Source organism: Hemicordylus capensis, chromosome 2 (genome assembly GCF_027244095.1).
Source record: "Hemicordylus capensis ecotype Gifberg chromosome 2, rHemCap1.1.pri, whole genome shotgun sequence".
NCBI classification, from domain to species: Eukaryota; Metazoa; Chordata; class Lepidosauria; order Squamata; family Cordylidae; genus Hemicordylus; species Hemicordylus capensis.
Window position 1 is genome coordinate 193,420,406 of NC_069658.1, and position 71,402 is coordinate 193,491,807.

Below are 71,402 nucleotides of genomic sequence, written 5' to 3' on the forward strand. Positions count from 1 at the left end.
TGGAGAGGCCACCTCTTCCACAGTGGAGCACACCTTCGCAACTTTACCTCCAGTTGTACTTCATGGGTTTTTTTTCAGCTGAGGCCAGCTGTATTGCTATAATGAACTTTCATGCTTCACTCCCTCCCAGGAAGCAGCAACACTATGAGGCGATTCTCATGATTGCCAAAAAGCGAGCTAAGGGAGCCTAGCCTAGCAGCTCCCGGCAGCTAACTCTCATATATACGCCTCCCCTTAGCCGAGGTTAACGGAGCGAGCGCTCCATTAACCTCTTCTTCCTGATCATGTATTGCTGCACAACACATGAGGAGATCCTCGGCGGGAGGCTGAAACCAGCCTCCCAGCCCTGGGGGTCTCTCCAGGATGCGGCTCCGTGGGCGATCGTCTGCAGGGAGAGCAGGCTAAGCCCGCTCTCCCTGCAAACCCCCTAAAGGCGAGTCTCACTGATTGTGAGACTCGCCTCATTCTTTCCCTCCCTGTTTCCCTCTTATTTATTTCCTCTGCAGTTCTAAGGTCTTAGATGCATAGAATGCTGCTTTGTACAGAGTCAGGCCTTGCTCCATCTAGCTCAATACTGTCTACACGGACTGGCAGCAGCTCTTCAAGGTTTTAGGCAGGAATCTTTAACAACCTTGCCTGGAGATGCCAAGGGTTGGACCTGGGGCCTTCTGCATGCAAAGCAGGTGCTCTTCCACTGAGCTGCCTACAACCACATCCTCAAGGTCATATTTCCTCTTGTGCGCTCTCTCACTCTCATGTGCAGTGAGAGGAGGGGAAGATCATATTTCTTTTTATTATTATTTAATATTTGATGATTGCTATTTCATAATAATGTATTATTGCTACTATTTATATACTGCTTTTCGTGAAAAGAAAGTTCCAGGATTGCTTTATACAAAGAAAAAGAAAAAAGGGTTCTGTCTGTAACAAGAGGCCCGAGAGAGGACTAGGCCTCAGTTAGAGCAACTGCTTGGAGGATGGGCTGCTCCAAATAAGAAAGGTAGCCTGGGAGAATCAAATCTCTGTGGCGCAACCCAGAGTGAGAGGCAGGGTTTACCATATAGAGCCTAGAGGGGAGGAGTTACAGTCCAGGACTGAACTGTTACAGTCAGTCCAGTTCTTCCCTAGAGGCCTCGGAAGAAGGTCTGATCAGCAGCAACTGCTGGGCTAGGAGTTCCTTACCTAGAAGTAAGTAGGAAGCGTAGGGGCCTGTTTAGCTAGATGGGACAGAGAATTTATTTTTGTTTAAGTGCTTGGACATGACTGCATGGTTGTAGTAGTTAATGGGGAAGGGTTTTACTTGAATGAAAGCAGCAATTGTCTCTACAGTTAGCCTTATCATCCAGTTATTAAAAAATCCTTGTTGTTAAAGAGTATCAGTCCTCATTGGATCCTGCCCTAGTCACACACTCCTGAAGGCCTAAGACTGCTCAAGCCTTTACTAGATTAGATTAGATTAGATTCTACACCTTATACACCCCCAACACAGTACCTCCAGTGACTGTTGCTGGTGTGTGTCATGTTTTTTTTGAGATTGTGAGCCCTTTGGGGACAGGAATCCATCCATCCATCTTATTTATTATTCCTCTGTGTAAACCGCCCTGATCCATTTTTGGAAGGGCTGTATAGAAATTTAACAACACCAATAATAATAGATTAGCCCGTGTTGTGGCACTGATGAGATACAGCATCACCATTGCCTTTAATTTCCTGGGGAAGGCTTCATAGGATACACATACTAGACTTGTTTGTCCTTGTCTTAGGGTTTTCTCAAATCATCTGGGTTGCTCGGACTTGTTCGGCCCTTATGTTATTGAGATTCAGTCTGGGAGAGGAACGCTGCTGCCAAACCTTTTGTCACCTTCCATTGCCAAGTGTCTTTATCTGTTCGGCTTCTGGTAATGCCAATTTGGATCTGAAAAGGTTTTGCTACTACATGGGAACCTACAAGCATATAGTGTAGGCTGGAAAAGGGATTACTTCTAACAATGGACCAAGGGTCTGACCCTGTATAAGGCAGAATCATGGGACCTTTCCCCCACCACCACTCTGGGATAGGGACGTAGGTCAGGGGTAGACTGTCTGCTCAATCCTTGGCATCTCCAGGTAGGACTGGGAAAGACTCATGCCTGAAACATTGGTGAGTCCAAGCAAGGATGGACCAATGGTCTGATAATATAAGGCAGCTTCCTAAGTTCCTCCCCGAGGAGAAGCAAAGGAAGAAGAATTCAGTAAAGAATGGTCCCCAGCTGATTCAACAGAAAAGTGCTATCATTGCTTTCACACACACACGTAGAGGCTGTTTTCACGCGTAGCCTAACCCAGGCTAGGGAAGCCCAGCCTGGGTTAGGCTGCACATGAGAACTGCCAGAATCAGGCCCGATCCCGGTGGGGCAGTGCCACTTAACCTGGCTTTTTAGCCCAGCTGTTAGCCAAGGTTAAGGGAGTGAGCGCTCCCTTAAACCAGACTACCTGCTCGTGTGTGAGAATGGGCTGTTTCCAGCCTGGTAACACACAGAGATGAGTGCCTAGAGTGCCTGTCTCTTGGGAGAATCCCCCAATCATGCACTGCACATGTCACACGGTGCACTGTGGGATACCCAGAGGTCGGGACGCGTCATCCCAGCCTCCAGAGCTGTGTGCTGCTCCATGCCGTTCTGCTTGTCTGGAAGTGCAATCCGTGTTCCCAAAACAAGACCTCGCTCATCTGGTGGGGAAGTGAGTAAAACAAGCCCTGCCCCCGGCCTGGTCATGTGAATGACCTTGAAGAGGCTTAAAACAGACTATCACCACAAAAGCTAGCGAGGGTACCAGTAGTAACCAACAAGTGCTTCCCAACCTGATAAAGTAAAGTAAAGTGTTTCAAGTCGATTTCAACTCCTGGCACCCACAGAGTCCTGTGGTTTTCTTTGGTAGAATACAGGAGGGGTTTACCACTGCCTCCTCCTATCTACATCCCATGTAGATGATGCCTTTCGGCATCTTCCTATATCGCTGCTGCCTGATATAGGTGTTTCCCATAGTCTGGGGAACATACTAGCGGGGATTCAAACTGGCAACCTTCTGCTTGTCAGTCTAACATTTCCCCTCTGTGCCACTTAAGGTGCCTCCCAACCTGACAGATGACTTTATTAAAATCTCACATGGATTCCATTGTGGGCAAGTGTGAAAGTCCCATTCTATGGGTTTGGTACGTTTATAACTACCAGTGCTCTGAGTGACTGAATTCAAAGACCTCAGGTGCAGAGGATTTCAACACATGCATCTGGATGGCTTTGTTTTCCATCAGATTCATCACTGGAGGGCACTATGAACTTTACTGCTGCAATGATAGCTGTCTCAGTGTTCCATGAAGATGATCCTAAAGAAGATCAAGACCAAATTATTGCATGAGATCAAGACCAAATTGTTTCTTCAGAAGCAACTGAGGGAATTGTCTATTTGAATAGTTCTCTGGAGCCCAAGAAAATTCAAGACATGGACCAAGAGGAAACTTTGGAGCTAATTTCCCCAAATCAAGTAAAAGCATAGTAACTGAGCATGATGATATACACTTGTCTGGGCAGGTGTGGTAACAAAGAAGGCATGTACTGTAAATCACATGGCTTACACAAAAATCCCTTCAAGGCAACAATGCACAAAACTAGCACAAATCTCTGCATGAGTTTTTTGGGGGAGATATGACGATTTAAGTTCTTGGAGCTGTTAACTAGGGACCCCAACATGAGATGTGTGCAGTATACCCTTAAAAGAGGTGGCACAACAGCTGGGGTTTGGGGCACAAAATGGTGAAGTGATAAGGAAACTTCTACCACACGTTAGGTGGAGAGGTGAGGTGAAATATGCAGGGGAAATGGTAGTTTCCAAAACCACCTAGAGAGCCACAAAGTGGTTTGAGGAAGGATGGAAATGCAGAATTAGGATTGCTCTTGAATTTTATCTAAACTGACATCTGAAGGTGAATTAGGAGCTTGGTGCTCAGACAAACTTAAGGAATTGAGCTGGACTAGGAGGGAAAATGTCACTGGGGATCTCCTGCACATCCTTGTCCCCTGCCAACTGAGCAAAGAGGCACCTTTTAAAGTGATAATGCTCTTATACTTAGCAGGGTTAGAGCAACTGTCCCTGTTCAACTCCAGTACAGCATCCCTTCAGTACTTGATGCTGCTGTCTACTTTGGTTTCTTTTAAGATTGTGAGCCCTTTGGGGATATAGAATCATCTTTCTCTCTGCAAATTGCTTTGAGAACATTTTGTTTTAAAGCGATATGTACATATTTGTAGTAATAGTAATAATAATAGAAAACAATAGGATTTGCCTAGAAATCAAGAGAAAAGAAACATATCTAATGTACAATTGACTGGTATTTGGCCCATTACACTATTCAGCAGACTGATTTAGCTCTATGTCCTCCAGGGAAGAACTGCCACAATTGTGATTATTAACCTTCACCTGCCAAATCATATGATTAAAGAACCAGACAAATACATGGAAACCCCTTCCCTGGAAAGCAGATTCTAAGAAACAATAATCCAGAAGCATGTAACATTCTCAAACAGACCATTGCCAGGATTTAAGATATTATGGATTTTCTGGTTACAATTAGTTACGCAGAACAGATCATGTACACATCTTTATCAATCATCCAGTAATTACAAAGACTTCATGAAGAATTGCCACGATGCAACCTAGAGATGTGCCCTCTACCTGTACTTTGAAGATTTCACAGGAGATGAAGTAATTGCATTTTCTGCCATTAGTTTTCCCCTCACCCCGAACTCTCATTTGTCCTCTCCCTTGGTCCACTGTGGGGCACGCCTGTTTATTACAGCATGTGCGGGGGGGGGGGGGGTATGGGAAGAATGGATGAAACAGCCAAGGCTGCTGTGTCTCCTACTGAATTTGGAACTGTACAACCATGATTTCTAGACTGTGACCTGGCAATCCAACAGCCCCGGGAACCATAAAAACATAGCAGTTGTAGTGGGCAAAGGGAACTTCCAAAAAGAGCTGCACTTTTCATGTTTTGAGTGCATTTTCTAGTTTTTTGGCATAAATCCTTGGCAAAGGAAAAAACCTGTCAATTCCTGGAGAAAAAGAACCTTTCCCCTCCTCCAGCAGTATCTCCTAATAATGAAAAGGGAATGTTTTCACAAAAGGAAAGGTGGGTTTTCTCCTAGAGAGGCAACTCCTGAAGCAAATACAGGCAATGGAGATTGTGTGGCTATTCATGGCCATGTGGGCAGGCAGGTAGGGGAGACGGACAGGTTCGTCCTATCTTTCCCCAGACCATCAATGTATGTTTCTTTGGCATGTGAGCCGTGCACCCCCATGACCTGTGCTGCTCCCAGCAGTGCAGATCAATAGACGCTGAGACTCGTTTTTCTGGCCTCTGGATATCCCACAAGGCACTGTGTGACAAGCGTCAGCATGGAGCCCGAGGACACACACGATCCCGGCAGCTAGCTTAAGGGAGTGCTTGCTCTCTTAACCTCGGCTAAGGGCCAGACTTGGGAGCGGGGTTAGGCTGGAGGGAGCACCACAATTCGTGCAGATCCCAGTGCTCCACATGAGCATCCTAGCCCAGGCTAGGGGTGTGTGTGTGTGTGTGTGTGTGTGTGTGTGTGTGTGTTCCTAAACATCCAAAGTATCCATGCGACCCACTGATACCCCATTTTAATCTTAGGGCTTCCTCATATAAAAACTAGGGATATGGTGTGTATTGATTGACTGATTAAGTGTCGTCAAGTCAGTGTCGACTCTTAGCAACCACATAGATTCTCTCCAAGTTGATCTGTCTTCAACTTGGCCTTTTAGCTCTCTCAGTGGTGCCTTCATTGCTGTCGTTATTGAGTACATCCACCTTGCTGCTGGTCGTCCTCTTCTTCTCTTTCCTTCAACATTTTGCAGCATTATGGACTTCTCAAGGGAGCTGGGTCTTCGCATAATGCATCCCAAGTATGATAGTTTGAGCCTGGTCATTTGTGCCTCGAGTGAAAATTCTGGATTGATTTGTTCTATGACCCATTTGTTTGTTTTCCTGGCTGTCCATGGTATCCTCAGAAGGTGTGGATATATGCATCAAATTGCAATGCAGTGGCAGCTTTAAACCAATTATTAATGCAGGGTGACCATATCCCTGGCATTCAGGCTGCAGGATATAATACACATGATCAAAAACTTCCTTTATTTGTGCAACGGATGCTTTCCAAGAGAAAAGGAACTTGCTTGTCAGGCCCTCCACCCCACATTTCTGTATTTCATGCCTTTATAAGGCAGTAAACCTGAACTGAGTTACAGCAAAGGACTGTTGACCTTTCCTTCCGCCATCTTGAGTATATTTGAAGGGATCTGCATTCCTCTCGACTTCCCTGACAATGAAAGTCTAAGTTCTGCTGTTGCTGGCAGTTGTTGCCTTTTCCTTGTAGCAGGCATCCATCTTCCTCCTGCTTACATAGGAAGCTTCCATATACTGAGTCAGACCATTGGTCCATTCAGCTCAGTATTGTCTACACAGACTGGCAGCGGCTTCTCCAAGGTGGCAGGCAGGAGTCTCTCTGAGCCATATTGGAGATGCCAGGACAGGAACCTTGTGCATGCAAGCATGCAGATGCTCTTCCCAGAACAGCCACAGCCCCTAAAGGGAACATCTTACAGTTCTCAGACATGTAGTCTCCCATTTAAATGCAAACCAGGGTGGACCCTGCTTAGCAAAGGGGACAATTCATGATTGCTGTCACAAGACCAGCTCTCCTCCCCGAGGCAAGGGTGAGGATAATACCTGGTGGTGGCCCAAGGTATTGCGATACCTGAGGCTGTTGTGCCCCATGGCCCTGGTGGGAGCCAACCCACTTTCATAACTGACCTTTGCAAGCTTTGAAAGTGTTGCCAGGGGCCTGGGAGAAGGGAGGGTTGCCTGCAGGCTTTGTGCTTCTTCCCAACTTTGCATGGAGCTGAGAGGGGCGCTTCTTCTTGCAAAGCCTGCTGCAGTCAGATCAGTCCTGAATAACTGCTCTGATAGCACTGGAGGCCGTAGAAGGGCTATTGCCATCCTGCTAGTGCCCCGATAATCTGCCACCTGAGCCTCACCTTGCCTCATGAAAGGGCTGCCTCCAATAATTCCAGCTCTGCCTGGTCAGTAACCAGCATTGTAGGTGGCTGGGCTGGGAGAACCCAATAGACACCATCTCGGGCTGGCAGAATCTCACAGCTTCCTAGCTAACAATTCGTCCCCCAGGCATTTAGAACAAGACAGTGAGTTGTGAATGGGAAATGCACTATTCCCTTACTGCAATATCCCTTCCCCTCTATCCATACAAATGAAAATATGGAATTTCCATTCCAGGCATTGGAATTGTCCCTTCCTTGTGTTTTGTTCATTTGTATGAGAGTCTGCAATCAGGAAAACTCTGGAGGAAGAAAACCCCCCTTACCCCTCAAAGACAAGAAAAATACAGAGAGGAAGCGCTCTGCCTAAGGCAGTAAAATAGCTTCAGCTGGCCCTGGCTGGGGATGACAGCAATAAGCTCTGATGTTTTTCTTCCTTCCCTCTCTAGAACCAGTTGAAGTTGGAAGAAGATTCCTACTCCTCCCAAGTAAGCATTGTGATACTTTGAAGTATTACTTCCCAGCAAAATGTCTACTTTCCCCAGGGAGTTATCCAGACATGGCTTCATGCTGTGGGTTATCAGAAGGGCGAATCTGCTTTGAACCAGATTCTGAGCTGTTTAATTTGCAGCATTAAATTGACTGTTAGCATTTCCTCCCCATTTCCTCAGCTCTTCTCCACATTCGCTGCAGATCTTTCTGTGTGTGTATTCCCACAGCTTGCTCCAGGTTTTTTCTCCCACCAATCACATCCCAGGAGGCACAAGACGCCTCCCTTCAATATTACTTTTTTTTTTAGTTTGACAGCCAGCCGGAGTTCCGCAAAATTGACTAGTCAAAACAACAGAATGCTTAACCCATACCTGCCGAATCTGACCCAAATCTTTTTATAATGAACTTGCCTTTGTGACTGCCTTCATCGCCCACTGTTTCCCCCCACCCCACTACAGACCCTTTAAGAGGCAATGGGAGTTTAAAGTAGAAATCACTGAGAGAGAGAGAGAGTGTCTCCGCTAAAGTCCCACAGTGAGTTTCATGACTGAACGGGGACACAAGTCCCCCAATCCTAGTTTTGACACTCTAATCACTATACCACACTGGTTCTCAGCTGTGTGCGTAGGATACAGGAGAAATCTGATGCAGGAGAAAAAGGAGATTCATTTTTAGCTGTGAAGCAAGCTAGTGGGGAGGAGAGTGTTGAATACCTTTAAGAGAGCATGAAAGGGTTTCATTATCAAAATGTGGGAAGGCTGTGGGCCCAAGCCCTGGATCTTTTAAGTACCTAGCAACACCTTTGTAAGGGAGAGAGGAAGAGTGATAGGATTTTTCATGCAAAAGCTGGTATTAGCAGGTATGTTACAAATGTCTTCCAAAAATAAAAATAATGGAAGCTGTAGTCAAACACTGGCCTGGTTCATACAACATGGTGCTTCTCTTTGTTTAGCAGGGGGAGAGTAACTGGCCCTATCCACCCCCAGCACAGTACTTCCAGAGACTGTTGCTGGTGTCTATCTTATGTTTCTTTTTAGATTGTGAACCCTTTGGGGACAGGGAGCCATCTTATTTATTTATTATTTCTCTGTGTAAACTGCCCTGAGCCATTTTTGGAAGGGCAGTATAGAAATTGAATAAATAAATGAATAAATATCTCTTTCCCTCCAGGTCTACTACATCCTGACTGCCTCCTGCTCTCCAATTTACTCTCTAGAGGACGTGAGTAGGACTGGGGTGCTCAGAATGTCTTATCCATCCCGAAACTTGCCAGGTCCTCATGCAAGCAAGATGGAAAGACAACACAATAAGAATAATAGAGTTGAAAAGTAATACCAATAAAGTAGGTTCGTTGCAGCAAATGTGTGTGAGGAAATTGTGTTTTTATTCTTCTGACTCCCACCTTTAATGTAACACAGTCAGTGATCTTGTTCATACAATTGTTTGAATCTATGTTTAAAGCCAGTAAGTGACATTAGTATGGTTGTGTGAACCCATGCCTAGATTAGCAGTGTCAGTTAGTGTCCCAAGTCGAATCTGAAATCCCTGCTTGGTGTGGGTTTACGTAGTCTCACTAGTGTTGGTTACAGGCTGGAACTTAGAAACAAACAGTTTGGTTTTTTAAAAAATTGATTGATTGATTGATTGATTTCTATACCACCCTTCCAAAATGGCTCAGAGTGGTTTACACAGAGGAATAATAAATAAAGTAAGTAAGAAAGATGGTCTCCTGTCCCCAAAGGGCTCACAATCTAAAAAGAAACATAAGATAGACACCAGCAGCAGTCACTGGAGGCACTGTGCTAGGGGTGAATAGGGCCAGTTACTCTCCCCCTGCTAAATAAAGAGAATGACCATGTTGTATGAACCAGGCCAGTGTTTGACTGCAGCTTCCAGTGAGCTCAGGAACCAAGAGTGCTTCTAGACAGCATTTCTTCTGTCATGATGAACACTGATTGTTACAGGGGATTTTATGGCATGTTTGCATGACATAATTGGCAGGCCGTTTTGTTATTTGTACTACCCACTTCAAATCTCCATGTATATTTATTCCTTAGATAGTCATTCTGACCTCAGTGCTAACAGAACAACTCACCTGATTAGGAAAGGTGAAAGACAACTTGTCTGCTTCTTAGAAGTTATTTCCAACGCCGTGGTGACATATCAAAAGTTGGGCTCCTGAGGGGCCCCCTCTTCCATACTGGCCCCCGACTTTGCAACTCTACTTCCAGTTGTTGTTCTTTGCAATATTTTTTAAAAAGAGAGACCAGTTTTATGGCCCTTTGCCCCCTCCCAGGCAGCAGCAACGCATTGAGGCTCTTCACACGGGCAGCCAAGCCCAGGCTCGGGCAACCCAGTCTGGCCTCTGCTGTTCCCCGTGAGAAGTGCCAGGATCAAGCCCAAGCCCTGGAATGCACCCCAGGCTTTAACCTGGGCTTACAGTCACGAGCGGGCCCTTAATCCCAGGCTTGGGGTCATGTATGTGCGTGGGCTGCAGGTGGGGTTACCAAATGCCCTGCATTACGTGGGACATCCCTCATTTCAGGGATGAAATGTTGGTCCCTATAGAGACAGCATTTGTCCCGCATTTTGGTGGTGAGGCGAGCAGCAGCAGTGTAAAATACTTGCAGTGGGGGGCACTTAAATCCTTTTGCTATGAAAACTATTTTGAGAAGTTTTTGGTTGGAAAATGGTATAACCTGAACATGTTCTGAATAATAACAATGCTAGCATTATTCAATAGCATATTTTTCAATCGCATATACGTCATTGATAGGCTCTTGATTTCCACTGCCTACACTTCCCACCCTGCCCCTCAGGCCCTCCAAACTTGTGTCCCTCATTCTGGCAATGAAATGTTGTCAACCCTAGCTGCAGGCAGCCCGCACACACACACACTCCGAGCCGGGCAACAAGAGCATCTGGTTGAGGGAGGATCCCTGGCGCAGTGCATTGAGGGATGCAAGAGGACTTCCTTCTCCGGCTCCCTGCTCTGCCGCTCCCTGCAGCGCTAGTTGTGTGTTGCTGTAAGCAGCAGAGCAAACGGGAGGGAGATCATGCTGTGCAGGGAGGCAGGCTTATTATTTGACAAGTGCCCAGGGACTGTAGCACTCGACGCGGCCCTTGTTGACCCGGGCGATGACCAATCTGGTATAGAATTTGTTTTTCTTATTCTCACCATGGTTATGGGATTAGGCACATTTCGTCTGACTTCTCAGCAGAGGCCTGTCTGGTTTGGGTGACCCTCCAGCATGACCGTCCCCTGCTAACTGGGCAAAGAGGCACCTTTTAACGTGGTGATTCTCTTTATTTAGCAGGGGGAGAGTAACTGGCCCTATTCACCCCCAGCACAGTACTTCCAGTGACTGTTGCTGGTGCCTATCTTATCTTTCTGTTTAGATTGTGAGCCCTTTGGGGACAGGGAGCCATCTTATTTATTTATTATTTATCTGTGTAAACTACCCTGAGCCATTTTTGGAAGGGTGCTTTAGAAATCGAATAAATAGATAGATAGATAGCCCTCTGCATCCTCTTAGCTCACAAGCCCCTTGACCTCATCGAGGTAGTGCCCGTAGGCTGCATCATTTATTATTATTTATTATTATTTATTATTTATTATTATTATTATTATTAATGCTGCCTCCTTTAAGGATATATCTGACATCTCTAATCAGTACACATGATCAGCCTAATGGCAAAATGGCCTCTTCTGCAAAGGCAGCATGGCCAAACTTGTCTGTCTCAAGTTGTACATCCTCAAGAAGTTAAGAGTGCTGAGATAGTGCTGAGATACATCATCTCCATTGCCGAATTGAAAGGACAAGGACACAAGCCTGCCTAAGCTTAATGTGAGTTAGCAAAAAATATATACTGCTGCATAGAATAGCATGGATTTCTGTTTTATGGTTGCTCTACAGGTGGGATCATAGCTTAGTGGCTGAGTGTCTGCTTTGCATAAGAAGGTCCCAGGTTCAATCCCTAGCATCTCCAGGTAGGGCTAGGAAAGACGCTTCCTTGAAACCTTGGAGAGCTGCTGATTTCTTAGAGGACCCAAGTAGTGTTGGAATGCTCAAACATCTTATCCAGCCTGAAACTTCCAAATCTTTGTACAGGCAATATGAAAAGACAACGCTATAAAAATAACAATTGAAGAATAATACTAATAAATTAGGTTAGGATTGGGAGGGTGTGGGTGTAAGAAAAACCATTTTTTTATTCTTCCAGCTTCCATCTTTAATAGTGTTACACACTAGTCTTGTTCCGATGATAATTTATTGTGGAGGCAGCTACTTTGGAGACAATTTTTGGAGACAGCAGGAGACCATGCAAACTAATGTATGTTTGTATTAGTGATGGAGTAAGAGGCTGCACAATTAACCAGTTTGCAACTGACTGATTATCAAAAGAATTCTGCAGTACAGCTGTCTATATCAAACATGAATGATCAGTAGCTGAACTTAGTTATGATACACAGATGTTTTTATTTTATTCATTTTTGCATGTATATCTCATTCTTCCTCCAAGGTTATGTTTATCCTCACAACAACCCTGTGAGGTAGGTTAGGCTGAGAGATAAGTGACTGGCCCAGGGTCACCCACTGAGTTTCATGATTGAATGGAGATTTGAACTCAGGTCTCCCCAGTCCTAGTCCAACACTCTAACCATTACACCACACTGGCTTTTATTATTTTATTTTGGATTGGATTGGATTTGTGTGTACTCCTCCCCCCCCCCAATAATAAGATTTTATCAAAACAGAGAGAGAAATTGTGCAAAATATCTACAGTGCAGGCTCCTTACAGAACTGAGCAACCCCAGAAGAGCCTCCATCCAGTGGCTGTTGCTGGCATCTACTTTGTTTTTCTTTTTAGGCTGTGAGCACTTTGTAATCAGGAAGCCATCTTATTATTCTCTCTGCGTATAAACTGCTTTGATAACTTTTTTTTTGTTGAAAAGCAATATATAAATAATAAGTAAAGTAGTGTAGCATATTAACACTCTTATTCGTGCACTATACAAAATGAAGATATTGTAAAAATAGAATCTACATTTGTTTCTAAATTGTTATTATTATTGATGATGATTAAAATACTTTTATCCTGCCCCTCCAGCACACTGTAGCTCAGTGCGGCTTACAATAAAACACAATAAAATACAAAACCCATAATAAAACATAGTCAACCACAATACAATCTGCTAAAACACCTAAGGTGATAGCAGAATTGAAATAACAAATAGACAAGATAAAATAGCAGTCAAAATGACCAAATGCTAGAAACTATACCCCTATTCAGCCATATGTTGAACACTCATACAAGTGTACAGGCTACACAGGTACAGATCTGTACATAGGTATTCACAAGTTCCTAAATGCACCATGCATTTGAGGAACATGTACCCAGGTTCACTTAGCAATAGCACTTACATTTATATACCGCTCTATAGCTGGAAGCTCTCTAAGCGGTTTTCCAATGATTTAGCATATTGCCCCCCAACATTCTGGGTACACTTTTTAAATGAACGCAGGGACAGTCATTCAAACAAATAAATTTGAGTGTACAGACATCTGTACACTTGTTCAACATAATGTCTGAATAGAGGTTTTGTCTTCTACAGAAATCCAGAATTGCTTAGTTACAAGCTGTCGGCCTTTGCTCCTGGAAAAAGCCATCAGGAACCTCAGTGATCTTGCTCAGAAACTGGAAGGGTCCTAGCTCAGGAGCAGAACATGTGCTAGTTCAATCCCAGGCATTGCCAATTAAAAGGCTCTCAGGAAACAGGCCTGATGGGAAGATCTGGGCTTTCCAATAATAGAAGATAGAACTGAGCTAAATAGATCAATGAACAAATGCAGGATAAAGCAGCTTTTTATGTTCATATAAGAGGCATTATGAAAGTTCCCTACCATTCAAAAGTTATGCCACTCATGTGCACCAGCCCTAGGTTGTTGTGTCAAATACCAATAATATTATTTAAATAGCACTTTAAAACTATTCAGAGAGCTTCACAAGTTAACACATTATCCCAGCAACCTTTCCAGCAATCTGGTAAAGCAAGACACTCTTGTCTATCCTCATAATGCAAGTGGGGGCTGAGAGACATAGCGGCTTGCCTAAGGCCACCTACTAAGCTCACGGTCAAGGTGTCATCTGATCTGCTCAGACTCCTAGCCAACACACTACACCAGCTTTGTCAAGGTGTCCATACGGTCTTCCTCTCCAGTAGTGGAGCCTTTTCTTGTTGGCCAGTCTTCTTCTGATTCTTCACTGCTTTCATCTGGAGATGAAGCTTCCTGTGCAGAATACTGTCCATAACAGTATCGTTCTGGGTAGCCAAGATGGCCTGGCCACTCTATGCTTACACCATCTGTGCAGCGTGACAGCCACGATTCCAGTTCCGGCAAGATTGGTTCTGTCCTCTCCCCCGGCTGAGACGGGGCTTCACAACAGAAGCAGGGAGAAGTCACAGAAGCAGTTTCTGGAATGGTGGTCTCAGAAGAAGTGCTTTCCATTTTTCTCTGGCTGAAGAGCCCTCCAAGGGGCCCTGTGTGAGCATTATGCTGCACACTCTCTGCATCCAGGTGCAATTTGTCTTGGCGGATTTTCCCCATCACTTCCCATACTATCCGTTCCAGGCGGCTCATAGGAGATTGCATGTCGGAAGCCACTGGGAGCCCTTCTTCTCTGGGCGAGGTGTACAAGCACATCCTGGAAATGGCATTTCGCAGGCGCTGGAGAGGCGACAATGCCTCTGGCTCAGAGGGGATGTTCCAGGAATCCGGGATGTGTGGGAAGTCCCAGAAGAGGTGGGCAGGTGAAATCTTCTGGACAGGAGTCTTTGACACATAGGAATAGAGGCAAAACAAAGCATCCGCTGTTACAGCCATTGTCTGGACCTGCTTGAACCGACCTATGAGGGAAAGGTGGAAAGTGTCAGATGAAAAACAACACAGATCCACAGAGCCCTGTCTCCCATCTCATCCTGGCCACACCCTTGTAAAGCGGCCTATGCACATACCCAAACACTAGGCCTGGCTTTGTTTTCCTAACCCTTGTAGGGGGCAATATCTCCCCATTATATGGGAACATATAATGTTCCCAGTGAAAGCACAGCTTCAAACATTTATCAAGGCTCAGCTGTAAAAGTCCTGCCCCATCTCTGCCTTGGTCAGGAGGAAGAGAGAGATACTACCACTACTACTACTACAATATTTATATACCACTTGTCAACCAAAGCTCTCAAAGTGGTTTATATAGAGAAATAAATAATACATCAAGAAGATGGTCCCCTGTCCCCAAAGGGCTCACAATCTAAAAAGAAACATAAGGCAGATACCAGCAACAGCCAATGGAGGGATTGGATAGGGGCAGTTGCTCTCCCCCTGCTAACTATAAAGAGAATCACCACTTTGAAAGATGCCTCTTTGCTTAGTTAGCAGGGGTTACAGATACAGCTCTCAAATTTCTCAGAGCAAGGGAAGATGGTCCATTCCAAAGCTTCTCTGTTCTAAAACAGGACACTGGGAAGACTGTTCTGCTTATCCTTTCCAGTGACTCTGAAAGGTTCCTTAAGATTTTGTGTCTTTGGGGTTGGTCCCAATAAAGAGATTAGCATAATTGTTGTGGCTTTTGGATTTTTTGTTGTTGTTGTTAATGGATCATCTGCAATGTTTGCAATTTCTTGGAGACTGAGAGCTTAATTCACTGCCTTCTCCCACTGCCAGCATAAGTGGAGGTCTCTGCCCCATTTAGCTTCATGGAAGGAGCAAGAGTTAAGACTACAGGAAGCCAAGTCCCCTCCCCCTTCCAGGCTTGACCTGTTCAATTGTTTGTGGCAATGCTTTCTAACATGGGGGAGGCATGGTGACCATGTGGATCAGGAAACAAATGAGCATGATGGAGCCACCTTTGTTACAGCAGCTGCCCAGGCCCACTCCTGGCAGCAGTCTATACATGTGATCACTGGGGTAGGACATAGCTATGCAGCATTTCGGCACAGGGGCAGAGCTTCCGGGCACCCTTCAGGAGGCACTGCGTTCAGGGTACATCGTTGCCTAATACCTGAATGGGGTTCTCATGCCCTGCCATCTGACTTGAAGACTTGCAACTTGACTGCTTTGCCGCCTCCAAAATCTTCAGTCAAATTCAGGGGCCCATGAGTTTGTCAGTCATCCTAGTGTCTTTGCCCTCATGGGCCAGAACACTGGAAGGCGGGAGCAGATTTACTTCTCAGTGAAATGGGCTATCAGCTATGATTCCTGAGCACCTCAATATGCACTTCAATGGTCCCTGTGGTCAAATGTTCATTTAACTGATATCCAAACTCAGCGGGTCAGTGAGAAACAAACGTGCTCCTGCCTTCCAGTGTTCTGAATTTGATTTAAGATTTAAAATTATTTAACAAAATTCAATGATCCTGAACATCTGCAGTTGGGCAACTTACAGAGCCCTCCCTCACACAATGCACCTTCAGCCCTAACACTACTCAACACATTCATTTCTGACTATTGGCTTCACCAGAAATTGGGCAGGAGTGTCCAGGTTCACATCTCACCAGCAGCTGCCTGCACCATTTTTGAGGGGCTGGCTTCACCCTCTGAGCCCATCTCTGGGACCACTAGTCTTGAAAGGGTGTGGTACTCACTTGCTAACATCAGGCAAGGATCCTCCATCTCCAGCCGTTTTACTTGGGATCTCAGGAAGAGCTGGTAATCAATGCCCCGGGCCTGGGATGGAAGAGAGAAGAACCGAGCTGGGATCCAGGGTGCCTCTTTGGTTTCCTCTTGAATGAAGCCCAGGTTGTAGAGGATGGTCTCTGCATCAACCTCACAGCGCTCCAGCACCTCTGAAATACTAAGCCGGGGGTGGGGCGGGGATAAAGAGCATGAGCAGAGGTACACCTCCCCACTAACTGGGCAAAGAGGCACCTTTAATAGTGGTGATTCTCTTTATATTTAGCAACGGAAGAACAATTGGCCCTGTCCAACCCTACCACAGCATCCCTCCAGCAGGTGGTGTCTCCCTTGTGTTTCTTTTTAGACTGTGAGCCTTTGGGGGACAGGGGGACATTTTCCTATTGTTGTTTTCTCTGTGTAAACCACTTTGAGAACTTTTCTGTTGAAAAGCATTACATAAATCATAGTAGTATATGCCAGCCCCATACTACCATTGCTACAAATATTTATATACTGTTTTTCAACAAAAGTGCTCAAACGCATTTACATAGAAAAATGAATAAGATGGTTCCCTGCCCCAAAAGAGTTCACCATGCAAAAGGAAATATAAAGTAGACACCATCAACAGCCACTGGCAAGATGCTGAGCTGGGGTTGGATAGGGATATACCTCTCCATTGTCCCTTATTGGAAGGAACAATGTCCTTCTTGGCCTTCTTCCCCCACCCTTTAAATATATATATATATATATTGGTTTATGTACAACACTTTTATTATGTATCTGTTCTAGTCCTATTCCACCCTTCCTCCAAGGAGCATAAACATTCCTTCTGACCTGTCCTGACAGCAGGAATTCTATGAGGCAGAATGAGGCTGTGCAGCACCCTGGAGAGCTCTGAATGAGCAAAATAAGTTTTGCTCCAACTTATTTGTTTATTTATTTGATTTGTATACTGCCTTTCATAAAATTATCCCAAGGCGGTTTACAAAAGTAAATACAATGAAATTCCATAAAATCGCATTAAAATATTAAAATCAATTAAAACTATAAAAACACCAAAAACAGCCATAAAAACGAAACAGAGCAGCTGGAAAGGAGAGATTGGCAACCCCTAAGGGGCAAAAGCTTGAACAAATGAAAGCATTTTCAGTTTTTTAAAAGCAGTTTTAAAGGATTAAAACTTAATATCAGACTGGCAAGTAAATGCTGAAAATAAGATCATTTTCCAGGATACAGGTATGTTCAGAATTAGGACCAGTGTGTATTTATTTACATACTGGTGTCCATCCAAAAATTCACAGCAGTTTACAATTTAAAACCATATCAATAAAAGATTAGATAGATATTTCTAGTGGATTCTGAAGCTCTGTTAACAATCACCCAAGATCTGTAGCTTTCACTAAGTCATCCTATGCAACGAACTATCGTTCAGGTCAGCAATGAAGTACAGTTCAAACTGCTGGTGAGGTTATCTGAGGCTCTAGTTTAATCTGGTAACAAGCACACAGAGAACAAAAACACAAGCTACACCTAAAGTGCAGACATACTCTCTGGGCTGATTCACACATAATAGGAAACCAGAGGTCCCTTCACCTCCAGTTTCCAAACCTGAACATGTGGACCAGGAATTTGAGTTACCAAAAAAAAAAGGGGGGGGGAGGAAAAAACAGTTTCCCTCCCCAAACTGCATTTTGTCACCTTCAGTTTGCTTTAGGTATCATCTGCTGGGTTTGCCAATGCCAGCGTTGCATACAAACGCTGGCAGGCAGTTTCATCGTTCTAAAACTGGAGGTAAGGGAGGAAGTTCCTCCCTTGCTCCAGCTCCTATTGGCTGTGTGGGCTGTGAAGAGAAAGAAGGCCACGCAGCCAGGCCCCCTGTCTCTCTGCAGTCTCTCTGACTGCAGAGAGGTCACTCTCCCAAATGCTAAAGTAAAGTGTGCTGTCGAGTCGGTTTTGACTTGAGTAGGTTTTGACTTGAGTCGGTTTAAACTCCTGGCGACCACAGAGCCATGTGATTTTCTTTGGTAGAATACAGGAGGTGTTTACCATTGCCTCCTCCCGTGCAGTATGAGATGATGCCTTTCAGCATCTTCCTATGTCGCTGCTGCCCGATATAGGTGTTTCCCATAGTCTCGGAAACATACCAGCAGAGATTTGAACTGGCAACCTCTGGCTTGCTAGTCAAGTCATTTCCCTGCTGCACCATTAGGTCCCGAATGTACGAATGCATAAAAGAGAGCAGGTGAAGGGGTGCAGAATTGCAGGTCCACTGGACCCCCGGTTCCCCGTTACGTGTGAACCGACCCTCTTTATGTTCCACCAGTTACAGCCGAAGCCTATCTGATCTATAGTTTTCAGATCTATAATGCCAGAGGTAGAATGATGTCCAGTCAGAGGTGGAATGAAATACATCCAGACTGTCCCTCCCAAGTTCTGCCTCCCCGCCTGGAGTGGAAAGAGATTTAAAAGGGCAGTCCTCTGGCCTGGATTCTATAACTTCTCTGCTCCTCCCGGCCCAGGAAGCATGAGGTACATAGTGCAGGAAAGGCTGGTTCACTGGGGACTTGGGCTCAGGCTCCGTGTCTGCTGGTTCCAGGGCTTCTGGTTCTGGGGTCTCCTAGCTGAAGGCTCAGGCTCCAGTCTGGTGTCAGGGCTTGGGGCTGGCTCCTCCAGCTTGACTGCTCCTCCCTCTTCAGAGTTCAGATGCCATGCTATTGCTCACATCATGGCACCTCCCCTCGCTTTTATTCTCATGACAACTCCATGAGGTAGGTTAGGCTGGAAGAATGTAACTGGCCCCAGATTACCCAGTGAGCTTCATGGCAGGGTGGGTATCAAACCAACCAAGGTCTTCTCCAACCTTGACCAACACACTAACCACACCAGTGTTAAAAAGTTCCCTCCTTCCCATCCTCCCTTGGCCAAACTACAGGAAATAATTGTTTCAACCAATTGTTAAATTTGAATATTTGGGGTTTTTCCCCAAGTTCCAGTCAAATGCCCATAACACCAGCTATGCCACAAACTCCTTTCCTACCTCCAGTCTACACCATCCCAGAATATTCCAACATCCACACCATTATTTTAATTGCATGCCACTTTGTGTATTTTTTTAATGTGGAAAAGTGGCCTCCGAATATATTCAATAAGGCAAATGCCCACTGGTCCCTGCCCAGTGCCCTATCCACCACACCACTGCTCTTCCAGTGGTGTGCACTCTCTGATGGGTAGCTCTTCACTCCACCCCAAGCCCTGCACAAATATGGGCCACCCTTACCTTGAGCTGGTCTTGTTCGTGCTACCTGAGAGGGCACTGGAAGCCAGGCTGTGATCCAAGTTGAGATGCTGGTATGAGCACGATATACCTTTTGGGGACCTGCCACAGAAGTGAAGACAGTGTGAGTGCAAGAGAGCTTTCCCACTCCTCCCCACTGTAGCCCTCTGAGCCCCCTGAAAAGCTCAGGTCAGGGTACCCTCAGGAACAGCATGAGATGTGGCACGACGGGCTGCGGAATGGGGGAAACTTCCCCTGAACCATTAAGCACCTTCAGCTAGCAGTTTACCACTCAGGTCACATTCAGTGACATCACAGTTTGTACATTCCATCATCAGCACGGAGGAGTGGAATGTACTGCTTCCCCACCACATGAAGGCCCCAGGTAATATAGGAACCAGAGCAGAGCAACACTTAATAAGCCATCTTATTTGTTTGTTATTTCTCTTTGTAAACCGCCCTGAGCCATTTTTGGAAGGGCGGTATAGAAATTGAATTATTATTATTATTATTATTTATTTATTAAGTCCAATTGATTTCAGGGGGCTTAGGGGCACATAATTCTCTATTGGATGCTGGCCATTCTGTTACATCTGAAACTAAATGAGTGGGTGGGATTGTACAAAATGATTCTCTTTCATTTATCTGCTCCTAACCTTTTACTCGTTGCAATTTTCCCAATTATGAGTGCAGGTGGATGTGCAGAGTTTTAGGACGCACTATAGAAGTAATTCATTTAGAGTGTGTTACATGACATGCATTAAGTTTCATTCACAAGATGCATAATGTTCTTTTCTCAAATGCATGTGGCTGACATCCTAATGACAGTAACTTGCATAATGGGGGGGGGATGCACTTGTACAAGATGATTGCGTAGTTGTGCTAATTTGTGCAATTCCTTATTTGAGGAATTGCACAAATTCATCCTAAAACAGATGTTGCGTTCTCACAGGTCTGGCACGCAACATCTAGACCTGGCATAGGTAGCTACTACAACAGCTTTGCGCTACTGCAACATCCTTTCGCAAGCGCTTTGTTAGGGTATCAGCAGCAGCACAGAACATAGCAACTTTACAAGTGAATCCTGTATATTGATCTAATAGTACCCAAGAAACATAGAATTCATCTGAATGCCCTGGAAGTTTGTGTAATAAAGGGAGTAGCAATTCACTTCGTGTGTTACGGTGAAATAAACAATACAGTTCCAGCAAAGCGAAACTGTTTGGGCTCCGTTTCTCACCTGGGCTCAGCTCTCTCTTTGTCCAGGAGCAATGTCGCTGGGAGGAGGAAGAAAAAGGCTCTGGTGAGCAAAAGGTGCAGTGGAGGACCCCTCCAAGCTAGTTTTCAGGCCAGCAGCCCTCTAGCAAGCAGAACTGGAGTGGAGAAAGTGGATAGAGAGAAATTCTTCTCCCTCTCCAATAACACTAGAACCAGGGGTCATCCCATGAAATTGATGGCCGGGAAATCTAGGACCAACAAACGGAAGTACTTTTTCACACAACGCATAATCAACTTGTGGAATTCTCTGCCACAAGATGTGGTGATAGCCAACAACCTGGATGGCTTTAAGAGGGGTTTGGATAACTTCATGGAGGCGAGGTCTATCAACGGCTACTAGTTGGAGGGCTATAGGCCACCTCCAGCCTCAAAGGCAGGATGCCTCGCAATACCAGTTGCAGGGGAGCAACAGCAGGAGAGAGGGCATGCACATACCTCTTGCCTGTGGGCTCCCCAGAGGCATCTGGTGGTCCACTGTGTGAAACAGGATGCTGGACTAGATGGGCTTCCTTGGGCCTGATCCAGCAGGGCTGTTCTTATGTTCTTAACTGACAACTCCCAAGTTGAATGGGAAAGATCTGCCATTAAAGCTGAAATTCATCCCACTTGGAAATCGGATCTAGCTCCGTTTTAGACAGTTTTCCCTGAGACTGGCTATTAAACTTTTGTTGAAAAGTGGTATAGTAGTAGTAGTAGTAGTAGTTGTTGTTGTTGTTGTAGTTGTAAGTAATGTTACTATTTCTGTGGGCTGAGGAGAACATATTAGACTCTGGCCAGTATGACAGTGAAGGTAAACTGTCCAATTAAACTTCCAAAATCAAAGCTCAGTTTAAGGGTGGGTGGGGGGGTGGGGTGGGGCCGGATTTCATTCCAAACAAATTAAATCTTCCAAAATTCAAAAAGATAAAGCAGAACTTCTGACAAGAACTTGCCTTGCTTCCAAATTTAGATAAATCTTGCTAAACCTTAGCTTCTATGCTATGCTATGCACTTGATCAGACCTTACAAAACCTTTCCTGCTTTACATAAGTTCCTGGATATCACCATTTTAAGATCTTGCTAGCCAGGTTACCTCAGCTAATTTGACAGGCAAGAGACAGCAACACTTCTACGTTTGAGCCAGTAAACGTACGACCATAGTAAGCTGCCATATACTGTCAGGTCCATCTAGCTCAGTATTGTCTGGCAGCGGCTTCCCCAAGACTGCAGGCAGGAGTCTCTCTCTCAGCCCTATCTTGGAGATGCCAAAGAGGGAACTTGGAACCTTCTGCTCTTCCTAGAGTGGCTCCATCCCCTGAGGGGAAGATCTTGCAGTGTTCACATATGTAGTCTCCCATTCATATGCAAACCAGGGTGGACCCTGCTTAGCAAAGGGGGCAATTCATGATTGCTACCACAAGACCAGCTCTCCTCCACAAACCCCACCAGCGACCAAGCTATGCTCTCCAACTGCTGCCATATCACCCATGGCCATTTGGAAGCAAAGCCTGTTAGCTTCAAGCAGCCCTTGCCCCTTTACCTTCTGCCCCCAGGGTAAGGTCATCGTCAAAGCTGGTTACGTTGCTGAAGGATCCTGCAAAAGAACACAAAGCACAGCACACCCAGTGCTTGAGCAGGAGTTGGTTTGAGCATCTAGAAGTGGGAAGGGGACAGGACAAGGTCAAAGTGGAGTTAATGTGGAGGTAACACATTACCTCCCTCCTGGGGCAGAGCTTCACAGCTAGGACTGAGCTCTGGCCCAGGGTTGTAGCTTTAGCTGAACAAGGTGGGCCAAACATCCCTGGGACCTGAGAAAAAGAGGGGGCCCACAGACAGGGCAACAGTTTCTGCTCAGGCCTCTCCAACTCACTGATATGCTGTTGGTTCTTAACTGGAGGACTCTTCTCATCCTCAAGTGAGATGAGTCCTCTCCAGGAGGGAAGAAGTGTCAGGCAGTGTCCTTCCCCCTTTTTCAGCCAAGATAAGGTGTCTGGGAGGAGGACAAGGAGCAAAGCCCCAGGAGGTACTCAATGACCTGTCTTCACTTCTTGTCCCAGGGCCCACTCCAGCCTTGCTATGCCCCTGCTTTGGCCCCATTTTGATAGATTTTCTTTCTAAATGCAGAATTCATGCAACCCTGCTCTTGGAGAAGATATAGCCAGAATATAAATAAGTCAAATCCCACTATCGTTATGCATCCTACCTTCCACCCCACAACCTTCCACCCCACAACCATCCTACCTTCCACCCCACAACATGTTGGAAGTTGGACAGTGGAGGACAGACTAGTGAGTCAGAGGGCTAGAGGGTCAAGACACTGGTCACCCCTTCTCCACTGCTCTGACACTATCCCTTTGAAATGTAGATTGGTACTCTTAGGGATTAACTTCCTTCCTCTCTCTCTTCCCTACCTGTCCTTCTACCTTGCTACATGGCAAGCTCCTCTCCCTGTACCATGTGTGCAGAATTGCAGAATCCATCTGCATCCAGCTAGATAGATAGATTAGAGATCCTAACTCCTCACTTTCCTATCTAGAATGGAGTTCCTTAATAAATGCCTTATATATATATTGATTTGAAACTATGAATTTGCTCCAAGTTACTTTACTCTCAGCATACACGCATGCCTAACTAAATTCCGCTGTGTTGTGCCTCTGTGCACTCTGCTATAATGAAAAAGGGATTCTCTTACTACAGAGAATTTCCAACACAACATCCCCCTGCTAATTTGGCAAAGAGGTACCTTTTAATGTGGTGATTCTCTTTATTGAGCAGGGGGAGAGTAACTGGCCCTATCCACCCCAGCACAGTACGTCCAGTGACTGTTGCTGGTGTCTATCTTATGTTTCTTTTTAGATTGTGAGCCCTTTGGGGACAGGGATCCATCTTATCTTATTTATTTATTATTTTCTCTGTGTAAATCGCCCTGAGCCATTTTTGGAAGGGCGGTATAGAAATTGAATAAATAATAATAATAATAACAACAACAACAACAACATTCTATCAATACTGAGAGGTGATGCAACAGTTCAGCTCTGGATTTACAGCTCAGTTCCTGCCATATTTCAATGAAAGCTCAAACTACAGTTCAGCCATGGATAACTTTCCTCTAGTCTTTTCTTAATGAAATGAGGTGTAAGAATAATGTATCTGAGTGGGGAGAGGGCTGCTCAACCCTTTCCCTCCCTGCCAATTGTCTGCTCAAAATCGCCTCCACAAGTTATTTACCCAGAGGAGGAAAAATATAGGGACCTGTACCTTTTCTCTTGAGATGAATAAACAGCTGTGGTGACTTGAAAATGAAAAAAGCCCTAACAGAAAGGGTCAAACAGCCCTTCTCTCTCCCCATTAGTTTTCCACTTAAGACTGAAACATTCATCAGCTGCTTAAAAAAAATGAAAACCAATAACCAGAGGGGAAGTTATGTGACAGAGCATTATATGCATTTTGACCTGAGACCCATGAGAACCTGGCTGTTTTCACACTTACCCCCATTGTTAGGGGTGGCAAGGACAGAAGGGGTGGAAAGCACTTACCACAGGCCGTAGGAGCAGAGATGCCCTCTGAAAAGGGTTCTGCAGAAGAACTGCAAGTCAGAATCAAAAGTTCCATTATTACCATTGCAATGAATCCTGTTATTTCTCTATGCCATGCTAGCTTGACCATCATAGGCAATCAAGTCCCACCCAGCAAAGCCTGACCTGAACTTAGGGCCTCTAGGCTTTGCATTGGCTTTTCCGTTTGGTCATAGAGGCACTAAATGAGCTATATGGTTGTGCCATCTAAGGGTTCCATCTGTGAGTGCCTGATTTGTCCAAGCTTTACTTCTGCACCATGTTAATATTTCTTAGTATTCTTCAAAACGTTCATAAGCGACTTGGGAGGAGGGAGTAGAGGGCATGCTTATTGAGTCTGCAGATGACACAAAGCTGCCGGAAGCGAGGCACAGAAATAGCTAATACCTCAGAAGGCAGAATCCAGATTCAATCAGATCTGTACAGGCTCAGATACTGGCCAATACCAACAAGATTAAGTTCAGTAGAGACAAATATAAAGTCCTGCATTTGGGTAACAAAAATCAGTACAGGATGGGGGAGACCTGGCTTGGAAGCAGTATATGTGAAAGAGATCTAGGTGCCTTAGTGGACAACAAGGTGAACATGAGCCAACAGTGTGATGCAACAGCTAAAAAGGCTAGTGCAATCTTAACAGGAAATAAGCATTGCAGCTCCATTGTTAGTACTGTGCCCCACAGGATGTTATTGACTAAGGGCCAAACTACGCAGGACATGCCCATCATTAGAAGATCGGCTTAATCTGGAAGTTGATCAGATGTGGTCCTTTTATCTTTAAAAATTAGCTGCAGTAGAGCCGATCTGGGTCAGGAATGTGGTACTCTTTGAAGCTGGCTTAACTCTTGAAGTTTTGCTTAACTCTTTCCACAGTAACAATGGAGCTGCAATAGGATGTTAACAATCATATTAACATAGGTACATAGTCTGGTTTCACTTTGAATGACACAATTCCTCCACCTAGTGGAATAGTTTTGAAAATACATGTCATGAACAAAGTGCCTTCACAAAAGGCAGGGAGGTAGCTATTGGCTGGCAAGCTTCAGATTCAGTACAGAACCTTGGAAGCGTTAACTTAAAAATACATATTTCCCTAGCATCTAGGAAATATAGCAAGTCACATTTAGAACACACACCTATTCCTTTTTCAGTGTTCCTGGGCTACCACTTGCAGAAACAGCAACAACAATGATGATGATGATAATAAAATTGTAATATCCACCAAGAATAATAGCACAATAGACAGAGACTTGGCTTTTGATGAGAGAGAGAGAGCCAGGTTTAAAATCCTGCTCTGTCATGAAACTGTGTCATTCGATAATCTTATGCAAGTTGTCAGTGCTCAGTGCCACTCTGGAAGCCCTGCCATCTGCCCTGAAAGACCCCCAGAGGCTATTCACATGATTGCAGGAAATCGGGCTAACCTCCGCTAGCCCGATTTTCTGCAATCGTGTGAACCACCAGGCTCAGCTGCGAGCCCGGTGGTTCTAGAGCGGGTAACCCACTCAAGTACCCCTCCCCTAAAACCGGGTTTGCGGAGCGAGCGCTCCACAAACCTTTTTTTTAAAAAACCGTGAGTAGGCGCGGCTCTGCGCTGTGGTAACTCACGAGGAGACCCCCGGAGGGGAGGCGAAAAGCCGCCTCCCAGCTCCGGGGGGTCTCGCCAGCATGCGCTGCGCACTCGCGCAGGGCATGCTGGAGCTTCCAGGGGGCCAATCGGCCCCTGCTCCGCCCAGCCCCTGCCGGCTCCGTCACAGAGCCGGAAATCGTGTGGGTGGCCGATCCGGCCATCCAGGGCTCCCTCCCTGCTCGCGTGATTGTGAGACCCGGCTCCCAGTCTTTAATTCTAAGTGAGGATAGCTTCTGGTGTTTACTCTATGGTGGAGGAGGCACTCTACACATTCTCAGAAGCACAGTTCTTTTATTATTGTTTCATAGATATTCAAGGAGGTTGGGTCTATCGATGGCTATTAATCCTGATCTTTCAGTGGAACCTCCATGTGCAGGTGTATCTTTTAATACCGGTTGCTGGGGAGAGCAACATCATGGGAGGGCTCTTGTTTACATCCTGCTTACTTATTGGCTTCCCGGAAGCATCTGGTTGGCCACTGTGGAAAGCAGGGTGCTGAACTAGATGATCCTTTACTCTGCTCCAGCCAGCTCTCCTTACATTGTTCCAGAATATTCTGGGACTAAACCCCAGAGACACCCATTAAGCCCTGACTTGAGTGGGGGGGATACTGTTTCCTGGCTGCTTATAATGTGTGAAGACTCCCCTAGAGATGTTTATATTATCTATTTCTTCTTCTTCTCTCTTTTTATTTTAATCATCTATACCCCACCTTTTCATGTTAAAACAACTGCAAAGCAGCTTGCAATGAACACAATAAAGCACACTATTGAAAAACAAAAACAAGAAAACCAATATAAAAGCAGCGGCAAAATACTAGTATATAAAAGCAGTATAAAATTAGCAGTAACACAATGAAAACAGGTTTTTCATAGTATAGTTCCTCTGCTCTAATAACACTCTACTTCCAAGATCTGACAACAAAATAATGTTTCAGCTGCCATTTAAAACCGTAAGAGAAGGACCTTTGGGGAAGACTTCCACAAATACGGCACCAGAGCCAAAAAGGTCCTGGGGCTGTTCACATGAGCAGCCCTACCCTGGATTGCACAGCCCTATCCAGGTTGGGCTGCTCGTGTGGAATGTCGGGATTGGGCTTGTTTTTCCCCTGGGCTATTACTTAGGTAGAAGGGTACACACATGCCCTTCTATCCCAGTCCTTGCTAGCAACCTGAGCGGACACAAAGCCAGGCAGCAAGAGCACCTGGCAGTGGAGGAATCCTCCTTCAATGCACCATGCTCCCGGTGCATTGTGGGATGCTAGAGGACTTCCTCCTCTGGCTCCTGGCTCTGTCACTTGCTGCAGCTTCAGTCACGTGCCACATGAGTGGCAGGGCCTAATGGGGAGGGTTGATCGTGCACAGGGAGGCAGGTAGGAGCCTGCCTCCCCGCCAACCCTCCCCATCTCGGTCATGAGAACGACCTCCTGTCTCTGATGCCTGCTAGTGATATCTCTGTTAGAGGCTGGGTGGAGAACAGGGTCTCTGAGACTGATCTGAGGGCTTGGGCAGGCTCATAATTTCACATATGGAAACAACAAACAATTATATGGCCACGGCATAACAAATTGTTCTCTGAGCAACTCATTATGTCTCCGTTTTCATATTGGGAATATTCCCGTTTGTCCTACCATAGCTAGCTCAGCCTCAATCAGAATCCAAATCTCATAAGATCCATGACATGATATATTGCTTTCAGACAAGCATGGTGGAAACTTTGCTCTCCTTCCATGGTCAAGTTGTCATGTTGCAAGGCGGAGGGGTGGGTAACCACTCTCTGTAGGTAACCACTCATCAGGATGAAGGGAGATACCAGGACGGATGTGTCATGTTGGAGGAAAACCCACCCACTGCAAAGGCTGACATTAGATCAAGTATTTTTGCCAGACGGTGGATCCTCATCTGATTTGGCCCATCTTTAGTTATTGCGGGGGGGGGGGGGACACAGGTTTAGCATTTTAACTTCTAATTAGCAAAGTGCTTTGTAATCCTTATATTGAAGGTCTTCATGAAAGGGATGGCTTTTTTACTTTTTGCCAGTTGGCCGAAATCCCCTGACCCATGATGGAGAGGGGGCGCCAGCATTCACCTCATCCTATGAAACTGGGGAACTGTGATAGTGCCTCTACAATGACTGGACTTACACAACTGTGTGTATCCTCAAATGATTGTGTTGTGATGATGGGCCTTAGGCAACCTTAGGCAGCTGAAGCCAGCAGGGTGGAAAGCAGGAAGCATAAGTCTGGAGATCCAGGTCCTAAGAGCAAATTCAAGCAGCAGGTCTGGCCCTAGGAGAAGAAGTGCCCTGGGCAAGAAGTTGCCCCCATCCCACTACCTGCCTGCCCTGGTAATTGATGGGAGTTCATTTTTGTGTTTAGTATCCAAACTACCTTTAGAACAGGGTTAGGCAACCTTGGCTTTCCAGCTGTGGCTAAACGACAACTCCTATCTTTCCCAACCAGATCAAATTATGGCTGGGGATGATGGGAGTTGTAGTTCAACAATGGCTGGAGAGAGCCAAGGTTGTCAACTCCTTTAGAACTTTGAATAGAACTTAGAACTTTAGAACTTTGAATAGAAGGTTAAAAACAGGACTGTGTTTTCTGCTTAGCTTGCTGCAGACAGTACACTCCACAAACAGTGAGTCACCAAACTCAGCTCCCCCTTTAGGACTGTGCCCCGGTTGACCACCCGTAAGGAAACTAACATATAGATTCTGACTTAATGTCAGATGACATAGACTCACCTGCATTCCTCCAGCCAGCTCTCAATCTCATTGGATGGGCTCCCTGTTTGAAAAACAATCAGAAAGGCAAATATATATTGTTGCCATCCCTCAAAAATGCTTTAATCTTATGCTTTTGTAAAGGCTAATGGGTGGTTACCATGATGATCTGACTCTCTGTGGGATTGTCCCAAAGATAACTTATTGTCCCAAAGATAACCCTTAAAACCTATCTGCTTGGCCTGGCCTTCCAAGGTTTCTAAACTGTTTAAAATGTTTTAATTGTTAACATTTTTAAACTGTTTTTAAAATTGTTTCGTGCTGGTTGATTTTTAAATGACCAATTTGTGGGTTTTGTTGTTGTTATTGTGTACCACCCAGAGCCGAGCTGGTCTTGGAGAGGAGAGCTGGTCTTGTGGTAGCAAGCATGACTTGTCCCCTTAAGCTAAGCAGGGTCTGCCCTGGCTGCATATGAATGGGAGACTAGAAGTGTGAGCACTGTAAGATATTCCCCTCAGGGGATGGATCCACTCTGGGAAGAGCAGAAAGTTTCAAGTTCCCTCCCTGGCATCTCCAAGACAGGGCTGAGAGAGATTCCTGCCTGCAGCCTTGGAGAAGCCACTGCCAGTCTGTGAAGACAATACTGAGCTAGATGGACCAATGGTCTGACTCGGTATATGGCAGCTTCCTATGTTCCTATGTTCCTTCCTATGATGGGGCGGTATATAAAATTAATGAATTATTTAAGTGTCCTGGCTCAAGGACACCTGGGAGTACAGCTCAGCTCTATCACTTATCTAATCAGTCTGTCACAATCAAAAGAAATGGGCCGAACCTTTCATAGTTCCTAGTTCTCAGTGGTCAGAAATCCCAAATGGATGGATTAAAAACCTAGATGTATCATGGAGCAAGATGGGGAGGATTTTTTAAGTGCAGTGGTTTGGTTAAGTTTACTGGCTGTCATCCTGACTAAATTACTCAACAGTGCTGCTCAAGAGTTACTGTAAAAGACTTTGCCATTTCAATTTGACTTCCTCTAGGAAATTTAGTCAGGATGCCAGCCACAGTCATGCGGTTACAGGACAGGCTGGAGATCTCATAAAAACAATATCAGAGTTCAACATATTGTTGACTTGAATGCCCTTTCCCCCAGGAATCAGACACAAGGAAGCCATCTCTTTTGTATCTCAGAAACAGACTGGCTGATAATGAAACTAAGTGTCTGGTAAACAACATGAGATGCATTCCCTGGTTGCTGCTGAATAGCTGCAACATGGTAGTGGGAGAGTGCAATTAACTTAGCTTAACCCTTCCCCTGCCTCCTGCTTGGGAAGGGACTGTAGCTCAGTAACACAGTGCGTTTTGATTGCATACGATCCATGGGTTAATCCCCGGCAGCTCCAAACAGAGCCTGGGAAACCGCATCTGACATTCTGGAGAGCCTCTGCCAGTCACTGTAGACAATTCTGACCTAGCTAGACTAAGGATCTGGCTCAGGCAGCTTGCAGATAAGTTCCTTGTAGTGTCACTTACTCACTGATTTGTGGGGCTGTAGAAGTTCAGATTGGGGAGGTCAGAAATGCTCTGATTTGGGCCATGTCAGACAATGTTAGGAAAAACTCAACCCCCTCCTTGGAAAGCCTAAGTCGGTTTGGAGTTCTCTGAGATGGTTTGGTCAATTTTGGAGCATTTGGGCACTCGAAATGAAAACGGGAGTCTTCTTTCCTTCCCCCACCTTTTTTTTTTTTGTTTTAAATCATGGCTGGGGTTACTTTTAAATACATATTCAAGCATCTATCTGCTTGCCCACCTGCTTGCTTGCCTACCTGCCCACCCATGCATTAATTTTTTAAAAATTATAAGCCAGTTTTTTTTAATTTAAATTGTATTAATAAAGTGGCCTGTTCCTGCGTTTCTCCTGTGATTCTCTGATATTACATCACTTCCCCTTAGATTCTTTGATGTTACATCACTTCCCCTGCAATTTCCTGGTGTTATATTACAATACCTTTTTTCTGGGTTTCACACACTGAGTATTTCCCAGTTACTTTTAAAATTTAATTGGATGATCAGGGGGGAAAAACTCGATCAGGAAAAAAACCCTACCCTGATACCGAACCTGATCCCCAGATTCTAAAGGTTCCAAAGGACCCAAACCAACATTTGTGGGATCAGGTCAGACCTGATCCCCTACTGCTTCTCCACTTGGATCACAAGCAGAATTGCATCACTACCACACCCCCATCTTTTTGTACAGTTCCATAGTGCTGTGCCCCATCCACATTTGTAGGTGGTCCATTGTGCAGCATGGTGTGACTGACTCTCTTTTTACCTCTTCTGTTTCTGTTGTATCTAGGCATGAGCCAGCTGCTGGGTCTTTGTTGTGTTGCAGGAGAAAGTTGCTGGTGGGAGGACATTGCAGGGGGAAAGTGAAGGAAAGGGTTGAGCACGCCCTGCCCTTCTTGCTGCTTCTCTTCCTATCAGTCACTCCCTTCCCCCTGCTTTTCAGCTGTTGAGCAGTGGCCAAGGTTCCCAGCCATGTTTCTTGTTGAATGGAACCAAAAACGAGTCTTCCCACAGGACTCAAGAGAGTCTTCTATTTCTTCCACTACCCCTCTCTGCCTCCACAAGCTGTCAAAAAAACCCTCCACTCTGTTGCATGGAATGACGTAGAAGGGTGAATGGCTGTTTTTCTTCTGGCCATTGGAAAAGGCAGATTATTTATTATTAGTTAAGGACCCCTATCCTGGGCCACTTAAAGTACCGGCAAAGCAAAGTTTTATGGCCTAAAACCACTACCCAATGTTTTCTGTTGGTATAAAAGATGGGGCAGGGGGCCACATTTGCAGGGGAGAAGCTGTGTATGGGAGGAATGCTTAACCCACTCCCTGCCTTTTTCTCTGCAGTCTTTCTCCTGGATACTTTTTGCCCAGCTGGGGAAAAGTGACTGGGGGAAGAGGTTGCACAAGACAAATGACTGTGTAGGGATGAATTAAGCCCCTTCCCTCCTCGTTTGCAGGAGAGAAACATGAGTGAGAAAGAGGTGCTGAGCCCTTCCCCACCCATGCTTTCCTTCATAATCTTTTGTCCCCCAGGTAGTTTTCTCCATTTGAGACCAGAAGTAAACACTGCAGGAAGAAAAGCAGTTGGGGGAGGCTGCTGGGAGGAAAGCAGGGGAGGAGGGTTCAGCACACCTTTTCTGCCTGCCACTTCCATTTTTTAAAATCACACTCACCTATACTTCATACCTGTTTTGCATTATCTAACATGCAGGTTGTGCCACTGTTATATCTAATTTGACCCTTAGAGAAATACATATGAAAAGTGCAGTGTTGAAAATCAGGGAATTTCCAGGAATCATTTGGTTTTGTTTGCTTACAAACATAAGTTGCACAAGATAGCATTATTTCCTCTACTTAAATTTCACCTTGTTCCTTTCCCACGCCTTCAATATAAAAAGTGAAAGTGAGAGGAAGGAAACAGCACCAGGGGACTGGGGAGAGAGAGCAATATGCCTGAATGCATGGATGATCAAGTACATGTAAAGGGTCCTGTAGCTTAGTAGTAGATGACATGATGACATGCTGCTTGCACAACCCCTAGCAATTTCCATTTTAAGAGTCTCACATAGCAACACATGGAATAAAACCCCTCCCCAAGACCTTGGAGATCAGCTGCCAATCAGAAACAGACTGTGCTGGGCTAGGTGGGCATAAGAGCATCTTCTTCTCTGTTTGTTTTCAGGAAGACATTTAAGACTCACCTGTCCTCACAGGTTTTTAATTAAATTGATTTTAATAATTTGTTTTAATACCTGTTCTATGCTCTTGTTTTAATTCTGTTTTGTAGATTTTAATCTGTGACTTTTATATTGTTCTAAATTTTGTACACTGCCTAGAAATGTATATATCAGGTGGTATAAAAATGAGATAGATCGGTAGATAGATAGATAGATAGATAGATAGATAGATAGATAGATAGATAGATAAGGGACTGGGTCTCACGATCAGTAAGAACCGGTTTGGGGCGGTGAGTGGGCAGGGAGCCCTGGGCAGCCGGATCGGCTGCCCATACGATTGCCGGACCCGTCACAGAGCCAGCGGGGGCTGGGGAGCTCAGGGGCCGCGCATCCCCCGGAAGCCCCAGTGCGGGGAAACCCCCGCGCATCCCCCGGAAGCAGGGCATACTGGGGAGACCCCCGGAGCCGGGAAGCGGCTTTTCGCCTCCCGGCTCCGGGGGTCTACTCACGAGTAGCCGTGGCACAGAGCCGCACCGTGGCTACTCACGATCAGATAGCCCGGATTTGCGGAGCGCTCGCTCCGCAAACCCGGGCTAAGGGCGGGGGTACTTGAGCGGGTAACCCGCTCTAGAACCACCGGGCTCACAGCCGAGCCCGGTGGTTCTCACGATCAGCAAAAATCGGGCTAGCGGAGGCTAGCCCGATTTTTGCTGATTGTGGGAATAGCCCCAAGGTCTCTTGATGGCGTGTCAGGGTAAAGACAAACCTAATGTAGCATCAGCACATAGAACATCCCTAAACACGTGGCAAACAGGTCTGTTTGTTTTTTGTTTTTGTTTTTAAGGGAGATGGGAGAGAAGTCCCTTAGTGACATCAGGGGCATAGCTATACTTAAGTGGAGCGGGGTGGGGGGTGGGGACAAATGTCCCTGGGTGCCTGGTGGAGGGGAGCTGGGGGGCCCACCATCTGGGTGACAACTTGCTCTTCACTCTTCACTGCTGATGGTATATGAATGTATGATGTGATTGTAGGAGGTATGTGTGTTCTAAAAATTTTGCTGGTCGAATGACTGTAACAATAAAGATTTGATTTGATTTGTTTTAAAAATGTTTCTGAACCAGGGGAATGTGTATTCACAAGTGTGTGTGTGTGAGAGAGAGACAGAGACAGAAAGCGTCTGTACAGTTCTGCAGCAAAGACATGGGGCAGGGTGGAGGAGAAGGTGGGGAGCCCAGGGGGGCCCATCTTCATTTATCCCCAGGGCCCACTCCAACTTTGCTATGCCCCTGAATGACATCACAGGGGATCAGCCAATCAGCAACTTGCACAGCTGGCTTCTGCTTCAAACTTGGGGACCCCTGTGGCCCCCCCCGCCAAAGAGCTCAGCTCTGGAGAGGAAATATCCATGTGAACGGACACAGTGAAAGTGGTTTCAGAGCAGTCTCCCTGCTCTAAAAACGTTATATCTTTCTTCACCCTCAGGCAGCTTTAGATGGATTTCCGTCCGTGTGTGTGTGTGTGTGTGTGTGTGTGTGTGTGTGTGTGTGAGAGAGAGAGAGAGAGAGAGAGAGAGAGAGAGAGAGAGAGAGAGAGAGAGAGAGTATGTGTATCATGGAAACCACAAGTGCAAAATGAGGCCCAAATACATTTTGAGAGGACACATCAGAAGAAAGCCATTGAGCAAGGAGAAATGTGTGTGTGTGCGGACAGTTGTCGCACCTTGCAAGAATCCCTGCTCCAGGTATGCTGGCTGCAACTCAGGTGCTGCCGGTGAGGCGTTGGGCATCTCCTCTTCCACAACCACACTGTGCCGTGTGCAGCTCTGCTTGGCCCAGGCCTGCCTCCGCTCCCAGGAAGATTGGCTCAGCCATGATGTGAAATTGGCCATAGCCTAGCAAGAATCTATGAAGAAAGAAAATGTCAAGGAGCTGAGATCTCAAAATGCTAGATTTTGCAGCAATTACTGATTTCTTCTCTTGGGTCCCTTCAAGTTACCAACTTTCTAATATTTACTTATGTAATACATTTATTGGTCATTTTTCAACTGAAAAAGCTCTCACAGCAACTTACAAAACAATAATAATACATATATTACTCTGGGCCACAGGTGACCTCGCCCCATTAATGTCTGAGGCACATTTCACTTGTTACCACGAAAGATGGATATAGCTTGATCCTGTGTTCATCCTTCTTTCTTAACCTGGTTCTTTAGGCTGGGGAGCATCTGAACTCTACTGTCTTGTCACTGCAACCCTGGAGCTACTTTCAGGTAAAGGAAGAAGGCCTTTGCTTAACTTCCAGCACAAGATCCTTGTCATATCATGGAGGCGCTGGATCACCCAGGACAATGGGCATCCTCCTTGCAATGGCAGAGCACAATTAATATTGCCTCTTGGCAGCTTTTGCTTGGAGTATTCTGGACGGTGGTGGTGCTTCTTAGAATCCTCCGCAGACCTCAGCTGAAACACAGGCCGCATCAGGGCATATGCTCCCCATATATGGCTGGATGGAGTGGGGAAAATGTGGCACAAGGCGTCCCCACTCCAAGGGGCTAGCATGGCGGATGCTTCAGATATGTTGACTTAAATGATTTAAAGGCACACTTCATCCTCTTTCACAGCACACTGTTTCAGTATTATTGAATTAGGCCAGGGGTTCTCCCACTTGGGTCCCCAGAAGTTGATAGACTACAGCTCCCATCATCCACAACCACAATGGCCCTTGGCCTTTTGGGAATGATGGGAGTTATAGTCTATCAACATCTGCGGGGGTCAAGTTGAAGAACCCCTGACTTAGGCAATGAAATTGTGAGTATAGGTGCCAGACCCTGATGCTGGAGCTGAACTAGGAGGAGCTAGTTCCTCACCTTACTGAAAATGACAAGCACTGCTGTTATCACAAGTGCCACTTGAGACTTCAAGAGCCTTGCGGTTTCAGCAGATAGGAGCAGGCTGTTTCAGGATAAGGCCTGAAACTGCCGGGAGTGGGTTGGCAGTTGATTCTCCGGTATTGTTCTTAGTCATAGCATGACTGCTGAGAAGCGCTTCGTGGTCTAGGCTTTGTCAGAAAGTGCAGATGGACAACTGGTCATTGGCATTGCTCTGAAATGAACTCTGTAACTTACTGCATATCTACTCACTGCATGTATTCAAAAGTGCATGTCTGTTTCCTGACGGCTACAACCTTTTTGCTGAAAGTGCCCCCGCACCCTTAGCAGTGGCCCTGATGCACAGACATTTTGCAAATGAAACTTTTCCTGGCATGGTGATAAATAGGGAGGAAAGAGAAAGTCACCTGCTTTAATGTTTGTTAGCACCCCTGAGCAAAGAGGCGCCTGAGCAAGTGGTGAATCTCTTGTATTTAGCAGGGGGAGAGCAACTGTCCCTACCCAGCCCCAGCACCGCATCCCTCCAGTGGTTGTTTCTGGTGTCTAGCTTATGTTTTGTTTTTGTTTTTTTGTTTTTTGTTTTTTAGACTGTGAGCCCTTTGGGACAGGGACCATCGTAGTAGATGGCCCCCAGGGGGCCTGATCCAGCAGGACTCTTTTTATATTCTCATAACACTTTTCCATGGAGTTTGTTCATATATGCATCCAAAGATGTACATGTGTCTGTAAGCCCACCCTAAAATACTGTCAGGTAGGCTCTTTGCCCCATCTGTTGTGTTGTGCAATGGCATAGAAGTTTTCCACACCTGGCTTTTAACCCACATCTCCTCCGGAATGGAGAGGATGCGTTCACATTTTGGCCAGATTTACCTTGAAGTTCCTGTGAGCTATCAGGGAGCACTTCAAACACAATTCGGGTTTTTCACTGCAGTAGAATGTAGCCTGATTTATATTTGGGGTGAAAAAAATCTACGTTTTGTTTTGTTGGTGGGGGGCAGCTTCAAACTCACATAAAAGCTTTGCAGTAAAGCCTGCTGTTTGGGGAAGCTGGTGAAAAATTAGTGGATTTGCATAGGAAGCTTCACTCCATGCAGCTTCTCATGTGAGACAGCCCCATACAGTTCTGTTTTCATAGAGGCCCCATGGCTACAGTAACATGGAATGAGAATGAGATCACACATATATATACTGCTTTCCAGCAGCAGCAACAAAACGTTCTAAAAGTGCTTTACACAGAAAAAGAATAAGATGATTTTCTAACCCCAGAGGACTCACAGTCTAAAAGGAAACACAAGGTAGACACCAGCAACAGCCACTGGAGAGACGTGATGGGGTTGAATAGGACCAGTTGCTCCACACTGCATAATACAAAGAGAATCACCACTTTAAAAGATGCCTCATTGCTCAGTTAGCAGGGGAACAGAATCAGGAGTGAGGCAGAGCTCCAAATACAGGAGATGAGCATGTGTGAGAGAAATAAGGTGGGGGTGAGGGTAGGACAGCTGTAAGCTCTGTGGAGGCTGGAAGCACCTTGTGGGATACAGGACTTCTTTAGAGTTGCCATGCCCCCGAAATTCCAGGTTTCACTCAGATTTTAAGCATCTCACCCAGATTGTTTAGCCCACCCAGATTCATTTTTTTTAAAAATAAAAAATAAAAAGTTAAGCTCTAGACCTTGTAGAAGCGGAGTTATGGAGCAAAGCATGCAGTCACTATTCTGCTCAAAAACTATTTTCAAGCCAATTTACATAATATGCAAATTAGGCACCCGGATTTGGAAAGCCAGAATATGGCAATCCTAGACCTTTCTCTGGTGGGGCAGTGTATCTGCTGCCTTGTAGGAGTGCCTGCTGTTTGCCTCCATCCATGCCTTGTTTGTTCAGTTGTAAATGAAACACGTTACAAGATCCAATCATCTCTAGTGCTCCCCTTTCCAAAGGAAATTGCACAGTGGCATTTACCCCGGAACTTCTTGAGGAACTGACAAGCACATAACAGTATGAACTGAGCCTCCAACTTTTATTCAGCAATTAATGTTGTGAATGATACAGCACTGGACACTTTTAGCATTTAAAAATGGTTGTGATTGTATAGAGAGCTAGGGAAGAAATATTAAGATCTCCAGGCATTTCTTGGTACAGCTAGAAACAAGAGGGAAGCTGGGTCTGCTTCCCTATAGAGCAGTGGTTTTCAAACTTTGTTTCTCATGATGCAGTTAATGGCAATCATTTAACCCCATGACCCAAAATAATAATTTATTCTCAGAAGAGTTTTCACAACATCCCAGTAGGGAAACACATGCTGTTTATACCACTTAATGGAGCCATTCATATGATTGGGTGGGGGTGGGGGGAGGCTGGTCCAACTCAACTTTCCCCCAGACGAGCGCTGTAATGTTGCTGGGAGTGTGAATCACGCACCCAGACGATCTGTGCTGCATGGCACAGTGCAGAGCTCCGGGGGCTGGGATGACATGTCCCAGCCTTTGGACATCCCACAATGCACCGTGTGACATGAATGGTTCATTGGGGGATCCCCCCCAGGAGACTGACACTCTAACCACCCTTCTCTATATCAGCTGGGGCTGAATGTAGCCCCAGTTAAGACACAATCCTGAAGCCCAAGTAAAGGGCTCGCTCAAGCCTTTGAACCCAGCTAAGAGCTGGGTTGAAAAGCTGGGCTAGGTGGATCAGGCCCAATCCTGGCGGTTCTCACACACACAGCCTAATGCAGACTGGGCTTCCCTAGCCTGGGCTAAGGTGCGTGTGAGAACAGTCTCAGTGTCTAACTGACACATTGGACAAAGACTTTATTTATGTACTTATTTACTTTATTATGTATTTAAAATATTTGTGCCCCGCCCCTCCCCTGCAATACTGCTCAGGGAGGCTCACAAAGGCCATAAAACAGATAAAACAATATAACATTAATAAAATTCCATTAAATACTAGACACACTAAAATCCTACTGAAAACAGACAAAGAATAAAAACTAAAAAGTCTCTATCAAAGGGCGAGAGCTTAAAGGTTTCTTAAATCAGGCTGGCTTTATAGAATGTCCTCACTAAGACGATCAGGCTGCATTTCACTTATCTAATGTCATAACAAATTTTAATTAGCAAAGGATCCTGTGCCTAATATCCCATAACCCAGTTCTGGGTCATGATCCGTATTTTGCAAACCGCCGCTGTAGAGCTTGCTTCCCCTCTCAAGCTCTAGCCCCTTCCATGGCGTCATCATCGCTTTGGACCCACACTCCCCAGCCCCAGCCCATTGCTTTGCCCCAGCTTCTCCTCCCCGCTGCCCCTGTTCTTACCATCCCATGCCTCCTCCTCCTCCGCACCTTCCCTTGCCTCAGTTCTCAGACGTTGCCATCAAAGTCGAGCTGGCCCTTCTCCAACCAAAAACAGGTAGCTGTTGCCTTGTCTTAATTCTGTGGGTGCTCTTACAGCTCACCCTGGCCTAGGAAGAAACATGTTCAGACTGCCAGGAAGGTCCCCATGCAGAGCTTGTGCTGCGTCCTTCTCTGAAGTGGTGCCAATTCATCCTGGCTGCCCAACATGGCACTCCACTACTCACCCCTGCCCCCTCCCCAGCTCACCATATCTGCGTCAGCAGAGAATGCAGGAAGTTGATCTGTTTTCGAGAGGAAACTTTCTTTTTCATTTGTTTTTTTCCCCTTTACAAAACCTCAAACAGTGGCCCACATCCGGCGTTCACCCAACCCAACAAGGAAAGGCTTAATGGGCTGCTGAGTGATGATAATAAAGAGAGGCTTGAGTGTATCAGTTTCTTAGGCTTTATCTGGCATGTTTTTTCCAATTTTTATCTATAAACTGGTGCCCATTAGATATACATGGAACACACACACCTGCCTGCATTGAAAACTTTGGGGGATGCCTGTAAGAGCCAGGTTGAACCCATGGGTAGAACCAGGGCCGGACTGGGGGCACTGAGAGGGTGGTGGAATGTGTGTGGGGAGGGCACCGGGTTTTTAGCAGAATGGGTAATTAAGGGTGGGAGTTGAGGCGCAGGGGCACCCTGCAGGTGGGGCGCACCGGGAATATGCCCTGTGGGCCAGTCCGAGCCTGGGTAGAACCAGAGACTCAAATTCATGTTCCCCTATTCCTTGTTTGGCCTTGAGTAGGTCACTCTCAGCCTCAGCCTTCCATCTATAAAATGGGGGTAATTTTGCAAGACAACTTGTAGAACTGTTGTCTATGTAAATGTGATTGAGGTGGACTTTGTGAATGAAAAGCACCATGTAAAATTGAACATAGTCTTGATGATAATTCTATCATGCTTTTTCTAAGTGTTGAAACTGCTTCGTGCAGTTTTACAAGCTCCCAATAATCCAGTACTGTTCTCAATAGTATTGGAAGGGGGAGCAGAAAGGGCAGAGGCTGAGAGAGATAGCAGCCACCCAGTGAATTCAGAGCTAAAGCAACCCAGTAAGTACCGAATTCCCAAGGCACAGGTGAGGTGACTGGTGTAGTGGTTAGAGTATTGGACTAAGACCAAGGAGACCAGAGTTCAAATCCCCATTGAGTCATGAACATCACATTGGATGGCTCTGAGTCAGTCACTTATCTCTCAGCTTAACCTACCTCACAGGGTTGTTGTGAGGGTAAACGTAATCATTTATACCACTCTGGGCTCCTTGGAGGACAAGCAGGATATAAATGTTTATATATATATATATATATATATATATATATATATATATATATATATATATATTTGCCCTGACTTACCATTAATTTTGCCCCCTACCAAATGGGCAAAGAGGCACCTTTTAAGTAGTAGTTCGCTTATACAGCTTCTTTTCTAGTTTTGGAAAAGTTTTGCTTCTGTTTTGTCCACACACACACACATATCGCCTTTAAAAAAACAACAAAAAGACTGTGAACCCCTAAGATAAGGAACCATTTTTCTTTTCTTAACTGTGTGAACTACTTTTTGAACTTTTTGTTGAGAAGCAGAATAATAATGATGATGATGACGACGATGATGATGATGATGATGATGATGAATATAAAAGAGGTCGCTTACAACATAGTAAACTAATTAGAATCCTTTCCTGGGATTGGGCACTGGGGGGGGGGGGCAGGGGAGAGCAGGGGACTGGCAGGTGTGCCTGGGAGAGAGGGCCCCAGCACGCCACTGAGGACTCCGTACAGGGCTTTTCCCCGTGGGGGTGGGGGGGGCACTCCTTGACGCTGGCCTGGATTCAAAGCACCCCAGCTCAGCTGTTGTTGAGACACAGAGGAGAGTCTCTGCAGAAAGTGATCTAGCCGGGCCGGCTCCTCATGCAGCAGCACCATCCAGTGCATGTTCATCTAGAAGCAAGGCCCACTCCGTTGAAGGGGGCTCACTCCCAGATGACTGTGTCCCTGTGACTGCTGACTTAACCACTACATTGCACTGGTCTTCTTGTGTAACCATGAGGTTGTGCAACTATTAGGGGGTGAGGTGCAAGGAAGTTAGAGTGAAGCCAGGAAAACAAACTTGCATGCATTAAGGCAGGTGGTTCCTTTTCAGGGGTGGCCCAGGGTATTGCAGCACTTGAGGCAAGGCACACAAGGCTGGTGGGGGCCACCCCACTTTCAAAGCCAACCCGTGCAAGCTTCAAAAGTGTATGGGGGCAGAGAGGAGGGAAGGGTTAGTGGGGGTGTGTGTGTCAGGGTCTTGTGCAGCCCCCTCTTGTTTCCTCGTGCTTCTTGCAAGCTTTGCAAGGAGTGTGAGGGGAGCCCTCCTTGCAAAGGCTGCAGGGCCAGATCAGTCCCAAAGAACTGCTCCGATGGTGATGAGAAGCATCTTGCATGCCCTCTGCCAGCACCCTGCTTTCTGGGGCAACTGCCTCGCTGTGCCTCAAAAAGGGCCACCCCTTGTTCCTGTTTTCTCCTGTGCAGTCAAAGAGGAGCAGGCCGAGGTCATTGTCGCTGATGATGATGGGACTTGTAGTCCACCGACATTTGGGGACCCTGTCCTAGGAGGCTCCCTTTCCCCTCATGGACCAGAAAGCGCAAGTCCCAAAGTGTAGCTTGATGCCCAGAAGAGAAGCATCTCACCTTTTTAATACATACGTGGCAAATCAGAAAGCAACAAAGGAGGGTTATTTCCAACCCCCTTCCCCCATTGCTGAACCCCTCTCATGTCAGGAAAAGCTTTGCTTGTGGGTTTCCACCTCTCATGAAGCTGTCAAAGGTACAGAGCTTCTGTCCATTTTTGGAAAAGGCAGCCATCCTATTTGCACCACGCAGAGCTTTGCAAGTGTGCAACCAAACGACGCCACAGGCCGCCCTGCAGGGGTGTAACTGTAATTGGGTGGATGTGTCCAAAGAACACAAGCCCCCTCAGACCCCCCAAAAAAGAGGGGCTGCCAAGGGCCCCGCCTCACGCCTCCCACCACTCCCTTGCTGCCAAGCCCCGTTGCCCCGTGACTAAGCACTCTGCTGCTCCCTTGGTGCTGTCCCGTGCCTGGCCACCACTGCCACTCACCTCCTCCTAACACCATTTAGCAGCTCTTTCACTCCTGCACAAGCTGGCCAGGAAATGGCAGCAGTGGCAGGAGGGAGGTGTCCAGCCGCAGTGGGGGCAAAGCAGGAGACAGCACCAAGGGGGCTAGCGCTGCCCCCCCATAGGAATGGTGGGGAGTGGGGGGAACAGGGGGCTTTGCAGGTGGTAAGTGGCAGGGTTTCCCCCCCCCAAAAAAATCCCCTCCGGAAAATTAAAAAGATTTTAAACACGGGGCACTCTAGGGCTTCTTACTCCATTACCACACTGCGTCCCCTTATATGTTTGGGCAACCTTGGAATCTTTGGTTGAGAAAGGTTTTGCCACTTCCTCATGTGAGGTGTTTCCTTCACTTGTGGGACACAGAACAGCAGAAAGACAGTGTCCTTGCTTGCCACCCACTCAAAGGAATCCAATGTTCTTTTTCCACAATCTTAAACCTTGACATCTCCTCCTCTGACAGGAATCTGGCAGGAGCGGCAGAACACGCTCCCCTGCTGCCCATGGAGAACTGAAGACGAAAACAAAAGTATTAGCGATAATCCAGAGGCTTGAAGCCTCTTTCTGTGACCCCGTAGAACTGTCAACAGAACATTGCGGGGTGGGCGGGGGAGAGAGAGAGAGACCTGTGAGCAGCAGCTGGATTTGCAGGAATCAGCAAATGACACTTTTCATAACATGGAGAGAAACACTATTATTTGCTAAGGTCTGCAGAGAGCAAACTGCTGCTCAGAGCTCAGCGGCAGAGACCGGCAGAAAAGCTGGCAGCATTTGGTCCTCGTAACAGCTGGAAACCCTGCTTTGCTGAGACTTCTGTTGCGGGGAACCATGGACTTCTGCAGGTGTATCGCAAGGTTGGGCCCTGGGACAAGAAGTAAAGATGGGCCCCTGTCCCCAGCACCCCTTTCTTCTCCCCACCTCTGTATCTTTGTTCCAGACTAACAGCAAGGACATGATGAAAAACAAAACATTATTGGCATGCCTCTTCTCTTGCTCCTGTGCAAATATTGTTTTCCATCTCGATTTGCTGGACTAATTTGGTGGAGGGAGATCAATCTGCATGAAGCAATTGCTGAGAAACTGAGGTGAAAAGCAGTAAATCACACCTTCTTAAAAGTTGCAAAAATAATCTAAAATAACGTACGAAAGCAGCACAATGAGATATGGAAGTTTGTATACTACCACAGGAAAAAAAAACTGTTTGGGACACACACCACATGCCTAGCACATGTGTTAAAATTGTGCACATCCACACATTGGATATGTGTGTCTGAGAGCAGAATGAGGAAACAAAATGACTGAACTTCCTGTTCTGCTGACGCTGTCTGGAAAATTCAAAATCTGGAATATTGGGGTCTGGAAAATGAAGTTTTCTCTGTAATATCATACACTCCCCACACAGTGCCCATCCCCATTCAGTGCCCAGGGACATTTGTCCTTCTTCGTTAATGTTGGAGCTAGGACCCTGGCAGCATCAGCTCTCCACTACAATGTCTCATAGAGACCATTGGGGGTGGGGGGCGGGTCATGGATAAAAGTGCTGGACTCCTCCCTTCTTTGTTCTTCCAGTGTTAGTCTCCATTTTGTCTCTCCAGAGATGGCTGTTTGTTTTGGTCTCTCTCTTCAGCCATGAGGTACAACTGAAATTAAGCTGCAGGCTCTTTCACATTTGTTTGTAACCTTTTATTTAAATAAATCCCTGTAGTTCTTCAGTACTAAAGAACTGTCTCAAGACCTCTTGCTCGGCTGCTTTCTCACCAAACTGGTTTTGCTCTGCTATTTGGGGACTGAACTGCCATTCTCCCCCTACAGTTAAATTATAGCTATGCCTCAGGCTGTCCCAAACATAAGAACAGAGAGCCAGCGTGGTGTAGTGGTTAGAGTGCTGGACTAGGACCGGGGAGACCCGAGTTCAAATCCCCATTCAGCCATGATACTTGCTGGGTGACTCTGGGCCAGTCACTTTTCTCTCAGCCTAGCCTACTTCACAGGGTTGTTGTGAGGAGAAACTCAAGTATGTAGTACACCGCTCTGGGCTCCTTGGAGGGAGGGCAGGATATAAAATGTAAAATAAAATAATAATAATAATAATAATAACAGCCCTGCTGGATCAGTCCCAAGGAAGCCCATCTAGTCCAACTTCCTGTTTCACACAGTGGCCCCATAGATGCCGCTGGGAAGCCCACAGTGTTTTTATATATACACATAGACACACACATATATATAAAAATCTCTGGTGTGCTCACATTTAGAATATGTGTGTATAGCTCTGGCTGATCCATTTCAAAAAGGTTAATATTGGCAACAACTGAGGATGGGGGTTGGTACATCTTCCCTAGCAAGAAAGCCTCTTAGTAAAATAAAATAAAATAAAATAAAATAAATCCCTCTGCACTGCAGGCCGGCTGGTGACCCACCTGTACAGAGGCCATCAGCATGACCATGCAAAATGCATCACATAGGAACATAGGATCATAGGAAGCTGCCATATACTGAGTCAGACCATTGGTCTATCTAGCTCAGTATGGTCTTCACAGACTGGCAGCGGCTTCTCCAAGGTTGCAGGCAGGAATCTCTCTCAGCCCTAACTTGGAGATGCTGCCAGGGAGGAGGTGTGGAGGGGGAGCACCAGTGGGGCCAAGAGGGTCCGCCACTCTTGCTGCAGAGCCGCTGCCACAGCCGCTGCCACACCAGCAAGGTGCCCTCTTGCCCATCCCAACCCCTCAAGCCCCTTTATAGTTAGGGATCCCCTTTGCTTGTAAAGGGGAATCCTTACTGGATTACAAGCGTAGCCAAACCAGTTTGATCAAAACCTGGCCCTGTTCAGTTCAAACTCGGACTTGCCCCCTTTTTGGGGTTCAATTCAAACTGGTACTGCGCACCTCTAGAGGAGGCATTAGAAATGTTTTAACACACATTTCTTCAATTCTATAGTTACTTTTTACGTGCTTTGAACCATCTCCTTAATAACTGGTAGCCTAGAATATGAATCAGAAATACAAAAAGAATATAAACCAATGAGACCCAAGTTTGATCTGATAGATATCTGTACTTACGACGTATTGCTATTTCTGGTATTTCTTATTTCTTATTTGTATTTGGCAAGTTTGCCTGGCTGGATATGACAATCCCTTGTTTAAGATATGGTTGTATTCCGCAAGTTCAGAGATGTGTTTTTCTTTTGTTTCTTTTAACTGTATCTAATAAAGTCTAATAAATTAAAGGGTGGGGAGAGAAATGCATCTTGCCTACTAGCTTTTTGGTTCTGTGGCTGCAAGTATTCCCTGGCTGAGGCACTCCCATAGTGATATTCTAATGAATTATTTGAAGCTGAATGCCATTTGAAAGAATCTAGGTTTGATCCAGGGAGGGGCTGGAGAGGCACAGTGCTCCACTTTTGCAAATGGTGTTTTAAATGAATTTCCATCAATAATTGAAAATCCCTGTGTGGGATCTGTACAAGACTCAGTTGCACTGTGCAGAAAATGAAGAAGTGTGGATATGCCGCAATGTTACTTGTGCATGCTTTTAGCAGTGGACTTGAATTGCCTCATTTTGACCAGAGATATTTTTCGGCATTATGAGCCATAGTTTGCACTGGGGTTAAAAGAGTAACGGTTACATTGAAATGAATTGTGAATTTGAAGTAGGAGATGACACTCACTCAGATTCTCGCATTTTAAAATTGCATACAAGTATCCTTGACTTACAAACCACATTTCAAAAGTGGAAATTCAAATTCAATCAAATAGATAAATGCAATTTTTAAAAATTCCAGTAAGCAATTGTGAAGGCAGGATTAACCTGGCCAGTGCTTTGCAACTTTAAAGGTAAAGTGTGCCTTCGAGTTGATTTCAACTCCTGGTGACTGCAGAGCCCTGTGGTTTTCTTTGGTAGAATACAGGAAGGGTTTACCATTGCCTCCTCCCGCGCAGTTTGAGCTGATGCCTTTCAGCATCATCCTATATTGCTGCTGCCCAATATAGTACCGGTGGGGATTCAAACTGGCAACCTTCTGCTTGTTAGTCAAGCATTTCCCTTCTGCACCACTTAAGGTGGCTTTAACTGCACTATATTTTATGAATCAGCCAAAAGTAGTTTGAATGTATAGGCAGGGCAACAGGGCTAGGAGTACAAATGTGCGCTCTCGCTCTCTCTCGCTCTCTCTCTCTCACACACACACACACACACACAAATAGTACTCTCCTATCCTTCAGAGTACATGTCAAGATTGGGAAGCAAGCTGAATGTCCTGCTGTGGCCTATAGACATTAAAAAAATACCAGATACATACACAACCTGGAAGTCCACTCAATAAATATCAGGAAATGCATCAAAACTGAAACCTTTCTGGGGGAGGGGAGGAGTCTGAGGAGCTTCAGAACAAAGCGGCTGTGATGCCCATGAGTTTCAATCACAAATCCATCCTTCTTGAATCTTTCGAAGGCACAGGTGTTTTTTTAAAAAGCCCCAAACTGTACTATGGGTGGAAGGATTTCAAAGTTTTAATTGCAGAGCTGCAGCCCTCTGAATACAAACTTTCCCTCTCCATCACCAAGAGGAATGCACTAGACAGGGTGAGAAACAAATGGCAATTACCACCTTCAGAAGGAATTGAAAGGCAGAGTTCTTCTGTGCACATGCAGAAGGAGACAAAATAATAAATATTGCAAGGATACCATTGTCTTCGTGGAAACTCTGGTTTTGTTCCAAGAATTAATTCGGTGGCGGGGTGGGAATGGGACGCGGGGGGGAGGAGGTTGGCCATGTATATGCATATCTTAATAATGCTTTCTATTTACAACAATTGAGGAAATTACAGGTTAAGATTGATTGGTTGGTTGGGTATATTTTTATTCTTCTCTTTCTTCAGAGTGAAATACATGGTTATCCCCTCACCATTTTACTCTCACAACAACCCTGCAAGGTAGTTTAGACTGACAGGAGTGACTGGTTGAGTGAGGATGTAAACTCAGATTTCCACTTTTATAGTTCAGATTCTGCCCTTATACCACACTAGTATATGTGCATAGCATAAAGGATTTCCCCATCATTTAAAAGAAGGAAAGTCCCACAGAGAAAATGAGGGTTATAAGAGAAATGAACAAAAAATTATAAGCTAGGACAGATGACTGTGCAGTTTGCCGAATAAAATTATTTTAACTGTTAAATAAAACAAGTAAAAGTGAAAAATTCTGCATGAGCATGTTGAATATGTGAGAACAACAGCACGCAGCAGGCTTCTTCATTAGAAAATCCCAAGGCATAAAACAGGTGTTGTTGTTTTTAAAGAAAAAGGCATAATTTATCTGCAGAGTGTCTCTGGTTTCTAGTACATCTAAGCCTAGGATTGTTCAGATCCCAATGGGATATATAGGCTGTCGAACCACTCACACAGGCTTCTGCTACAAAACTGATCCCCACCATTTCTCTCACGCAACCTTCTCATCCTGAGGTCTTCTGCAGTTGCCTGTTAAAGAGACAATTCCAAGCAAAAAACAGTATGCCACCAAACCAAAAGCAGACCCATCAGCCATGGACTGTGGCTTGCCAGGAGCTGCATAACCCCCTTGAAGGATGCAAGGATAACCTACTTGAAGGAGCTTAAAATCCTCCATTTTGTGCTATATTATGTTTGCTGTTATGTTTAAAATGGCTGCCAATATCCCATTTTGTGTTGTAAAAGTTATAAGGTTGCTTTCTAACTGTTCTAATTGTTTTTTCTCTTATTTTTGTTAACCCTGATTGGGTAACTCCAGGATAGGTGGGTGGAGTTACAGATATAAAAAGGGAAGAGTTTGAGCAGCTGAGGTGTTGTGTTTGTTTTGGACTGCTGGAATAATTTGGCACTGAGAAAGGTGAGGAGAGCTGGTCTTGTGATAGGAAGCATGGCTTGTCCTATTAGCCAAGCAGGGTCTGCCCTGGTTGCAGATGAATGGGAGACTTGATGTGTGAGCACTGCAAGATATTCCCCTCAGGGGATGGAGCTGCTCTGGGAAGAGCAGAAGGTTTCAAGTTCCCTCCCTGGCATCTCCAAGATAGGGTTGAGAGAGATTCCTGCCTGCAACCGTGGAGAAGCCGCTGCCAGTCTGTGAAGACAATAATGAGCTAGATAGACCAATGGTCTGACTCAGTATATGGCATTTTCCTATGTTCCTAATTACTGGATGCTGAAATCACTCAGCAAGAGCTACCCCAGAGCAGCTGAGGGAACAAACTGCACCAGAATCTGCCAGGGTTAGGCAGAGAGTCACCCAGAGGTCTGATGTAGGGCAGAGGGAGCAAGGCCTGCTGGAGAACAGAAATAAAGCAGTTTTCTGGAGAGCAGAGTGAGTGAGCGAGCTGACCAAGAGTGTTAATGGTTATAACTCTGTTAGGGCTCAGTATAGGATAGTTGGATGTGTGTGCTCCAATATTTGTTCCTTTGTGCTCTTATGGTTACTGTTTTTCATATCTAATTTTTTTTAAAGCTTACTGTTTGCACTGGACTATTTTGTTTTAAGTTGGGGTTTTTTTTAAGTTCACTTTTGATTCAACACTTGTCTCTGTCACACTTAAATGCCTCACCACTCTACTTACTTTAAGTTGCACACCAAAGTCTGGAGGGCTGTTGAGCAGTGATTGACTGATTAAGTGCTGTCAAGTTGGTTTCAACTCTTAGTGACCACGCAGATAGAGGAAATAAAGAATCCTATTTGGTGGCAGCAGTATACCTAGTCAAATCATGGGGCTGGTTGAGAGCAGGCTGTGACACCCCACACTGTCTCCCCACCCCCACCCCCCAGACTCAAGCAGACAGCAAAAAGAGGAAATGGAGTGCCCTTCTGAAAGGGCACCATAGATGGCTGATGGGCTGTGTTCAGCTTGATGGGCCTCAAGTTGAACAGGCCTGGCCTAAACAAAGCTGGGGAGAGCCCCTCTGACAGCAGGTGTCTAGGAGCAACACAGAATGATTCACTCACCATTTTGTTACTGTGAGGGCTAGCCCCAGAAGAGCGGCAGGAGAAATGAGGGCTGAAAGAGGGGAAATCATCATGCACCCATCAGCTTGTCCCCCCGCCCTTGCTGTTCTTGGCTCAGGAAGAAGATTCCATATCAAGCCTTATGCTGCTGTCGGGAATAATCTCTGCTTCACTCTGACCTAGTTAGTTAGCCAGCAAAAAAGATGCATGAATTAGTGATGACCCTGCAATTAGTTGCTTCTTTTTTGGTGGTAAAGTCTCAACCAAATGCCTTCTCAACCATACAGGGGAAGCTCAACGCAGATGTCCTGATGAGAGAGGATGGTCTGTGCAATCTTATGCACATTTTCCTGTGAGTAAGCCCCACTGAATACAGTGGACATAGTAAACGTACATAGGATCCAGCTCTAACCTGACTGTGCACACTTACTTTGAGTAAGCCCCACTGAATTCAATAGGACTTACTTCCAAGAACCCATGCTTAGAATTGCACTGTACTAGCCAGGAAGCCCCAGGCTCCAGTCTCACTAGGTCACATTTGAGAAGCTGCTCTTTCTCAACCTCATCTTCTCCATCTGAAATACAGGAATAATGATTCTGACCTTCCTTACAGAGTTGTTGTAATGATAACCAATAATTTATGTGAAGCCCTTTGCACACTCTAAAGTTATATAAATTATTATTGCTCAATATTTTTTACATTTGATCTACTGATCTGTATTTTTATTAATAAACATATGTATGTTTTAGCCTGATTAAAAGAATTAAGTCTAATAATGAGAGTCTTAGAGCAGTTAAGTGTTCATCAGATTACTCCCTTTCAGCAAGACTGAAAATAACCCCAATCATTCCTTAAAGACATTTATCATTCCAAAGCCTATTGTTTCACACTTCCAAAGCTGGAGACTCCACATCCTCCCTTGGGGAAATTGTTTGTTTCAAAACCATTTTTAAATCAGAGAAACCTTCCTGATTTTCTTAATATATTTTCTTGGCTATGTGGGAGTAGCAGCACATAACTGAGCTATTTGTTGCTAAGATCTCACTGGAAAAGCCCAGTGCATAAAAACATAAATTGGTGGAAAACAACAACTTATCTATGTACTGTTTCTAGTTTATCTTCACCCCTAGGACTGTTCGGGCCCCTAAGGAAATCCTTTCCTCTGGAAAGGATAGCTAACACTTCAGAAGACAGGAATACAATTCAGAATGACCTTGACAGAATAGAAAACTGGGCTGGTACTAACAAAATGAAATTTAACCAAGACAAATTCAAACTCCAACACTTGGGTAAAAAATAGTAATAATGCACAGATATAGGATGGGGGAAACCTGGCGATAGTAGTATATAGGGGAAGTTTTATCCTGTACTACTGCAGCCAGGTAGAAAACGATCTTTGCAGTTGTTCACAAGCTGAGCATGTCGGCCAGCTGGATTTTAAGTGGCATCAATAGAACCAAAGTTTCCAAGTCATGCCAATAATCATTCAGTTTTATTATGAACTAGTTAGACCTCAGCGGAGTCCTGGGTTCAGTTCTGGGCACCACACTTGAAGAAAAATGTAGGTAAATTGGAACACGTTCAGGGGAGAACAAACGATGATGGTGATGGGTTCTGAAAGACAAGCCCTATGAGGAACGGGCTTGTTTTCTAGACTCCTGACCACCTTGAAGGAACTTTGTTTATTTAGGCTGGAGAGGAGAAGACTGAGGGAAGACATAATAGTGCTTTTTGGATACTTGAATCTGCCACATAGAAGAGGGCAAGGTCTTGTTCTCCACTGCCCCAAAGGCCGGACTAGATCTAACAAATTTAAGTTACAGGAGGGTAGATATTGGTTCAATGTTAGGAGAAATTTCTTAACAGTAAGAGCAGTGAAGAAACAGTAGGGACAAATCAATGGCAGATATTAACCAGGTCCAGAAAATGGAGTCTGACTCTGATAAATGGAGACAGTTGGAATGTATGGAGAAGGCCTTTGAGTGCCAATTGGTATTCTTGAAGGCATGATTGGATGGCAGCATACCCTTCAGCACTGCCCAGATAAAAAAAAGAACACATGTGGAACATATCAGTTCTTATTTCAAAGATCACTTTGCAATCACCCTACTCCACTATGACACATGCTTGAAGGCACTTTAGCACTTTCCGTTGCATGCTGTTTTTGTGCATTCTGCTATAGGCTGTCTTCCATTAATGTAAGAACAAAAGGGTTTTGTTCTTTGAGTTAAAGATATGTGGGGGCTGTGGTAGGCAACCTTGGCTGTCTAGCTGTTGTAACTACAACTCCCATCATCCCCAGCCACAAAAATTGTGACTGGGGGTGATGGGAGTTGTAGTTCAGCAGCAGCTGGACAGCCAAGGCGGCCTGCCCCTGTACTAGGGCGGATGACCCATATATGAACCAGTATGAGTTATCTACAGTCCAAAGTAAGTGCCATCATTTGCAGCATATGAAATGGCAAACTATGTGTAGGCGCAGTAGATACAAGGTACATTTTCCTCCTATACAGCAATCTAGAAACCCAAGAGAAGTAGTTGAACCCTCAACAGATGACATTATCTAAGGTCCCAGGGCTGTGGGCTGAAGGCACATGAGACAGCAACTTCCCTGAAGGATTGATTGATTGACTGATTAAGTGCCGTCAAGTCAGTGTTGATTCTTAGAGACCACATAGATCATCCTGGAGAGAATCTATCTGTCTTCAACTTGGCCTTTAAGGTCTCGCAGTGGTGCATCCATTGCTGTCATAACTGAGTCAGTCCATCCACCTTGCTGCTGGTCGTCTTCTCTTTCCTTCAGCTTTCCCCAGTATTATGGACTTCTCAAGGGAGCTGGATCTTCGCATAACATGTCCAAAGTCATGTATGTAATTAAATAAATGAAGTGGGGGTTGGTTAGACCCATTAAGTCAAAATTGATTATAAGTGAAATGTTTTCTACCTCCCCTGTGTTTTTATGGGCAGTGGCCTGGACTGCATTCACTAGGACCTAAAGTACAGGATTAATTCCAATGTTGTCCAGAGTCTAAGGTGTTTGTAAGGCATAAGAACAGTTTTCTTCCCAGGGGGAACCTGACTGGAACAGAACAGGTTGGTTAGGAATCCTCCCCCACACAAATTCAACACAGAAAGAGAGATTACAGCCTCACATTCAGAAGAGTCTCCAATTTGTTCCCGTAATCAGCTTAGCATTTCTCTCTCAGGAAGTTGCTTGCCCGATCTGATGTCCTCCCCCCACCCAAAACTCATCTTATCTCCAATCAGCTGCCTCTGTAAAATGCAATCATCACATTTCCAATGCCAGCATGAAAGCCAAGTTCATTTAGCAGAGGGCACTATTGCAGAGACACAGGGAATGCCTTGGAGGGAAGTGAGCATGTTTGTCCCAAACACTCCCCCAAAGCAGTGACTCACAAAGATAGGAAGATGTGGGTCTTTGGGAGCAGGCCAAGGGTCTCCTAAAGTCTAGGTCTATCATGACCAGGCTTTACGTTACACATGCACAACCAGCTTGTCTGTTAGGTGATGGCACCACTGTGATTATAGTTCAATAAACCACCAAAAACAAGAGTCATATTTCTAATTTCCTTTCCCCATGTAAGCTGCTTTGAGATAGCAGAAGCAAGAGGAAACACACTCTGACCTCTGCCAGCAACCAACGGAACAAGGGCTGCTGGTGTGTGTGTGTGTTTGAACATTAATTTTGTATTACTGTAATCTGTTGTAAGCTACCTTGAGGTTGGCTCAATTGACAGGCAGGGTATACATCTTCTGAGAGCCAGCGTGGTGTAGTGGTTAGAGTGCTGGACTAGAACCGGGGAGACCCGAGTTCAAATCCCCATTCAGCCATGATACTAGCTGGGTGACTCTGGGCCAGTCACTTCTCTCTCAGCCTAACCTACTTCACAGGGTTATTGTGAGGAGAAACTCAAGTATGTAGTACACCACTCTGGGCTCCTTGGAGGAAGAGCGGGATATAAATGTAAATAAATAAATAAATAAAATAAAATGCTCATGACACCAAGTGCTGGTTTACACAACTTAGCACACAGTTACTCTACACCTGATGTCTCTAAGCTGATTGTGTTTACAGACTCCATTAAAAACTATGATATTGAGGGATATGGTATTTTGATCCAGAATAAATGATCTGTTGTTGCTAATTCATAGATGCAGTCCATGAGTTATAATATAAACTGGCATGTGTGAACTGGCTCCAAGGGGCTTCTGTTGCAATGAGGTATTCACATGCCAGTTTTCCCCACTAGATGGCCTTCTGATCCCTTCCAATTCTTGCAGATCTATAGAAATATCATCAGTCTTTCTTGGGATGTTGACCCAGAGCCAGTTTTATACGTTAGGGCAGTTAACATGACCATGAACTGGGTAGGTGAAGAGCACTACCCAGTTCCAGGAGCTGCACATGCTCTCATTTTGCAGTTGTGTGTTAGATAAAAGCAAGCTTGAAGGTAGAGAGCTTGATTGTCAGTCAAGCTCCAACTGGATAGGGCAGTTTTTCCATCTACCTTGTTCAGAAGCTGGGACAGAATCCTTACCCAGCTGAGGCCTGACAGACAATCAAGCACCCTGCCTCTGACCTCTGACCACAATCACAAAACAGGAGCACACGCAGCTGCTGAAGCTGAGTAGGCTGTATGTCTATTAGGTTGGACTGTATGTCCATTAGGTTTCTAGAAGTACCCCTAAGATGCTTTATATGGGCACCTAAAAATATAAAACACCAACGAGACAAATGCATCTCTGGAAGCACAGGGATCTTACATCGGAGAGCTGGAACTGGCTGCAGCAACCTGTACACTTCATATTCAACCTGAGTGAAATGCCTTGTAGTGTGTGGATTGGCCTGTTGTTTGTGATGACAGATGAGTTTGGGGAGCTCGTAGTGATGCTTCATTAAAGCAGGAGATTTGGATGTATGGTGATGATAGCACTGGGTCCTTTCTCCTTTTGTTGTTTGTTTCCGTAATCACCAATCTACCTCTTGTACTTCTCAACTTGTTAGCCAGCCTGACCTTTTCCACAGAGTTGTTTACTGTTATTTGAGACATATCAGGATCCATTTACTGAACCAAGCATGTTCCTGAATGCTGGAGTGGGCTACTGATGCTGCCAAAAGGCAAAACAAACCTTTAAACATTTATCTTCCTTGTGACTCAGATGGAAGGGACGGAGAACTGAGGCCTCATTTGTTTGCTACCCTGAAATGTTTCTTATAATGTGCCTTCCTTGTGGCTAAAGTCATGGGAAGGAAAGCAGAGGTGGAAACGTCCAGAGGCCATTCATGGAATGAACCATTGCCATGCATCAGAAGCCTGGTCCCAGCAATGACTTGGGGTCTTATACTAATGCAGGACTAGAGGAGGCGGCATCAGTGCACCCCATGTTTGGCTGAAACTCAACCTGAGAGAAAGTGACATATGAATTGGAGGACTAGATATCAGTCCTGGGCCTTGAAGCTAGTATCTCAGCAAACCTAAACTGGGAAGCCTGAACCCCCAATAAGCCACCATGCTGACTACCCAAGGCCCCTTGGCAAGTGAATTCCCAGCAAAAAAAAAAAATATAGAAAGCAAACCAGCAAGTCATCAAGCAACACAGAAGTGCAAGGTCCAAATCAGAGAACAACTTCTTTGTGACTGCCACTCTCCCCTGCCAAGACAAAGTATGTTCAGTCATCAAGGATTTTATGTAAGTGCTCAATTTAACTCTGGATGTTGGTGGAATAATTTGATTCCTACCTTGCAGCTGTCCCTGGTCCTGAAAACCAAAGCAGGAAACACAGTCCTTGTAAAAGGAAAGAAAGCATGTCATTGCATCTCTTTTCAGCCAAACATAATTCCTGCTTTTTCTTTGAGCATGCTGGATCCTCGGTTCAATTTTCAAACAAGCTCCAGGAGAAAAGGAGACACACCTTTCAGGGGAGGGTCCCAGGTTTGATCCCTGTCATTACCAGTTACAAAGAACTCCAGTAGCAAGCAGTTCTGTTTCAGGCTCATACAGGAATCTGAGAGGGACACAGACCTTGGACAGCTCTGAATGGTAAAGAGTCAGGACCTTGGATAGCTCCACGCAGGAACACAAAAAAGCATAACATACCACATAAGAGGAATTTTGCTCTGGTGGTTGCTTAGAGCTGACTGTTGGTTTGTATGGCTGCTGCCCAGAGAGAGTGAATTGTCCCTGCATCTTCTCTAGGGAAGGCTCTGTTGTTTAAGGGGTTTGCCTGATTTTCTAAGCAGTATTCCCTCTATATATTTTTTCACCTGTGTGCAGAATTTTGTTCTAGGTGGGAGTATCAAGGCAGGATGTGTGCACGTGCATTCAGAGTGGGGCCTTCCTGATTCAAGAGGGATCTAAAATTAACTGAGCAGACATCAAGAAACTTGTGAGCATGTGCACAACTTAGAAATGCTGGCTCCAGTGGCACTGGGGGACCTCTACTTGGACTGGCAAGACCTTGAGGTCTTGAAGATGAAGGTATCCTCTGGTTATGTTGAGATGTTGGCTCTAGTTCCACTAGTATAGAGGGTTTAGCAAGGGGTCACACAGGGTCTGGATATTAGGGTCTTCCCACCCTGTCTCATTCACTGAACTGTCTGCCTCATCCCCCAATTGGGGTAGGGACCATAATTTAAGGCTGAGAAGAATCTCTGCTTAAGACCTTGGAGATCTGCCGCCAGTTAGAACAAGTAGTACTGGGCTAGATATAGACTGAGTCAATGGTCTGACTAACTCTAAGGCAGCTTCATATGCACATGTATGCTGATTGTGAGACTTCGCCAGCTGCTCTGGTCCTGGAATCACTTCTTTCCTCAATCCAAACAGGTTGTAGACACGTGAGGATTAAAGACCTGAACACTGTAGTTGGTGAGGATTGGATGCATACCCAGTCCTGGGAACAGTCAGTACAGACATGCCCAGCATGTTGAAAATAGACTTTTATTCAGCTGGTGAATAATGATAACAATTCTCTATTGATCTGGGCCAGAACTAGGAAAGTGCAAAGGCCATTTTGGCTCCTGCAAGGATCCAAGAGTTGACATATAATTTCCTATGGATTCAGGGAGCAAATAACCCAGAAGGTGTTTGTTTATTCTGCTTTGTTCTTCTGGCAAAGGCTGTGTGTGAAAGAGAGTGCATGAGTGCCTGCACACGTTCCATGTATCCAGACAAGCAGTTGGGATGGAAGGAGTCCTGTGTGGGCTGATAACAGAACTGCCCACAGGTCAGCCCACACAACTGCTGCAAACCATAACTTGGGCTATGTGTCTGATCATCCCTGCTGAGATGCCTCTAGCATTACCAGCTGTGCCAGTGGTCAGCTTCCTTATAGCTGAGGGGATACATCTGAGATGAACGGAATGAATCACTTGCAAAACAGCTAATCATTTGAAAGGAGCCAGGGAGCACATTTACAAGCAATATCAGTGTGGAGAAAAGGGAGGAGGCAGAGAGGTCTGTTGGGGAGAAACACCGGGAGGAAAACAAAAATCGGGTATATGCAGAAAACCCGAGAGTAAAATTTCATAAACAATTAAACCTTTCATGCTAGTAAAAAAAACACTTTACTGATTAGATGTTGGAGTCAAACAGATCCCAATTGCTGAAACAAATTTGTATTGGATAATGATTCTAATTTAATGTAAAAGTATGAAATTACATTGAAATTAGGTTTATTGTTTATAGTATAGTTCATAGGGCTGGCTATGATCACTTTGAAAAGTCACTCAACACATGCTCAGGGAAAATCTCATCTTTATGTTTCCATTTATTCTAGGGATAAATGTTGGAACTGATAACAGACTTTGGCCAGAACGTTCAGATCCACTAATGCGACAATCCTCGGCATACATACCTGGAAGTAAGCACTGCATTGAACTCAATAGGACTTAATTCTGTCTTTGAGTAAACATGCACAGAATGCTTTTCCTATGGCCTGCATCACATCCATTGTGGCACTAAAACAGGGCTGCACAACTTCGGCCCTTCAACTGTTTTTGGACTACAATTCCCAAAATCCCCAACCACAGTGGCCAATAAGTATGATGGAAGTTTCAGTAGAACATCTGCAGAAGGGCTGGAATTTGTTCATCTCTGAAATTTTGTGGATTTTCACTTCTCACTATGAAGTATGTAAACAGAGGGGAAGGAGAGATAGCCTGTATTAGTAGTACACAGATGCAAGACTATATGAGAGAGAGAGAGAGAGAGAGAGAGAGAGAGAGAGAGAGAGAGAGAGAGAGAGAGAGAGAGAGAGAGAACGCCTCTGTAGAACCACTGGTATGCATGCACATGATGTTCTGAAAAAGAACGGAAGGAAAGATGACTGCAACATTTATCCTGATTTGCTGTGATGGGGATTGGTTCATCCACAGGCTATCCTGATCTTCCCCCATCCAAAGTGACTTCAGAGGAGAGAACAAAGCTCCTTGGGAAAGAATGGGCCTCTACACTGTCGCTTGGCAGTCAGATTCCATTTATTTAAGCTGACAGCAAAATGGGCTTGTATAAAATTACAGAAGAGAAGATGCAAAAGAAGGTTTTCCAGAAAGTTCAGCCACCAGAGTCAGATCTGTCTATTTGGAAAAGGCTGATCCCCATCATCCTTTATGCTCTTTGATGACTTACCTAGAAGCGACACAGAAGAGGCTGACAGAGATTGGAGAATACTCTAAGGGACAGTGGATGCTCCCCCCCAAATACTTCCTGCTCGCCCTTTCACTCCCACATCCATCAGACTAGAACTTTACAACAAAGTGTCAGACAATACAGTCACAGTATATCATGGTCCTATAACTTGAATTAATTATTTCAAATGCTCTCTCTGTTGTTTAAAGTAGCCTCATTCTCTCATTCCTCTACCCCAGAACAAGTAGCAGACGCCGGTGCAGCCAGGTAAGTAGGAAATTCCTCCAGCCTCCCAGGAGCCAGGCCAACCCCTTAGCTACCTTGGTGGCCAGGAACTGGGCTGGGTGAGACTATGTGTGCAGGGGGGTGCAGGGTCATCTCCCCTGCAGATTTCATCTGACTTGGTACTGACCTCTCGCCCCACTCCTTCCTGAAACATGGTCTTGGACAGGAAGAGAAAAGTAGCAGCTGGACTAGAAGGTTTGGCTTAATCTAAAAAGACAGTATTTTCTAAGAGGAATATGGCCCATTTTCTGAATAAGTATAAAACTGTCAAGCAAGCTTCATTAATAATGCAAATAAAGTAACAACATAAATTACCTTACCTCTATAAGGAAGTAATGTATAGCAAAATCCTCACTCCCCTAGTAACATTATTTGCTACCCCGTTGCTACCCTGAACTAGTTGTTTTAGAGCTGTATATGTATATGTTTATGTACATGTGTGAGTGCACATTTTAGGAAAGATATCGCTCTTTCTGGTGCTGACTAAAGATCTCTGGTGCATTGGAAAACATAACCCAGACTTGAGATGGTTGTTCAAGTGCTTATTTTCCATTTTGTAACTCCACGGCCCTCCACATGATTTTATTTTGTGTTCTCAAATTTTTAAAATTCCATTCCAAAATCAAATGGAAAACAGATAATCCCCCTCTCCCCCTAAGATTTCCGCTTGAGAATGAAGTGGCATCTGGAGTGTTGCAGTAGTAACAAGAGCCTCATTGCTGGATGAGACCAAGGGCCCTTGTAATCCAGCTTGCCGTTCCCTACAGCAGTCAACAAATACCCCAAAGATCCACATCTATAACACATTTAATACTTTATATAATCATAGACCATAATAAAAGTCATGGATCCGGGTCTCACGATCAGTGAGACCCAGTTTGGTGGGGAGAGCGGGCTAAGCCTGTGAGCCCGGTGGTTTACATGATCAGCCATAATCAGGCTAGGCTCGCCTAGCCCAATTTTGGCCGATCATGAGAATAGCCCCAGTGACTAGCATCATATAAAACGAACTATAACATATAGGCACAAAGAATTATAATTATAATAGAAGTTCATAACACCCCTGCCATACAAACTCATATAACCATAATCTTATGTATCCACACACCCACTCAGGATATAACTGTTTCCCCGTATATGACTTTTGAGATGTAAAGTCTTTTTCAAGTAGATTAAGTCCTTATTAATGACAAGAGACTCTCTCTCAATTTTCTATTAACAGATGCTTCATAATAAGAGTATCCATGGTTGCTTTTTTCCTTTGGTGAAAAACTCTTAGAGGCTATTCCCATGATCAATGGAAAGTGGGCTAAGGGAGCTTAGCCTGCTTCCCATAGATTGTGGGAACCAAGGCGGATTGTGCTCCCAAGGAGCCTAGCTCCCCTTAAATGAGGTTAACGGAGTGAGAGCTTTGTTAACCTCATTTCTTTGCTTGTGTGTCACTGCGGCGTGCGGTGACACATAAGTAGACCCCCAGCTGGGAGGCTGCAGCCAGCCTCCCGGGCTCGGGGGTCTCTCCAGGATGCCCTGCACACTCAGGCACGGCATCCTGGGACCGCAAAGCCCCTGATCCCTGCAGCCCCCACTGGCTCCGTGATGGAGCTGGCAGTCTTGTGGGCGGCTGACTGGGTCACCCCAGGGCTGCCCTTTGATCTTCTGCGTGGAGAGCGGGCTAAGCCCACCTTCCCTGCAGACCTGACAGAAGCTCTTCTCACAGATCGTCAGAAGAGCATCTTAGTCTTCTTTATAAGGCTTCCTGTGAAGAACACAATCACTTATCACACACAGTGGGGCTATTCACATGTCCACACAGGCAGATGAGCAGGGGGGGAGGCAGAATTCAACCTACCTTCCCGAAGATGACCACTCTCTGCCCCTGCTGCACATAAGCCTGTCAGGAGCAGCGCAGAGCAACAGGGGCTGGGACTCATTGTCCCAGCCTTCAAGCATCCCACAGTGCACCGCACACCGAGTACAGAGCACTGAGGGATTCCCTCGGGGCACAGGCACTCTAGGCTCCCATCTCTGTGTGCCTGGACACCATCCCGGCAGCTGGGTTAAAGGGAGGATTTGCACCATTAACCTCAGCTAAGAGCCGGGCTTCGGGTTTGGTGCCGCATGGCCGAGTTTGGTGCCTAAGAGCTGAGTTTGGCCCCGTGGGGCTGCTGGGATTCACGTGGATCGTAGTGGCTCTCTCACGAGCAGCCAAGTCCAGGCTTCGCTGCCTAAGCCTGGGGTTGACTGCTCATGAGAACAGCCTCAACGTGTGTTGGGCATACGGTACATACTGTGTTGTGAGTCTGGATGTCTCAGCCACCAGGTTATACAAGTGTAGGCAAAGACTAAAATTTTAGAAGTCTGTACATGCTCACACAGTTGTTTTGTCTACTGCTAGTGCAAGTATTCTAGTACTAGACAAATAGGTTCAATTGGAGAGCCTATAACTGAATTTGGTACATATTCAGTACACGTCAGGAACTGCTGCACAAAACATGTAAGAATAACTACTACTGCTACTACTACTATGAATATTTATATACTGCTTCTCAACAAAAGTTCCCAAAGAAAGTTTACATAGGAAAATAAAAAAATAAATAAAGATGGATCCCTGCCCCCAAAGGGTTCGCAATCTAAAAATAAACATAAGATAGACACCAGCAACAGCCACTGGAGGGGTGCTCTGCTGGGCTTGGATAGGGCCAGTTGCTCTCCCCATGATAAACAAAAGAGATTCACCACTTTAAAAGGTGCCTCTTTGCTCAGTTAGCAGGAGAAAACAAAGTATAAATTGGCTCAAAAAACCTCCAGTATAAGGGAAGAGTTAAGAGTGCTTACAGATTTACTCGTGTACCATAAGTTTACCTGTCTGCCTTAACCTCTATGCCACAGAAGCAGTAAATATGTTCTACAGTCTCACATATTGTGCTCTTACAATCTGGTTTCCATGCACTCAAACTTTCCCTTGGTCTTGCAGCCCTAACCCTCTTTGTCTGCAGGTTGGTGCAACATTTTAGCTGGATCTCACACACCCTTTTTCTTTTCTTTTTCCTAAGGTACTATAGCCGTTAAATATGTGCAGCTGGAAGGGATGGAAAGAGACAGCATAAAACCTAAGGCAGGTGACAGCTTTTTGGAATTACCACAAGGTGGCACTAAGGCCATACTGCACCCCATTAGACTGCAGATCGGCCAGTAGAAGTGGGGATTGTTGACTTGGGGTTTCCCTTGCCTTTGGTTCAGCACTTGGGCATGAAAAGCAGTGTTTTTACAAAAAGGCACAACCATGCATAGCATTTGCCAGCACTAGCAGCTCTATTACATTCATGTCAGAGGCAATGGAGGAGAGGGATGCTATCCTAGCTATACAGAAGAAGAGACTTTAGCAGGAGCAGCTTTTTGCACCCCAGACTGCGCTTCCAAAATCTCCTCTTCTATAGAAACATGACATGCAAGGTGCCGCCCCGGCCTCCTCCACATCGATCTGGTCCCATCAGTACTTTCACGGTGACTCCATTCTGCCCATGAAAAGCTCGGGGTACAGTGCATCTGCGATGTGGACAGGTGCAGTACTGTGCATGCTGGTACACAGGAAGCCCATAATTCCATGTGCAGGAAGGACATTTATTCATCTATTTATTTATTTGCGCATTCATATCCCACTCTTCCTCCATGGAGCCCAGAGCAGTCTACATGGTTATGCTTATCCTCATAGCAACCCTGTGAGGTCGGTTTAGGCTGAGAGAGAAGTGGCTGGCCCAGAGACCAAGTGGCCCTCTTCCTCCATCAGGAAGCCAGCGCTCCTGCAAGGTTGCTAATCATCCAGACCCAGCTTCAGGGGTGAAGGGGCCCTTCAGCAAAGGGGCCTTGGGTGGCTGCCTCTTCTGGATGGGTCCCCCTCTGGTTGTTGGGCAGCAGCAGCAACAGGTCTTCCCACTGCTGCTTTATCCCAACATCCCCCTCAGTGTCAGGTAGCTTCCCCCCATTGTTTGTCTTACTTTTTGAACTTTTAAAATAGTTTAAGCTTCAGTTTTACTTTGTGCCAATAGTGGAGGCAGAGCTCAAAGCTGCCTTTTATTGGTCCATCTAGCTCAGTATTGTCTACACAGACTGGCAGCGGCTTCTCCAAGGTTGCAGGCAGGAATCTCTCTCAGCCCTATCTTGGAGATGCCGCCAGGGAGGGAACTCGGAACCTTCTGTCGGGCCTCTTGGTTTCTCTACAGTTTGGAGAACTAGAGAACTCCGTTGTCTGGCCCAGGTTTATATCAAGCCTTGGCAGGGGAATTGCATAAGAAGGACACCAAGCTGGTGGCCGGCAGCCACTGAAAGCTCTGCTGCTTCTGCCACAACAGTAGAGTAAATGTGACCTAACAGCAACAAAGGTTTACTAAGGGAGCAAACCACTTGGCACCAAAAGGAACATCTTGAGGAAAAGAGGCCAAGGGCAGTTATGCTCTTATTTATTGTAAACCGCCCAGAGCTATTTAAATGGGGCAGTATGAAAATGCAATAAATAAATAAATCAGCAGAAGGTTGCCAACCTTCCAGGATTGGGTTGGTGCCTCCAGGAATCAGCATCAGTCTCCAGGAAGTTATTCGCACATGGCTTCATGCTTTGGGGTAAATGTTGAGCGAAGCCACTTTGAACTACACTTGCAGCATTGAGGGAAGCAGCCCCTCCCCTCTGCTCTCGGGTTTTGTTTTGAAACAAGTTCACATGGCATGCTCTGTGTTTTCCTTCTAGCTAATGGGGGGTGGGGGGAGAGAGCTTCCTAAAGAGTGATATCTTCATTTCTAAGGAGAACATCCCTCTTATCATGCTGCTGATTCTGCATCAGTGCCTCTCCCTATTTGCTCCAGCATTTTCAGAAAAAGTAGCTTAAAACCAGCATTTTAAAAATCCGGAAATACGTCGAGATAAGCTAGAATTCACATCACATAGCCCGATTTGTGTGTGGAGTGGGTCCAAGGAGCTGGAAAGGACTTTGGGGTAAGGTTGGCTGTTGTGTGAACACACACACTCTCTTCTGAAGTAGATTTGGGTAGAAGCCCTGTGTGTAAAGCCTCCAGGCGAGTATTGAAAGCAATCCTGGAGATTTTAATGCCTTTCTTTTGTGAACAGCTATTGGATAAAATATGAGGAAAGGATCTCCAGGAATAGTCAGAGCTGGCAACCCTGAGCAGCAGCAGCGGGCCCTGCCATCTTGATTATTGGTTGGCAACTAGGAGAATTGTCAGTACTTCCCAGCAGGATGGATTGGACCCTGAATTTGTACTTGCTAAGGAAATGCTTGACTAACAAGCAGAAGGTTGCCAGTTCGAATCCCCACTGGTACTATATCGGGCAGCAGTGATATAGGAAGATGCTGAAAGGCATCAGCTCATCATTCTACCAAAGAAAACCTGCAGGGCTCTGTGGTCGACAGGAGTCGAAATTGACTTGACAGCACACTTTACCTTTCATCCCTAGAATAGACATACCCTCCGACATTTCACTAATGAAAATGCTTTGTTTTGATGTTAAGGATATGTATATACCACTTTTCAGTAAGAAACGTTCTACAAGCAGTTTACATAGAAACATGAATAAAATGGTTCTTTTTCCCAAGAGGGCCCACAATCTCAAAAGGAAAGCAAGGGAGACACCAGCAACAGTTGCTGTAGAGAGGCTCTGTTAGGATTGAAAAGGGACAGCGCCCCTCCCCCGTGAAATAGATGAGAATCACCACTTTAAAAAGGTGCCCCATTGCCTAATGAGTTGGGGTTAGATAGGGACATGCCTGTGAATGGGTAGGAGGTGTGGCCAGACAACTTGGGAGGTGTGGTGTTCAATTCTGACTACAAGCATGCCACAAATGGAAGGCGGGTAATCAAGTGCATGCAGAGTGCATTATTCCCAATCACCAAAGCTGATGAGCCAAGCCTATGCCCTCCCACATTGTGCAGATTGAAACAGGGATACGTTGGTAGCAACCACTCTTGTCCCAAGGATTACTGCCTCAATATTACATATTGCCAAAGAGTGGGCTCCACCCACCATAAACTGTGCACTGCATCATGCCAAGGGATGTGCCCAAACTGCAGTTGGAAGTGCAGTTCGAGCACTTTCATGAAAATTAATTTAAAAGGGGACTGTAAGAAAAAGGAGAGCAGGTGCTGGGGTGGCACAGGTCCTCAAACGCCCTGCACGCTGTCAGCACACACCTGGCGCTATTTGCATGGTCAGCATGCACGGGCACCATTGGCACGGTTGGCATGGTGTTGCTGACCACGCAAATGGTGCCCGTGCATGCGTGGGCACCATATGTGTGCTGACAGTGCACAGGGCATTCTGGGAGAGTGGTCAAACCGCACTTTGAAGCACAGTTCAGGCACATCCCTAATAGTGCCTTAGTGTGGTGACTACATGCAGATGCACCGGAGACATCCACCTACCTACTTGGGGATTGAATTTCTAGAGGCTCTGGGGAGCAGGGGCATAGCTACCAGTGTTCAGAGGTGTCCAATGGCCGCCACACCCCCTCAGGCCCTGACATCTGCCTTCCCCCACACCCCTCCCCTCATCCCTTCTCTGGTGTGCCACCATTGTGGCTTGCTGCAGTCCACCTGCTGCTCTGCTCCCCTCGCCCCCACCGCTTGCCTGTTGCTCCTGCCACTTCACTGCTCCTCGCCCCCCACTCCTCACATCCAGTCGACATAGTGGTGCCGGGGGGCTCCATGGTTTCTCTCCTCGCTCGAACATGCACAAGCCAGCTAACAAAAGGGAGGTGCGCATGTGCTGTGGTGCCTAATCCGGGTGCATGCACACCTCTCCTGGGTTAGCCAGCTCAGCCACTCAGGCAGTGCTGATGGGTTCTGTGGCTTCTCTCCTCATTTGAGCAAGGAGAGAAAGCATGGCGGGAGGGGGAGAGGACACCACTACTGCATGAACTGGCCACAAGAGGTGGGGACAATGAGTAGCAGTGGGGGCGGCAGGGGCAGGAGGGGGTGGAGGGAGAGCAGCAGGGGCAGCAGTGACCACATGTAAAAAGTAAGCATAAAATAAAATAAATTGTGGCGTCTCTGGTACTTCAGGAAAAAATTAAGCCCCCCCCATGTTCATTTATTGAACACAGGCCCCCCGATGACCTTGCTATACCCCTACTGGGGAGGGAGATGGTGAATCCTGAACAATGACAACTCTTCGGGGGGGGGGACTGAACAAGGTTTCCACAAAAAGCAAATCAGGAACAGTGGTTTACCAGAGTCAGATTCCAGAAAATAAGGACTGTCCTTTATAAATATAGACAATTAGTGTCCACGCACGCACAGGCCATATATATCTATGCAATGTTACTATTATTATGAGGTTTCTATCCCACCGTTCCTCCAAAGAGCTCAGGACAGCATAAACAACCCTTCCCTGCCTTTTACTCTCACAACAGCCCTGTGCAGTAGGCTTGGTTGGGAGAGGGTGACTGGCTCAGAGCTACCCTGTGAGCTTTGTGACTGATTTGAATCCAAGTCTTTCTAGGTCTCCTCTGATACTACCGTCTCTGTTGTAGAGCGTTGTAGCCAGCTGCTGCCTTGAAAATGGATGTGGGTGGGGGGGACGGGGTTAGTGGTGGTTTTCCATCACCTCCGGGTCCTCTTTTGAGGGACCAGCAGCATGAATGACCACCCCACCCTGCACTTCTCCTCTCTCCCGCATGCCTGCTGACATCAGGAGACTGCCAATGGCATGTTTTCTGCTGTGTAGTGCAAGGCAGGGAGCTAATGACCCCCTCGGTTCCCAGAAAGGAGGAAGGAAAGGTCAGGGGCCAGCTCTGCAGAGTGGATGCTGCTCCAATCTCTGCCCTTTGTACTAGCAACTACAGACGTCAGGGCCTGTGTTTGCCATTGCCACTGGTGGCATTCTCCATCCAGCTCTCTGCAAACATTGACTCTGACAGGTCTCCATGCCTCTGCGCAGGGACCCAGCCATTCCCAAGGCCAGCCCACCTTGGCTGCAACAGCAGGGCTAGTGGTCGTAGCCCTACCAAGCGAGCCACGTGTCTGACATTCAGTCACATGCTTTGAAAGGGGCCTCCCGTACACAGCTGTGGGAAGGAGCTTGCCAGCTCCCTGTGGACTGATTGTTGACTCCTGCTGCATGCTGTTCAGGCTGTGTGTTGACTGACACCTGGTATGAAAAGGATACCGCTGTGGGCTGGGAGAGTGGGGGTGATGCTCCTAGGGATTTTTGCAGGGAGTGAAAAGTGGGGGCTTTCCAGCTCTGCAGAAGAGTCAGCAGCTGAAATCCTGAACAAATGTGAAAGAGAAAAGGGCATGGTGGTCCCGGATCATGGTCTGAGGGCACACCATCGAGGTATAGCCACCTTGTAGATGCTAAGCAGACCTCTACCTGGTCAGTGCCTGGATGAGTGGAATTGGTGAGTGGGAGGGGGTGCATCAACCTTCTCCCAACCGCCAGTTCTCCATTGCAGATGTCCCCCTTCTTAGCCAAACTTTAAAAATAAATAAATATTATTTTATTGGTTTTCCAGGGATAAAAAGTAACAAATAATCATTTTGACAAACATTGATATACAACGATCTTAACTGTGCAATGCATGACATATTTTATGAATGGCTACAATGGTAAGGTGTGGGGGGGAAGAAAGAAAGAAAAAAAGAAAGAGGAAGAAAGAAAGAAAGAATCCATCTGCTCATTTACTTTTCATTGTTTGTTTGTTTATTTATTTCTATATTTTTTCATTTACTCCCCCGCTCAGAATTGCTCACCAAGTATATATTTTATTACATTTATTTCACATGTGAAATCTAAGTGATCCTTTTCTTTTTCCAGATATGATATGAATAGTTTCTAATTCCATTACTATATATATATACATACACACTATGATTTTCACCTGCTCAGTCTCTGAAACCAGAAGTAAGCCCAGGAGTTGGGAAATCACCCCAGAGGGGGGAGGCATTTGCAGGGGAGAATTGGTGGGCAAGAAAGGGGTTGAGGACCCGTCCAGCCTGTCTATTCTCCCCTCCAAAGGCTCTCTTTGCCACGCATTCTTGTTGTGGGAAAGCATGTTTGCCAAGCTAGTGTGTATTTCTGCCATTAGAAGCCTTGCTCCCTCTTGCCATGTATGAGGTTACCCATGTCTGGCTTCATGGGCATAAGCTAGAGAGAACAGAGATGCTTTGTGGCAAGGAGAAGCAATATAGCTTATTAAACTCCTCATGTTCATGCTCTGAAAGCTCCGTTTTCCTGGCAGGTCTCCTATGCTTTAAAAAAAGGCAGAAATTCAACAGGGGCAGATCAGTGTTCCCTCTAACAGGGATTCCCAAATGTTGTTGACTACAACTCCCAGCATTCCCAGCTGCAATGGCCTTTTGCTGGGGATTATGGGAGTTGTGTCAACAACATCTGGGAATTCCTGTTAGAGGGAACACTGGGGCAGATCTATGTGCATGGCCATGTAGCAAAGAGCACTTTGCCTATTGAATTCTACCTGTTAAAGACACAGAAGCCTAGACATCGCAGGCAATAGTGGTGACTTTGCCAAGGGGAGCCTTTTGGTTGCTTCCTGACTCTCCTAATTCCTGCAGCCCTGACCTTGGAGACTGCCTTCCTGTCATGGGAGTTAAAGCCCACCTAAGACCGTATTTTCCCTTTTATAAGGATGCTTGCTTGATTCTATTGTTCCAGGTCTGGATCTTTTCTGTTACATAACAAGAGTTAATTAATGTAGCACTGCTTTGATGATGGTATTTTTACCATACTTCTTCTGTATACTTTCCCCCTAACCCTTGCATTTCCTGCCATTTGATACCTATTATTTTCCCCTCTCTACCCATGTGTGTCTGTGTGTCTATCCTTCTGTCTTATCTGCTTACATACACCTTCCTGTTTACTGAGGGTTACACTTCATGCATCTGGTAAAGTGGGCTGTAGTCCACAAAAGCTTATGCTAACCAAATATGCTCCTCATTAAGGTGCCAAAAGACTCTATGTTGTTTTGCTGCTACAGACTATCACAGCCACTCCTCTTTAGTTTCTACCTTCTGGTTTATTATCAGCCAGCCAGCCAGAAACTTGCAATTCAGTCAGTCATGAGGACAGGTGTAACGCTTGAGTTGCCTGAAATTACACAGGTGAAATGCTCCCTGGCATTGAGATAAAGTGACGGGGAAGCTGCACCTGATTCATTTCTGCATGTCAGGCTGCTGTTAAAGGCACACAAACAAGGCCACTAAGAAAAGGTGACCACTGAGCGATGCAGCATTTCCCCTGGGGACAGCATGGGCTTTCTGGCCTAGCCCCTGTGGCAGTGAGTGAATGACCACTCTTCCATGGCAGCTGTGCAAGCAGCTCTGTTGTTTGGCTTCTGGCCAGATCCACTCCCTACTCAGACAAGGGAGCAGTGTGATCTAGTGGTCAGAATGTCCAGCTAGGAGCAGGGAAATTGCATGCATGCATGCATGCATGCATGCATGCATTTATTTATTTATTTATTTATTTATTTATATACCGCCCCATACAAAAAGGTCCCTGGGTGGTTCACAATATAAAACCATTAAAACATTAACATAATTAAAACAATTTAAAATACAATAAAAACTCGAAAACCAAAGCTTTAAAACGATAAACTAAAATCCTGACTTAACAAGTGTGTTTTTATTTATTTTTTTATTTATTTAACATATATTTATACCGCCCAAAACTTACGCCTTTTAGGTCCTTCTTAAAAGCATTCAGAGAAGGGGAAACTCTAAGGCCCGGTTTCGAGTCGCCACCAACTGTGCCAGTGGCAACCCCAACTGGACCTCCCCAGATGATCTTAACAGGCGGTGGGGTTGATAAAGAAGAAGGTGCTCTCTTAAATACCTCGGACCCAAGCAGTTTAGGGCTTTATAGGTAATAACCAGCACTTTGTATTTTGCCCAGAAACTTATTGGCATCTAGTGTAGTTCTTTTAAAATAGCTGTAATATGATCTCTATTCGGGCAACCCCAGAGACCAACCTGGCTGCTGCATTCTGTACTAACGGTAGTTTCCGGACTGCATACAAAGGCAGCCCAACATGGAGTGCATTGCAGTAGTCAAGCCTGGATGTTATCAGCATCTGCACCACTGCTTTAAGGCTGTTTATCTCCAGAAATGGGTGTAGCTGGCGAATCAGCTGAAGCTGATAGAAAACACTCCTGGCCACAGCCTCAACCTGAGAAATCTCAGGTTGACTATGGGCTTGTCACAATGGCCCAGCCTAACCTTGCAGGTTTGTTGTGAAGATAAAGAGGTGGGTGGGTGAAGGAGAACCATGTACATTGCCCTAAGCAACTTGAAGGAAGGGTGGCATATAAATAAAATCTATTTGTTTTTATTATATCAAATAAATATAATCCATCCAGGTCATCTCTTTGTTGCATGTATAAATATCCAGAAAACAAAATTACCACTTATTTTGAATGCAGTGTGCATCATGTATATATACTAGGGCTGGGCAATTGTATCAGTCCGATAGGAATACTGGACTAATATGACCACTATTAGGCATTTTCGGAAGGATTTCCAGTACAACAGCAGGGAGTCCCAATAGCTGGAATTCTGACTAAAATCTCTGCTGTGCTACCGGAAATCCTTCCAATAGTGATATCGGAGGGAAACCAGCCCTCCTGCTTGGAAGGCAGGGGTGCTTCCTGGGAGTGGGTGCCAGTGGGTGCTTCCTTGGCCCCCACCCCTCAGTTTTGAGCGTGCAGTCCTTAAAAGCCAGCTGCCACTTCTGCTGCTGCTGCTGACCACTCACCTGCCACCCACACGCTGCCTCTGTCTGCCAGCTCCTGGGCAGTGGAAGGCAGCCAGCACCCCTCAGTCCTCCCCCCCCCCGCCCACCAAGCAGCTGATTGACAAGGGCTCCTGTTGCTGTTGCCACCACCAGCCGCCTCCCCCTGCCACTCCCCCTGGCTCCCAAGCCTGACCTGCTTTCTTCAGTCTGGGAGCCTGTTGGGAATGAGGGTGTGCATGCGCCCTGATTAAAACACAGGGTGCTTGAGTGCCCTCATTCCCAGGGGGCTCTGAGTCGAACTGAAGTAGAAAGGGGACTCGTGAGTGGGTGGGTGGGTGGCAGGAGCAGTGGCAAGGTGGTGCAGATGAGTGGGAGGTTCGCGTGCACATAAGCACACATGTGCCACTGCCATGGGGGAGGGAGGCCACCCATGTTCAGTGCTTGAACACAGGCCCATTCTCCCCTCTCTATGCCACTGATTGGGTCAATGCCAACCCGATAGAGATGATGATAATTTTGGGAGGCCCTCTCGGCCTCCTTGATATTTTTCTTCCATCCTGTAATCAGGTCAACATTGATACATTTCTGCTGATGCACAGACACACATGCACACACACCCAGACTTTTTTTTTTCTCTTTCCCCTGGCCAGTTGATACTCTACACTTGCACAATATCAGTTCCATCACGGGCTGGATTTTGATCTCGGTTACCTAGGAATAAACTCAACGCCTTGGGATTAAAACAATCCTATAAACGCTATAGCTGAACTCAGCAAGTGTTCATTTGTCTAACGCTGCTTGTCTTCCCCCCATTCCCCTCCCAGAGGCCTGCGCAGACCTTTGTGCCTCCTTGCAGATTAGCTGGCTTTCCCGTCAGAGAATCAATACCTTGGAAAGCACAAACAGGCAGTTATAAAGGTACTAAAAGAATGAGACAAATAAACTGAATGGGACCCGTGGTTTCCTCTGCTCTTCCTCCTGGGAATGGCTGTAAAGTCTAAAAAGCCGTCACCAGGAGACAGTTGTTTTCAGGAAAAGACAGAGGCCAGACTGAGGGCTCTCAAAGTTTAGACCAGGGTTTAAAGAGCAATGCTGTCACCCAGGGGAGTAGCAAGGTTGGAGTGGGCCCAGAGACAAGATTTTAAAATGCCCCCCCCTCACTGAAGTAAAAATTTTATATCTATCTATCTATCTATCTATCTCCTATGTGCCACAATAGAACATCATCCTAAATTTTTTTTTTTAAGGTTTTGTAAACTGTGGACAATGCACGTCATTTAATGGTACTAGAGAAAGACATGCTGTTGTGGTAGCTCCAAGTCTTAACACTTACATCAATTTCGGAGGATGAATACAACTGAAGGAAGCCCGGGCGGGTGCGCAGCTGGGGGAGTCAGTCATGTGACTTGCCTCTGGGGGGGCCCCAAGGCAGTGGGCCCCCAGATGACTGTCTCCCCTTGCCCTATTATAGTTACGCTGTCACCATTTTGTGTGCTACTGCCAGATGAAAGAAAAAAAATATATAGTGTCTGACAAACCCCAGTTCCCTGCTAGAACCTTAGGAAGTGGCCATGCAGGAAGTTCCCAAGCAAGGGTATTGCTATGTCAAAGACCCAGACCCCGGGCCCACAGGGCCCCTTTTGCAAATCAAACTCAATCATACTCACCCCAAGAATAACTGTATGTTTTTTAAAAGTCTCCGATATTATAATACAGTACCTATAATGGGGGGAACAGCAAAGAGCTGGATGAGGCTAGAAGCTCTCTCCCCTGCTCTGTGTAAGTGCCTCCACGGCTGCACCGCGTTTCTAGAAGAGGTCATGGAGGCGGCCGAGGAGATTTGGGGCTCTGAGCAATTCATTGGGGGCCTG

At 45.8% G+C, this 71,402-nt stretch overlaps 1 protein-coding gene and 2 long non-coding RNA genes across 7 annotated transcripts; 2 read left to right on the plus strand and 1 right to left on the minus strand.

Moving 5' to 3' along the window:
• Positions 1-1,073: 1,073 nt before the first annotated feature.
• LOC128348230 (uncharacterized) lies at positions 1,074-8,960 on the plus strand. Of its 4 annotated transcripts, XR_008318017.1 has the most exons (5): positions 1,074-1,188; positions 3,290-3,519; positions 4,650-4,737; positions 7,557-7,595; positions 8,770-8,960. It is a non-coding gene; the product is annotated as an uncharacterized LOC128348230 (long non-coding RNA). The 4 variants fall into 4 exon arrangements; XR_008318015.1 differs by having other exon boundaries at positions 3,290-4,737; XR_008318016.1 differs by lacking the exon at positions 4,650-4,737.
• A 3,100-nt stretch (positions 8,961-12,060) lies between these two features.
• TESPA1 (thymocyte expressed, positive selection associated 1) lies at positions 12,061-38,934 on the minus strand. 2 transcript variants are annotated; one of them, XM_053287886.1, is made up of 9 exons: positions 38,673-38,934; positions 34,190-34,372; positions 28,753-28,795; positions 24,342-24,391; positions 22,346-22,399; positions 20,789-20,825; positions 19,552-19,650; positions 16,244-16,452; positions 12,061-14,509 (listed from the first exon to the last, which is right to left on the minus strand). In XM_053287886.1, exons 2-9 carry the CDS (start codon positions 34,356-34,358, stop codon positions 13,779-13,781), a joined length of 1,392 nt encoding a protein of 463 aa, XP_053143861.1. In that variant the 5' UTR covers positions 34,359-34,372; positions 38,673-38,934; the 3' UTR covers positions 12,061-13,778. The 2 variants fall into 2 exon arrangements, with proteins under 2 accessions (XP_053143861.1, XP_053143862.1); XM_053287887.1 differs by lacking the exon at positions 22,346-22,399.
• An 8,758-nt stretch (positions 38,935-47,692) lies between these two features.
• On the plus strand, positions 47,693-57,680 carry LOC128346789 (uncharacterized). The gene is made up of 3 exons (XR_008317195.1): positions 47,693-47,730; positions 49,122-49,186; positions 56,637-57,680. It is a non-coding gene; the product is annotated as an uncharacterized LOC128346789 (long non-coding RNA).
• The last annotated feature ends 13,722 nt before the right edge of the window (positions 57,681-71,402 follow it).

What these genes read in the sequence shown, in the direction of transcription:
- TESPA1 (XM_053287886.1), bottom strand. Translation starts at nt 34,358, where the DNA reads ATGGCCAATTTCACATCATGGCTGAGCCAATCTTCCTGGGAGCGGAGG. An exon ending in GGAGCAGGGATTCTTGCAAG is followed by an intron (nt 28,796 to 34,189) that starts GTGCGACAACTG and finishes TTTTTCAAACAG; the next exon opens with GGAGCCCATCCAATGAGATT. An exon ending in CCTTACCCTGGGGGCAGAAG is followed by an intron (nt 20,826 to 22,345) that starts GTAAAGGGGCAA and finishes TCCTCCTCCCAG; the next exon opens with CGACATTGCTCCTGGACAAA.